A 72089-nucleotide genomic window follows, 5' to 3' on the forward strand; every position below is an offset into this window, starting at 1 on the left:
AAATTTCCATTAGGAGTGACTTCTTCCTTTTTGGTTTTCTCCTCTTTATTAGCTCCCCTTTGCATGAACTATCATACAGATAAATAAGAACAACACCTCAAATTTCACAGAGAAAATCTAAAAAAGAAAGTATTTTTAAAATTTTGAAAAACAAACAACATAATTGAGCCTTAACTCAAAATTCGTGGATTAAGAACAAGGTTATGCATAGTAAAGACTGAAAAGTATCTGAAAAAAATCAAGAATCGACTTATAATTACATTTAAGTTCTTCAATGTGCTTGACATCTCGTGCTTAGCCATCGCTGATAATTTGAAATTAGGGTTTCGGCAGAGCCCTCTCAATCCGGCTCCCCGAAATGGATGGGATCAACAGAAAGGCATGAGTAGAAACACTTGTCAAGTTGATTAGGAAGGAGACGGAAAGAAGAGGGTTTCCATTTCCTTTTGATGGCGATCGAGAGAGAGAAAGAGAGGCGAGAGAGAGAGAGAGAGAGAGAGAGAGAGAGAGAGAGAGAGAGAGAGATGAAGAAGTAAACCCATAGGCGCTGAGACATTCAAACGTACCATAAGCAGCAACGGATTTATGGATGAAGGGAAAAGCCCAAGGCACGATATCATCTTTGAAATCGATGGGTTTAGATTTGGCTTGTTGTGTCATCTGTGTCATCTCTTTCAGGTCTCCGAAGAGGAATCTATAGGAGTTTCCTTTCAGGCCCTGAGCTCTTAAGGATTTTTCGATCTTCTTTGGTTTGAACCACAGCGAATCCAGGACATTCCCACAACAAAAAGCTCTTTACTTAACTTCATTTTTGGATGATGGGACGTCTTCGGTGGGAGACGTTGGATACCGAGATATTGATTTCGCCATTGTTGTAGCAAAATCTTGAAAACAGTTCAAACCCATCTGACCCACCGGGGAAATTATTGATCTCGATTCCAGTTTTTCTGATCTGGGATTTTCTCTGACGGATGAGAATTGGTTTGATGGCTGTTGTGCGTGTTTTGGAGATTAGGGTATGCGTATATGATTGGTTATATGCTTAATATTATTGTACACCAGGTAATACATATTGTACCTCTTAATTTTTAAGAAAGAGGCAATATGTTTAATAATATAGTATATATATATATATATAGGAATGAGTTCTATGGAAAACAAATAACTAGGGCAACATCTACCGGAACCAATAATTAAATGACACGTGTCCATTTCTTTCTTCACAAGTAATGTATTGTGGAAGTTATTGTGGAAATGATGTGTTGTCATGTTTTCATTGGTTCAAATATGTGTTGCCCTAATCATTCATTTTCCATATAACTCTTCCCTATATATATATATATATATATATATATATATATATATATATATATATATATATATATATATATATATATATATATATATATATATATATATTAACTTATAATATTATAAAGTATAAAGGTTGAATTTTAACTTTTAAAATTCTAAGGGTTTAACTTGGAATTAAAGTCTTCATGAGGGGAAACTTTACAAATTCCAAAACTTGATGGCAAGTTTTGAACTATTCAAAAACTTTTCAATTCCATAACTTATGTGTTTAAAGTAGTTTTAATAAAAAACTCTTCAAGTTCCATAACTTGAGGACAAGTTATGGAAGACTTTAAAACATTTAAAAATGAGACTCTCCATGTTTCATAACTTATGGAAATCTTATGAGTTTTAATAATCATAAATATGACTTTTCATATAAATTGAAGACAAGTTACAAAAACACATATTATGAACAACTTTTAGATTAATTTGGATTAAAAACATATTATCACATAACTTTTCTATTAATCTAAATCAACTCATAACAACAAGATAATTCAAGTTAAACAATTTTAATGTAATTAGCCTAACCATTAAACTAATACAAAACAAGAATCTATTGACAATTATCTATGAAATTAGATTAGCATGAACATTACCACAACAAAAATTGGTTTACAAGTTGAAAAACAGCTTAGGGTAATGTTCCTAGTCCAATTACAGCCAAAAACCTCAAAAATATGCTGTCTGGGGGTCCAACTCGTCGAGTGCATGAACCAACTCGACGAGTTGGATGATTTTATGCACGGACTTGGCGAGTCCACTGTCTAGAACAACAGAAATTCGAATTTTTCAGCATTTTTCAGCAATTTGCATCAAGTATAAACGAAAACATGCCTAGGCTTTGATACCACTGAAGGATTTTGAGCATTCTAACACTCCTAAGGTGTATATGCAACCCTAAATACCTTGGATCTATGTTTTCTCTATTATACATGCAAATATCAATTTTCCAAGGTATTGTTGTAGCTAGCATAATATGAAGTACATATAATATAATTTCTAGTAGAATTACATACCTCTTTATTGTAGTTTAATTCCATGGAGCTTAAGAGCCTTGTGCCTCAAGTGTGACACCTCAAATGGTTCACACAACATCACCAACATCTTGGAATAACTTGAGAGAAAAGTTCATATGCTCAAATCGGCTAGCCCTCATGTGTACACACACTAGTGCCAATTTCTTGAGCCATGGGGTCCTTATATATGGTGGCTAATAGGATTACACCATGTAACTCATGTCTTTCCATATTCTTCATGCTCCATGGGTTAAAACCTCCATGGAGTATCCATGGGTTTAGCCCAACATGAAGAACTATGGATCATAAGCCCACATATATAAGAATGAATGATTTACACAATCAACCCCCATATATTTAATCCGTCTCCTTTTGATCACAAAATTAATTCCAAATTAATTATTGATCAATACTAATTAAATAATATGATTTCATAGTAATATATTAGAACTTATAATATATTAACAATTCATAAATATCCTTTTCTCATGAAAGTCTATCCAGATTGTTCTGATGCCATGCAACCCAAATGGACCATGCCAATCGGGTCAAGTACATACCAATTATAGTTATGGACTTAGACACTAATCCAACAGTTCTCCCCTACTTAGGGATCGAACCATCGTCCATCAACATACCACACTCCAGACTGGCTCACCAGATCTACCATTCCCGACTCGTGGAACATACATGCAGCACTCGACGTCCTTCCAGATAATGGCCAAATAACTGCAAGTATTCGATATCTCAGATGAAAACCTCGAAATCTTCCCAATGTGATTGCCTCTAAGTCACCCAGAATCTCATACTGACACACCACCGGACATTTCGACTATCCCGAATTAGTTACGACTCTCAACCTTAAAATAATGAACTATCATACACACCTCATCTCTGATTCCTCTATCAACCTTCCATCACGTGATTTATCAATGAAGCAATAGACCTCACTCTCACAGTCGTTATACAACGTAGACAATGAGGGCCGTCGCCCTGATATACTCCTCTTGATTACCTGGAACTGCTGCTAAGCCTTACTATACTCAACTAAGGCATATCCTTGTCCTCATCCAGTTCAGTCCCTTCTGATGGCTCTCTCTCATGGTATAAGAAATACCTTGCAACAGACATAACACCAATACTCTGGTGAAAATATCACAACTATATGCTACCATATGGGTTTTACCTCCAAACTCTGAACACATAAGCTCGTTATCTCCTTCGCTCCACATGGTAAGAGGAAATACTGTAATTCTCGTCACAGAAAGTGTCATCTCAACCATCGGTCGATCACTCAAGCCAGACCGCAATCCTCCACAAAACATCATCTCCACTTTTCCTTGAGTCTGGCGAATGCAACTGGCACCTCATCAGTAAAACCCCTTGGGATCAAAACTCGATTTTTTTCTTGCAAGGTACACTCCGGTGAAGATCAACTGACATGGCCCTCTGGCCCCACAATCCTCCATATCCACTCTCAATCCGAACCACCACAGCGGGATAACTAATAAAGATGGAAACACACTTTGCTACGAATCATGGTACTCGAACCATGTTATCTCCCCCTCAATCTGCTACTTAGAACCTCTCGAATTATCCTTGTTTCGAGTATGGGTCCTCCGCCTTTAGTAGTGCGGGCCCATACTACCTTCCACATCTGCCCATACTTTCCATATGGATCATCCCAGATCTCCTAGGTAGTTGCTCAACCTTATCGATCAACCAATCCCATTACACATGCTCGCTCCCCAGCGAATGCTCACCTCTAAACAGCTCACTTATCGGGCTAAAATTACTCCCTAGGCTCTCCTAGGTTCTCACACTTCTCTACCACTAGCTGCTAAAGAACTCCTCACGATGCCAGCCATCTACCTCCTGAATATCGTCATATTCACTTAGTAGTTGACTCCCATCATTCAAGAGTTCCACAAAGCACAAAGAAAGCATCATTCGGGCATCGAATAACCTCCACTAGCTCATAAAACCACTCTAGCATACAACTCCACTTGCTCTATCCACAACTCAAAAGGCATCGCCAGAATCCGGCAATCCCACCTCTCGTGGGTATCTAACTACTCTCTCAGTAGATTCCTCAAATGCACATCTAGGTATCTCTCCTAGATTACACCTCAAATCAAAAGCTCTCTCTAAAAGATTCCTGCTAGGTACTCCTACTCAGCACATACACAGAGCAAATAGTAGATAATATCAATCAATATAATCCTCTAGGATAAGGCATCATGAATCAGGCAACTCTAGCTCTAAATTCCTGAAATACCTAGCCTATCCTCTAGCATTCAGCTCTAATATCTCATAAGTATATCATAATATAAACACGTAATGGTATTTTGGGAAATCACTGTTGGGCTCTGGCTGATTGTACACACTGCTTCATCTCGTTTTCTCTTAAAAGCTCTTACTCGTTTTAGAAAAAATAATTTCTTTTTAGAAAATTTTCTCAAATCCTTAGTTTGAGTCAAGACATACCCAAGGGTACATCCAAATCCCTCAAACCAAGGCTCTGATACCAACTTGTAACACTGTAAATTTTCAAATAAAATTTTCATTTTTAAAATCACATAAACTCAATATCAAATTTTCCAAAACCACAAAATGTATAAGTCGTCAAAACATAAGTAAAAAATGTTTGATAAAATCCTTGAATCCTCAAAAACATAATCTCAAACTGGTGTGTATAATCAAGCCGGCGCCTTCCCGCGATCCTGAGAGGTACCTGAAACACATATCACACAACATGGTAAGAACAAAGCTTAGTGAGTTCCCTAAAATATCACATACACAAGTAATAAGCCTCTCATGGCAATAGCTCGGCATGGACCCTCCAGTTATGCGTCTCGGTGAGGACCCTCCGGTCTCACGGCTCAGTGTGGACCCTCTGATCATGTGTCTCAGTGAAGACCCTCCAGTCTCACAGCTCGGGTTGGACCCTCTAGTGCTGTATCTCAGTGAATACCCTCCGGTCTCACAACTCGGTGTGGACCCTCCGGTCCTAACTCAGTAAGGTACAAAATAATATAGCATAAATCATAAAGACAAAATGCATAATATCACATAATTCAGTATAAGCACATAGGACCCTCTGGTCGATAACTCAAATAAGACCCTCTGGTCGATAACTCAAATAAGACCCTCCGGTCACACAGTATTACCACTCAGGTAAGTATAGTGAGAAGACTCACCTCGCCTAGTAAAGCAACATATCCCACACTCGAACTGCTGGTCTAGACTCCACCCCTCCATAGCCTTCAAAATCCATGGCTTGACCAAAACCCTAAAGTCAATAGAAGTCAACAGTCAAAGCTGACCCTACTCGTCGAGTGCTACTCATGAACTCGTCGAGTTCCTCAATACTCAGTAAATCACAAAATCCCGAGTCAACTTGTCGACTTGCTAGCAAATTCGTCGAGTCAATGCAGAGTCCGAAATATCAAGGAAAAACTATAACCACTCGTCGAGTTGCTCCACCAACTCATCGAGTTTACTCTGAGTCCAAAACGGGAAATCCAACTCAACTTGTCGAGTCCATGCCTAACTCGTCGAGTTCTTCATCCATTACACAATCCATGCCTAAATCATCGAGTTCTTCATCCATTACACAATAAACTTATTCTAATTGATTCCAATGCTCCAAACTCCAGATCCAACCTCCTATGACGAACTTACCACGTAAAGTTGCTAACTTTATGATCATGCAAGGCCTCACAAGGCTAAAACACCCAAAACTAAGCTCAAGAAGGGTTTAGGACGTGAAGACGGGTCATAGCTTCATAAAGCTTGAGGCTTTAGGCCTAAAGGGCCTAGTAGTGTCCATATCTGAGGTCTCAACTCCATAGCATGCTCACAACCATTTATGACTCAATGAGAAGCTACAAAGGGCCATAAACTCTCTAATGGAGAGATCTAACAAACAAGTGATCAAGGTAATGACTTTTTACCTCCAAATGACTGCTACCACTGAGATGATGTCGGATCCAAAGACTCCTTCTTGTTCTAAGTCTTCTACTCTTTAAGGAATGCACCAAAACACACCCTCTATTAGCTCTAAACACTCTCAAATGGATGATACTTGATTAGGGTTTGTCTCAGGGTGGTAAAGTGATGATGGAGGCAGAAATGAAGGCTTAAGGCACTTTAAATAGGGTGTAATCCCGAATAATTAGGGTTTCATCAAACGGACTCAGCTCGTCGAGTCCAGTCCTCCAACTCGACGAGTAGACTTCATACTCCGCTTGTCCTGATCAACTCCTACACGACGAGTTAGGACCAACCAATTCATCGAGTAGGTCCTCTAATGTGAATGAAATTCTCAACTTCCATATCCAGGAAAGTGGGGTGTTACATAAAACCTTGCCCATATGACTTTAATAACATTACCCGTAAACCCTAACTTATGTGACTTGCCCTTAAACCCTAACCCATGACTTAATGCCATTACCCTTAAACCTTATCCATACGACTTAATGTCATAACCCTAAACCCTAACCCATGTGACTTACCCTTAAACCCTTAACCATGCGACTTAATTCCTTAACCCTTAAACCCTAGCCCATATAACTTAATGTCATAACCCACGTGACTTACCCTAAAACCCTAACCCATGTGACTTAATGCCATAACCCTTAAACCCTTTCCCATATGACTTAATGTCATTACCCCTAAACCCTAACTTATGTGAATTATGCTAAAAGCCTAACTCATATGACTTAATATCATAACCCCTAAACCATAACCCATGTGACTTAATTCCATAACCCTTAAACCCTTGACCATATGATTTAATGTCATTACCCCTAAACCCTAACTTATGTGACTTACCATTAAACCCTAACCCATGTGATTTAATGCCATTACCCTTAAACCCTAGTCCATATGACTTAATGTCATAACCCTTAAACCCTAACCCTTGTGACTTACCCTTAAACCCTAACCCATGTGACTTAATGCCTCAGCCCTTAAACCCTAGCCCATATGTCTAAATGTAATAACCCTTAAACCATAACCTATGTGACTTAATGCCATAACCCTTAAACCCTTGCCCATATGACTTAATTCCATTACCCTAAACCCTAACTTATATGACTTACCCTTAAACCTTAACCCATGTGACCTAATTCCATTACCCTTAAACCCTGGCCCGTATGACTTAATGTCATTACCCTTAAACCCTAACCTATGTGACTTAATTCCATAACCTTAAACCCTAGCCCATATGACTTAATTCCATTACCCTTAAACACAAACCCATGTGACTTACCCTAAAACCCTGACCCATGTGACATAATTCCATAACCCTTAAACCCTAGTTCACATGACTTAATGTCATTAACCCTTAAACCCTAACTCACATGACTTACCCTTAAGCCCTAACCCACATAGCTTAATGCTTACGGCTTAAGGGTCATTCCTACAAGGCCTACTCTACCTCCGCAACACATACACTTTAGCCCCACACCACCACTACCACCCTCCCTATACATATACCCACAATAACACCTACATCCTAATAATACCAGTTGAGTCTATTTATGTTGCGTCATGGGCCTTATGTTTTGTATCCAGATTGGGCCTGTCCATCCGTGATTATCTAGTAGGGTTATAGTATAAATATGAATGCATGTATGCATAATACGAAGTTAATGATTAAGTTCATTATTTTTGTAACCCTAAACACCTCTAAAGTCGAAGTTCTTAATCGAGCTCTTTTGAGGTGTTGAAGTATTAATCATTCGACACATTCAAAGCCATACTCGTGTTCTTATTTACTTTCACAATTGTTTGTTTGCATAGAATCTAATGATCTTTAAAGAAATTTTATTCTAACAATTGGTATCAGAGCAGGAGACTCTGTGATCAATACACATTCTTTCTGTATTCAGAATTCCTTAGGGTTTTCGCTTTTATCGTATAAATAGAAGTTGTCATCGTTGTTTCAACGACAACTCTATTTTTAGATAAAACCCTAATCTCAAGTTCACAGGTTTGATTCTAGAAGCTCACCATGTCTCACGAAGATTCGCAAACAAATCCCATCAACATCTCAAACAACATTGGATCTACTACCAGGATACCCATACTCTACACTCAAGACTATGAAGTATGGGCTTATCACTTTGAAGACTATGTGGTTGGATCTAAAGATAATGGCTATCTCATCTGGGAAGCCATCATACTTGGACCGTTTGTTCATTCGGGAACGAACACGACAGTTAAGACCCAAAAGGAATATAACAAGCCGGTGGTGGATGAACAGAAGATGCCACAGGATGAGAAAGACAAGCTATTGTGTAACATGAAGGCCATGAGAATGATAAGATTCACCTTGCAATCTGATACGTTTCGTTTAGTTAGTTCATGCACGACGGCCAAAGAAATCTGGGATAGGTTGAAAGAACTCTATTCAACTGATGAAGACTTGGAACACTCCATTCAAACCTTGCTGCTGTCAGAATTTGGAGTTTTCGAACAGAAACTAGAGGATAAACTCATACAAACTTTCGATCAGTTCAATCATCTCCTAAGTAAGATGATCAAACACGGAATAGAAATAAAGTTGATTGAGCAGGAGGTGACTTTCATGAACGGGTTGAGACCGGAATGGATGGCTGTGGTTTCTACTGTGAAAGCGCATGAGCAGTTTAAATCTTACTCGCTAGCGAAACTTGTGGGAATACTTAAGTCCCATGAAAGTGTAGTAACAAAATTAGCGAAAGTGGTTTCTGGTGTGGGATCGCTGGCTCTTGTCTCAAAAGGAAAAAGTGTTGCAGAAGAAGAGGAAGAGTCTGATATGTCTGAGTGTGACCTTACAAGTGAGGAGTATGTTATGATGGTCACCAATCCAAAGAAGTTTGCAAGGAGAAAATTTCCCGTCAACAAGAACCGAAACTGGCAGGGAAGTTATAGCTCTGAGAAGGTGAAGGATGAAACGAAAATCTCCTCTAAAAAGGATGAAGATAAGAAAGAGAGCAAATTTGCAGGAGACTCAGGATACGACTGCAATTACTGTCACAACAAGAACCACTTTGCCGAGGATTGCATGCTAAGGAAAATAACTAAGAAAAGAGATGATGAAGATGACGAGGCGTAATATATGCGCAAGTTGGAAGAGATCAAGAAAAAAAGGCGACTAACAGTTCTATGAATGCCTTGATTGTACAGGAGAATGCTGATGAAGACGAGTTCGGTGGCGTCGAAGTTTGGTCAACCGATTCTGAAGATGAAGAGGTGAGAAAGCCCACTCATGGAAAGGATTATGTGGCAAAGGAAGTAGGTTCGTCTGGAAAGTGCTTGATTGTCACAGCTAGTTCATCAACCGAAAGTGCGATTGAGGAACCGAACCTTACTGAAAAAATGTTTTGCAGCAAAGCCAGTTAGTGAGCAGATCAACGACTGCGATCGTTTGATAAAAAAGGTACAATCTATCCTAGAATCTCTTAAAGTTCCAATAATAGAATATGAAGAAGAATTAAATGAATTAAAACTTAAATTTTCTAATCTAAGCGGTAGTCTCACGCAAACTCGGTTAACAAATTCTAACCTAACTGACCAAATCAGTAGGGTGACAACGAAGAGTGAGGAGAGACGAATGTGGATATAGCTGAAGGAGCAGGAGTTAGTTAGGGCTAGGGATGAAAGTATTTATTTTCAAAGAGACAATCTAAAGTTTTTAAAACAAAGGAATGTTTTTTATTTAATTGCTAAGCGTTTATATACTAATATTGCTCAATTGCATTTAAATTGTGAGATAAGAAAGAAAATTCATAAGATGATTTTGCCCTTTCTTGAATTTAAGGAAGACGAGGTCATAGCTGAATGTGAATCGGTAGTGTCATCAGACGAGACATCCATGTCTTACAAAATAGGACTGGACAAGATAGAAGCCTTCATTGATTCTAAGGAACACAAATGTATGCTAAAAGACATTTTAGATGAAAATGATAGGATGAAAATTAAGTCAGACACTATTCAATCATTTAACCAATCCAATGCCAAATTAACTTCTAATAATAAAATGGACTTAGAAAATACGTCTGAATTTGATGAGGAAAGTGAGATGAGTGAAATCTCAGTAGAAGACGTGGTTGATTGCTCTGAGTTTATGAAGAGCGAAACCGAGAATGAGAAACCCCTAATTTCTGAAAATTCGGTTGAATTCGCTCGCCTGTCAAAAGACAAGATACATAAACTCAAAGAAAAGGAGATGGTTTATCAAAAGGTTCAAACTGTGCCAAATCAGGTTTATGCAGTTACAGGGGTCACTCCAAAGCAGACGTCAGAATTAAGAATCCTAGTCGACAAAGATAATGCTGAAGGGTGCGACAACTACTTCTGGTCAGCACCTATTGACAACGCAGATGAAACCCTCAAATTTTGAAAAACCAAGCACAAGTGGAACCAAAGAAATCCCTGAAGAACCAAAGGAAGAACCAAAAATTCTAGCCAAAACAACCGAAACTCAAAAGGAGAAGCCAAAGGCCAACTTCAGCATCCAAAAATCACAGAAGGAGCTAGCTGAACAGAAACGCTTAAGAAATCAAAGATATGCAAAGAATCTGAATGAGCAAAAAAGTTACTGGCAATCTCAAAATCTCAACTATGTCCCTCCTAAGAGAGGATCATCAGACAAAGGAAAGGAAAAACTAAAGGAAAATTTCAGTCCAAGTTCCTAATATTCCAAGTCTCAGAACCGAAAGTCTATTTTCGGTCCGAATGTCACTCAGAACCGAAAGTCAACTTTCGGTCCACAGTCTAGTTTCGGTCCAAAACCCAGTTTCGGTCCTAAACCCAGTTTCGGTCCCTCCAAGTCCCAATGCAAAGCAAATTCTATGAAGGACATCAAAGGAAAGGGAAAGCTAATATCAGATTCTAAGTTCCATAATAAGAAATCATCAGCTAACCCTAGGAGTCAAAAGAAAAATCAAATACCATCTAACAAACCAACCAATGCACTAAAATTTAAACAAGATAAAACTAAAATCAAAGTGTATACAATTAAAAGAAAAGATCAAACCACTTTAGTAAAAAGAACATATTTGGTTGATATTTCTACTGCAATTCCGTTTTCAGTGAAAGACTCACCAGGACCCAAGTGACTTTGGGTTCCTAAATCTGCTTGAATTTTCAGGTAATCAGTGACGAGCAGTTCGATGATGAATGGTATATAGACAGTGGCAGCTCGCGTCACATGACAGGAAAGAACAAAGAGCTGAGGGAGTTTCGGTCCCCGAAATATGGTGGGTGTGTAAAATATGGAAATAACTCCTATGGAACAATCAAGGGATACAGTATGATAACAAATGGAGATTTCTCGATTCGAAAAGTGGCTTATGTGGAAGGATTGCAGCATAACCTCATCAGCGTGTCACAATTAGTTGTAGGAATAGGTCTGAAATTATCATTTGCTGATGAGGGCTCTGAGATAATTGAGAAACAATCCAAGAAGTTTCTGTTGAAATCTGAACGCAAAGGAGAGATGTTCCCTTTAAATCTCAACCCAATACGAGGAAAACCAACAATATGTTTGTTGTCAAAGGCAAATACAGATGAAAGTTGGTTGTGGCATCGACGATTATCGCACCTGAACTTCAAAGACATTAATAAGTTGGTGCTTGGTGATCACGTACGAGGACTTCATCTTCTCAAGTTCAACAAGGAACATCTGTGTGCAGCATGTGAAATGGGCAAACAAAGCAGAAAGAGCCACCCTACACGAATCAATACAAAGATTATTAAAGCACTTGAACTCTTGCACATCGACTTATGTGGACCTTCGGCAATAGAAAGCTTCGGTGGTAGTAAGTACATTCTTGTTATTGTCGATGATTTTTCACGCTTCACTTGGGTTTTCTTTCTTAAGCAGAAATCAGATGCAACTTCCAAATTGAAGAAGTTCATCAAACAAGTGGAAGTGCAGCTAAGGAAGACGGTAAGGAATATCAGAAGTGACAACGGTCTGGAATTCAAGAATACTGATTTTGAGAACTTTCTGGCTGACAAGGGGATAACTCACAATTTTTCGGCCCCTTATACACCACAACAGAATGGGATTGTTGAAAGACGAAACCGCTCTTTATGTGAGGCAGCCAGAACCATGCTCAGTTTCGCTTCTCTTACGTTATATTTCTGGGCTGATGCTGTTGCGACCGCATGCTACACTCAGAATTGGTCCTTGCTAAATAAGAGATTTTCCAATTACTCCCTATGAGATCTTAAACAACCGAAAGCCAAATGTCAAATTTTTCCACATATTCGGTTCAGGGTGCTTTATTTTCAATTCAAAAGAGAACCGAAATAAGTTTGACGTTAAAGCCGATGAGGGAATCTTTCTGGGTTATTCACTAACATCAAAAGCATACAGAGTGTTGAATAAACGCTCCAAATGAATTGAAGAAACCTACTATATCACCTTTGACGATAAATTACATGAAGAATGTTCAAAGAAGTGAAAGTGACTTAGGTGAAATATTTCCAGAGTCTGGATAAGTCTCGGTTCCAATATCCAACTTGTTTGAAGAATACATGCGGCTGTTTGATGAACCAGAGAAAGCCACAAACTCAGAGGAGAATGCAGCAGATAACAAGATTGATAATCTCAAAAAGGTGATAGATGAAGCTGCCAAAGAAATAGAAAGTAAACCTTCCAAATTAACAGGTGGTCCATCCTCAAATAACTCTCCAAGCAATAGCTCAAAGTTCAAGGGGGAGAGTTCAACTACACCAAAGGCAACCAAAGTATCTTTCGAGGGGGAGCATCCAATTCCGTCCCCAACTAATAAAGATCTAGGCGAAGGGGAAAGTACTGCTCCAATACCACCCAATAGTAGTCCTATTAAGGGGGAGAATCCGACTCCCACAGAGGACGCAAACTCTGATGCTGCCACAGGATACACTTCACCAGTTGAGGGGGAGAAAGGAAATACAACTGACGAAGGTGATGATGATCAATCAGAATTTGAAGTTGAAGTGAACGCTGAGTTAGATCCAGCATATGATCCAAACTATCCTCCGTTAGTAAAATGGACCAAGGACCATCCCAAAGAACAGATTATTGGTGAAACTTCAGAAAAAGTTCTTACTCGTTCTCAATTGAAAGCGAAACAAACTGCATTATTCTCTAAAGTTGAATTTTGTATGTTTAATTCGTTTGTTTCCAAGATTGAACCGAAAACTGTAAATGTTGCACTTGATCATTCAGATTGGGTCCAAGCAATGCAAGATAAACTTCATGAGTTTGAACGCAACCGAGTTTGGAGGCTGATTCCCACACCAAAGGATGCTTTTGTGGTTGGCTTGAAATGGGTCTTCAGAAATAAGTTGGACAAGGAAGGGAATTTCATTCGCAACAAGGCTCGGTTGGTGGTCAAAGGTTATTTCCAAGAGGAAGGAATAGACTATGAGGAAACCTTCGCTCCTTTAGCTAGGTTGGAATCAGTTAAAATCTTTGTAGCGTATGCTGCTCATAAAAACTTCGAAGTTTTCCAAATGGATGTCAAATGTTCCTTTTTGAATGGAGAATTGGAAGAAACTATTTATGTTAAGCAACCACCCGGGATTGTGAACGAGAAATTCCCTGAACACTGCTATGTGCTGGATAAAGCAGTCTATGGATTAAAGCAAGCATCGAGAGCCTGGTATGAAACTTTAACTAGCTTCTTAAAAATGTCAAAATCTAAACAAGGTTCGGTTGACCCAATCTTCTTCTGAAAGAAAGAAGGCGAACATCTTATGATAATTCAGATTTATGTTGATGATATCATCTTCGGCTCTACGAATCCTAGCTTAACAGTTGAATTCAGGAAGTTGATGGAGACTAAATTTCAAATGAGCGCAATGGGTCCAATTAATTTTTTCCTTGGTTTAAATATTAGACAGGGACCAGAAGGTATATTTATCAACCAGGAGGCCTACACAAAGAACTTACTGACGAAATTCGGTATGATGGGTGACTCAAAAGTGAAGGTTCCTGTGGCATTTAGCACTAAGTTAACACCATCTCTGGAAAAACCTGCTGTGACATAACACTATATCGTCAAATGATAGGGTCCCTTATGTATCTAACAGCTAGTAGACCAGATATTAAGTTTTCTGTTTGTTATTGTGCTATGTTTCAAGCTAATCCAAGAGAACCTCACATGGTGGCAGTGAAGAATATATTCCGGTACTTGAAGCGAACCTCATATCTTGGTCTCTGGTATCCTGCATGGTCCAGATTCTTCATTCAAGCTTTTTTTGATGTTGATCTTGGAGGATGTGGTCTAGATTGAAAGAGCACTACAGGTGGATGCCAATTTCTTGATGGAAAACTTGTTAGCCGGCAGTCCAAAAAGCAAACCTGTGTGTCACTTTCAACAGCCGAAGCTGAGTATATAGCTGCAACATCCTGCACTTCTCAAGTTATATGGATTCAAAGTCAACTGAGAGATTACGGACTGAGTATGAAGAAGATTTCTCTCTATTGTGACTTAGAGAGTGCAATAAGGATTTGTCACAATCCAGTGCAATACTCAAAAACTAAGAACATTGCACTTAGATATCATTTCATCAAGGATTACGTAGAAGATGGGGATGTGGAAGTACATTTTGTTCGATCCTCTGATCAATTGGCTGACATATTCACTAAGGCCTTACCTGAAGCAAGTTTCAATAAAATTTTACAAGGTCTGGGAATGATGGAAGCAGGGTCAGTACCGAATCCTCAAATCTTGCACTAAAAATTTAAACAGACGAAATGGAGCAAACGCTCAGTCTATTTCGGCTCATTAATTTTCGGGAACCGAAATGAACCGACCGCTCGGTCTATTTCGGCTCTGGAGTTTTATGGAACCGAAATGAATCGAACGCTCAGTCTATTTCGCTTCACTCAATTAAGAAAAGGTTTCGGTTGTATATTCTGTATAGTCTTTTCTTTTAACTACTTTCTGTTTTTATTATTTTTCAGAAAACTTCAAAAATTCCAAAAATATTTTCTCTTTTTGTTTTTTTTATTTTTCAGAAAACTTTAAAAATTCCAAAAATATTTTCTCTTTATGTTTTTCTTATTTTTCAGAAAAGTTCAAAAATCCAAAAATATTTGTTTTGTTTGTGTGGTGTGTTTGATTGCTCGTTCTTTTAATTAGGTCACGGGTGTACCAGTACAACAAAATTTGGAGCTAAGGCAGGCACAATCTTTACATCATAACTAGTTAAGGGTCCCTAGAAGCATGTTCCTGTATGTTGACCAATGCCTCTATGACTTCAAGCAAGGCCTTAATGATTCGATCAATACCTATCGTATCTTCCCAATCAGGCCGTTGAAATCAACTTAGTCTAGAGCTACTTTACTCTTCTCATATGAGTTAAGAGTTTTTTCTAATTAGTCCTAAGTTTCTAGCAGAAGGTACTTTCGGTTCTTTAGCCAACCTCCTTACATTCTCCATTAACTTTCGGTTCACCACTGTAACCCTTGAGACTCTCGGTCTTTACCACTGAGGTTTATGGTTGCATAAATTATGTGTTTGTGATCTTAGATACGTACACCACGTGCTAAGTGAAACCCAAAATCCAACACCTATAATGAATTGACGGTGAATCATCGCATTCAAGTTCTTACTGGTTACTCATTGAAATCTTATTTTTATTTTTGCTTGATCTTCTATGAATTTGTCTAACACCAAGGCTTTTCTTCCCATAAAGATCCAGTTTATTTTTTTTGAGATTTCTATAAATTCTTTAGTCATTATAAAATATATCCTACCTACTTTTTCAACAGACCATATCGGTCTCACAAGTACTTTTTCCAATGTTCGGTCTTACATTAAGAATCGACGTTCGGTTGAAGTTAAGCCACCTTAAGCCTATGACTTAAAAAGAGGCTTTTCAATGTTTCTTTACAAACACTTGATCGTATTTTTCGGGAAACCACACAGGCACTTCAAGTCTATCTTGACTTTGAAGGAAGCGATTCTTGCCCGGAATCACCTGCTTTCTGTCTTATAATGAGACATCACTCACATCCCATACACATTTGCATTATGTCTTTATCTTTTGTCACTTTATTGCACGAAAATTCTATTTTCCAAAATTCTAGTTGCTGATTGGTTTGAGTTTTGTTTATCTTATGGATTAACAATGAATTTCAAACGACGATTGAGGATAAGATTTTGGGCGCGTGAATTTGAATGGTCTCTATACTCATGCGTGATGACGTCTACCTGAGAGTATCCAACCTGTCACATCGTGCTTTTTTAGGCGACGTTTTTGTGATCACGTCATTATCGTCATGTTCATTCTCTCTCCTGGAAACGGTATATAAAGGGGTTTTCCTTTATTTGTCTTTTACCAGCAACAAATTCTCTCAAGATTACAAAGCAAGTTCCAACTGTTCATCTTCCTTCTTCGTTCAACAATGGTGACTTCTTCTTCCGCTCACGATCAGACTGCTTCGTCTACATTCCTTTCAATCAAGCCAAATCAAAATATGATCATCAAACTTAACTCGTTTTTGTATGATTCATATATGCTTCATGTTGTTGAATGTTTGAAGTATTCTCCACTGGTTGTAGCCCTAACTCAAGTTGAAGCCGTTCCGATGTCATTATTATCGCAGGTCTACTCTACGGCCTCATATGAAAAGAACAAAGAACGTATTTTCTTTCAAATACATAATAAGAAGGCTTCGATTTCAAAGGGGAGGTTTTGTTCGTTGCTGAATCTTGCTGATGATTCCTCAGTCATCTCGCCAGACTTTATCTCAACTACACAGCTGTTCTCAATGCTTTACGAGATGGGATATACGGATGTGCTCACCACAGTCACAAAAGTTAAAAAGTCTTGTGTACCATCTCAATGGAATGGTTTGCTAACTCTTCTCATCAAGAGTTTGGCAGAAAGGAGTGGTGGATCGGATGGCACTAGCAAGGGTTTTCTAACCCTTTTATACGGTCTCTACAATGGCATCAACCTTGATTATGGGACGATTATCTAGCCTCAAGTGGTGCAGAGTCTCAATACTTCTACGAGGCATTCAAAGATTTCATGTGGAAACTTCTGGAATCTTATTACAAGAAGGGAGATTAACACTTTGGACATTCCTGTGATGAACAATGCCCTAATTGCATCCATTGCTACGTTTCACACGAAGAAGATCATCATCTCTGATCCAATCAATTTCCCTCACAATGGCTCCATTCCTGAATCCATGTATCACTGTGTCGTAACCGAAAGTCATGTTATGGCGGAATATAGAAAACTTACTCCTATGGGACCGAGAGTCCTTACTCCAGAACAGAAGGCTGCCCGTGAATCTGTAGACAAGCCTGGCAACTGAGGGAAACGCACTACCACAAAGAAGGAGCCAACAGAAGAGGATAAGTCTAAAGCTTCTAAGTCACGAAAGTGAAAGTCTGATAAAGGAGATTATTCCAAGCCCAAGAATCTTAAGAAAATGGCAAGAAGATCCAAGAGTCCCACTCCTCCTAGCTCAGAAAATGAAAAGGAAGATGCCATCATGAATCACCGAGAGGTAAAACACCTACCAGATCCCCAACTCCAACCGAACCCATTAATGACAAAATTCCTACCCCACTTCCATCACTAAAACAGACTATTCCAGTTTCGGTTGCTACCATTCCTCCACCAACAACTTCTTTACCACCACCTCCACCAGTTACTTATACTCCTATTTCTACAACTCAATTACCACCTCCTTTAATTTCTCAAACCACCACCACTACGATTTCTGAACCGACAGTAGGAGTCAACGTATCTGATACGGGGGCAACTACTGAAACTGAACCTCCAGTTATCACTAAACCTTTATCACCCACAAACTCAACCAATTCTGGTGCTACCCTTGGTGGTCAAAATGATGAGTATGACTCCACATACTTCAGTCCATACAAACTTCCTATTGATGAAGATGATGATGTTCCTATTACACGCCAACACCTACAAAGCATTCATGAGAAGTTGGATACTTTGATTACTGACAGCAAGGCCTATTGTGGTGTTGTGCTCAAGGCGTTTATTGATACCGCTTTAGAACACACGGACTCCATTGACAGATCTACAAAAGCCACTGATCCCTCTACCTCCTCTTGCAAGAAGGCTGTCGATGATGTTACTGCCATTGTTGGTACTACTCAGATTTTTCTTGAGTCATTGAAGGGGCATGCCGACACCAATGCAACCAAGATAAAAGACTCTATAGATTCTTTCTCTAAGTCTCTTCAAGAAGAGCAATCAAAGTTTGAGGCTGTGCGTTCCTCTATCCAAGCTAAGAATTCTTTGCTTATCAGCTCAGTCAGTTCTAAGCTTGCATCTCTTCACGCTAATCTGGCAACCGAAAGTGCTCTGAAGGAAGAACTGGCACGACAATCCTCTATGATTGAAGTACAAAAAGTGCAACTGGCTCAAGTAGACAAAGAAATTTCTTTATTGAAGACCGAAAGGGCTGTTTTCCGTAGCTGTGCTGGTGATGTGAAGGACATGTTGATGAATCTTCTTGGTGCTCATGATCCTATTCTTACTTTGACGATCAGAAATCATCTCACCACAAAACTTCTTCCTGCAATTGCCATGTTACATGAGATGAAGTGTGTTTCAGAGGGACTCCGACCTCCAAAACAAGGGGGAGAAAGTGCTTAACCGAAAGTGACTGTGAAAACAGAAACTACACAACCGGAAGTCAAAGTCACTACCGAACTGAAGGATAATGTAGCTTCAGGTTCTGGTACACAACAAAAGCAAAAGGAGACCATTGATGATAGTGATAGTGATGTTGGTGAAACTATTGTTGAGGCTCTCAAGAGAAAGAAGAGGGACCGATAGTTGGATGAAACTCTCAAAGTTGCAATGGAAGCAGAGGAGAGGGAAAGGAGAAACAAGGAAGAAGAAAAAGAAGCCTTGAACTATAATAAGACCTTGTTTCCCTTATGGACCAGAGAGGTACTTATCAATCAAGCTATAGAGTTTCCAAGTACTTATTGGTTGGAACTTGTTGCTTCGTTTGACTGTGATAACTCGAATGACTCGCAGTTCGATATGCTGATAACAAGAAAAGCATTCATGTTTCATTTCTTTGACTCGACTGCTGAGGTTCCTTTTCCTCATCTGACGGTTGACCGAGAGCTGATTGACTTCTATCTGAAGTATGGCCAACCTCAGTATCTAACATGGAGTGCCCAGAAGATTGTGACTGTTAAGGTGCTCAAACCCTCACCTGCTAGGAGATTTGTCAATGTCAATTTTAAAATCACCCGAGGTTCTACAAACTCGGTGTCAACTATCTCTCTAGCAGACCTTACTAGTTTGAATCCCCATGACTGGATTCTGCTATACAACATTCTACTCACTAATCTGATGGAATATGAGCCGATTCTGGAACACTTAAAGAGAATGTTGGCCTCCTACATCCATGAAGTTGCAACTATGAATCAGGAGATTGCGATGGTTATGAATAAGAAGCCTACTGTGAAGCCTACACCGAAACCTGGAGATGTAAACAATATGAAGATGGGTCAGATTGATTCGACACATTTGACTGTGATGTTTACCAAAGGCGAAGCTCACAGGTTTTTATTCGCTCTTGTGGATAAACACTTGTTTTCTACCGACTGCTTGGAGCACATAATCAACATAATTCATCGGTGCAAGCAGAACTCTGAAGCTGACAAGAAGAACTTTACGAATATGCTTCGGTGGTACATTACATTTCGCTATCATCTTTTGGCCATCATACCAAGGGTTTTGAAGACAGTGAAGAAGTCTTCTGTTGCTAAACAAAATTAAGGTTTCGGCTCCAAATACGCAAAAGGGGAGATTGTTGAGTCTATTTGTGTTGCATCATCGGCCTTATGTTTTGTATCCGGATTGGGCCTGTCCATCCGTGATTATCTAGTAGGGTTATAGTATAAATATGCATGCATGTATGCATAATACGAAGTTAATGATTACGTTCATTATTTTTGTAATCCTAAACACATCTACATTCGAAGTTCTTAATCGAGCTCTTTTGAGGTGTTGAAGTATGAATCATTCGACACATTCAAAGCCATACTCGTGTTCTTATTTACTTTCATAATTTTTTGCTTGCGTAGAATCTAACTATCCTTAAAGAAATTTTATTCTAACAAAACCCTTACACCCACTTAACCATATCCATAAAACCACCTTTACACTCACACCCACAACCACATGCATTAATTGTTGGATAAGGTGTCTAAGTCCATAACTTATTTGTTATATACTTGACCCGACCCGACGTGGTCCATTTGGGTTGCACTTCACCCGAATATGATTATGATTTATTAGTATATTATAAGTTATAATAAATTAATATGAAACCATATTGTTTAATTAGTATTGTCCTTAAATTAATTATGAATTAATTTAGTGATCAAAGAGATGACTAATTAAACATGGGCTATTGCATTTTATATAATGTGGGCTTACACTCATTAGGAATGGGCTAAGCATGCATGGGGGTCCATGGATGATCCATGGAGCTTTTAACCCATGGATCCTTGGAAAGGAAAAGACATGGGTTATTAGGGTTTACCCTTATCCTCCACACTATATAAATATGCTCATATCGCATGAAATGGCAACACTATATAAGGGTGGCCGATTTCAAGAAGCAATATACTATTCTCTCAAGTTTCCAAAGTTTGTGGTGATTTGTGATTCCACTTGAGGCATTCACACTATTGGTGCTAGGCTCTCCAACTCCAAGCAATCAATCACAATCAAAAGGTATGTCTTTCTACTAGTAGTTTTATGATTCAAGATCCTTATGCTATGCTAGTTAGGAAGTAACCTTGGAAATCATTATTTGCATGTATTTAGAGAAAACATAGATCCAAGGTTATTAGGGTTTCATGTACACCTTAGGAGTGTCAGAATGCTCAAAACCCAACAGTGGTATCAGAGACTAGGCTTGTTTCTTTAAATACTTGATGCAAATTGCTAAAAATTGAAGTTTATATGCTGTCTGCACAGCAGACTCGCCGAGTCCAAGGCAAAATGCATCCAACTCGTCGAGTTTGTTCATGCACTCGACGAGTTGGACCCCCTGACAGCATATATTCGACTGTTTTGGCTGAAATTGGTCTAGAATCACTACCATAAACTGTTTTGGACTTGTAAAACCTGTTTTTGATGTGGTAATGATTGTGGTGAACCAATTTCAAATTTATAGTCAAAGTTTCAAGTTTATATATGTTTGTATGATTCTTGAAAGTTGTTGATTATGAATGTTCATGAACTTATGGGTTTGTTAGATCATAGGAATTATTTGCAAATTGTTTGTTAGTAAATTCTTGATCTTAATGTGTTTTAATGGAATTCATAATTTGTCCTCAAGTTATGGAATTCCAAAAGTTTTTCTTTTAAAGTTCTTTTAAGAAGTCATAAGTTACATTTTTTGAAGAGTTTTTCTCATAAATGTTTTTATGGACTCCATAACTTGTCCTCAAGTTATGGATTTCCAAGATTCTCTTCATTAAAAGTTTTAAACACTTAAATAAAACTCATAAGTTATGAATATCCAAAAGTTTTTGAATTGTTCAAAACTTGCCCTTAAGTTTTGGAATTTGTAAAGTCTCACACAAACTTTAGTTCCATACCCTAGAAGTTTTAAAAGTTAAAATTCAACCTTATACTATTATAAGATTAATGGTTAATAATTATATATATGTATAAGAACAAGTCGTTTTACCGTTAGTAGGCCTCATTCACGAAGTCGGTCTATAAGGGGGGTATAAGGTTGTTGCCTATAAAATGGCAGCTTAATGGGTGTCCACTCTCACCCACCGCTTCCTTGATCGATGGAGGGTCGTTAGCCGAACGGGTAGGACAATGACTTTAAATTCTCATTAAAAGTATAATGATTATTATAAAGTAACTAAATATTTTTTAATTCCCAATCTTAGTTACTTTAGGAAAAATGTGAACATGGTGCTAACCCATGAAATTCACACTTTGTACCTTACCAAGTCATTGGTGGAGCGTGTGTGGTTAACCGACACACTAACTTGGACTAGTAAGGATCACAAAGGGTGACTTAATGTTTATCATAGATCGGTGGAGCGCCTGTAGTTAACCGGCACATTGATTAGGTGATAATATTAAGGGTACCAAGTGAATTTGCATGGTTATTCACACCTTGTTTTGTGATCCTCGGCATCCCAGTCACAAAACTTGAGAAGGCACAATCGAGATTGAAACATGAGATTGAAAAGTTCAATGAATCTCAAAAGATCTAGGAGTTTCAAATCCAATTAAACCCTAATAAATTATTTCGTTTTTCATGGTGGAAATTGGTGAATCGTCATTCGCCCACCTTCAAATATTTTATAGCTTGGATTACGACATCCCTCTTCCAAGTTATAAAATATTATGTTGGGTCCTAGCCTTAATATTTCATATTGGGTGTTATATTAAGGACTTGAATCAACTAACTTGATTTTCTCCCATTGTAGATGTCTGGTTCAGACAACTATGATCTTCCCAAATCGCTTGGAACCAGCTTTTCCTCTTGAAGATGATGTCCCTGAACATCATGCTTCACTTCCTCCACCTCCTCCATTTATTCTCCCTGACCTACAAGCTCAAAGACTTGAAAAGTTCAAGATCACTCAAGCCCTACTGACAATGAAACATAAAGATGGAAACGCTGTGTGTACTCATGTCTTAGAAATGAAGTCACACATTGACAGGTTGAGAATGTTAGGTGTCGATATCACAAGGAAGTTGGCTGCTGATGGGTTCTTCAAACACTTTCGGAGTCATATAGTGAGTTCATTAAGGAATACTATGTGACAGATCACGACATGACTATTATATATCTTTCTTATTTGCTCATTGTTGCTGAATCAGAAATGTTTTGGTGCACTGGAAAAGTAAATATTGGTGAAAGATCAAATTCTCAAACTTCCATGGACATGGATAATGGTAACATTGGAAGTACAGAAAAGCTTTCTCTTCCTAATGGAAAGGGGTCGACCTTGGTCAACCCACTTGACCGAAAGGTAAAAGGAAAGGCTAAGTCTGTGATTGTCTCGTGTACCATTCCCAAAGAGTCTATATGTTTTTATTGTCATGAGAAGGGACGTTGGAAGCGAAACTGCGCTGAATACCTGAAAGATTTGAAAGCAAGTAGAGACAAAATGGTTGACTCTGCTTCAGGTAAGTCCACTATCTAACTTTATTAAAGTTCCTAATTGTTGATTCCTGTTACATGATGTGACTAGATTGCATCTTGATATTTAGCAGGATCGAGCAAAAGGAAGGTTAAAAGAAGAGTGTGCTGAATCTGATCGCGAAGATGGATTTCTATCGCATGGTTCGAGGATCGGATTTTTGAGCTACTGCTTAGAAGTTATGATAGATTGCTAGGGAATATGTAATAGCATAGTTTCCATTTAAACTTTCATTGTAAGGAATATTTTTTCGCATTTTAATAAAGAAATAAAAGTTTTGTTTATTTTATTTTATACTATATCCCCTTACAATGGCATTTATGGAAAATTGATGTTTGTATGTTTATATCAATATTGGAAATATGAGTTTGAATCTCTCATTTGTGGTAGTATCTGAATTTACCAAATAAGGAAAGGTTCTCATCACCCGAGTTTCAATTGAACATAAACTTGGAATCATACAGGCTATAATGTATGATGAATGAGAATTTTCATCTTTGGAAAATTAAGACTAATTCATTGATCACATGCATATGTGAGTCAATTAAAGAACTAAGGGATCGGGTACACCGGGTGTGTGCTGGTCAAGGTCCACCACAAAGATCGATTCTTCATGATTTACTAAAGTTTAGTAAATATGGTTATACTTGAAAGTTTAAGTATAATTCTGTAATATTGAAAAGGTTTTAATGTATGGCAGAACGGATGAGAAGAATCAAATTTGGCAGAGAGATAAAAGTTTCTCAAATCTGAAAAGATGGGAGAGTACTTTAGTATCATGTTTTATGATCATCTTAATGATTTTGAAACCATATCACAATTTGATCCTCTAAGGACATCTTAGTGTATTCTTATGGGTGAGAAGAGGAGTCATGAATTGTTGGAATGGTTAAAATCAAGAAGATGAATCATACTTCATTCCAAAACAATTCTTAGAGTAATACTCCAAGATTATAACCTTGAGTGACATAAAGTAAGGTTTAAAACACTTGTCAAATGTAGTGTAAAATGTTTTCTACTCTTGTACATTTAAAATTGGTAAGTTGTGATGTCTTGGATAAGACAAAGACCAACTAAGACCAATTATGTGAAGTGTTTATCTTGATAAGAATCCGCACCAACTCTCGAATATTTGTTATGTCAAGGAATGGTCCTTGACTAGGGAAACTTATATGTCAAGAGGACAGTGGGAGCCTTAAAGATCCTAAAAGAGTTTCAAGATTTAATCAAGAGTAAAACCCGTGTTTTATCACTAGCACATGGCTTGAGGTTTGTAACCTATCATGTTGACAAAATTCTTGTGCCAATTAAGTTGATTATGCATATGAGTTATGTTAGTTCTAAATTGTGTGCATAACAGCTTGGAAGCATTGGTGGGCCTTGTGCTACCAGGTGACAAGAAATTAAGATTTAACAAGTTCAATCCATGTGAGGTTGAATTCGTCACTAACCTTGTCTTGTCATTATGGTTTTGACAAATTCACATGGATAGGAACTCATACACCATAAAATCTAAGTGTCATAAGGTTTATCTCCGATTCATGAGAATGATGGTGAGGAAACGCTTTCACTAAGTAGATTTTAAGTAGATAGCAATTGTGTTATTTTCATTTTCAAAAGTCGTTAGTGGAGCGTGTGTGGTTAACCGGCACACTAACATGGACTTGTGAGAAATGGCAAAGGTCTAAACAATTGAGACTATTATTATGACATCCCTTTTCATAGTTCTTGAAATTGCCTAGACACACATGTGAGCTATCTACGAAAAGGTGTATGAATCTAAATTTTAGAAGTCCAACCGATTTATGAATACATGTCAAAGCTAGTGGGAGCATAAGTGTTATGCTAATAATTATCATGATAGTGGGAGCATGATAACTATGATTATTATTATTGCAAGCTAGCAATGTTAATTATAGAAAAACAAAAGTTTCAATTCGTGAAGTTGCAGGGGTTGAAAAGTTGTTTTGCTATAATTAAGGGAGAGGAAATTATACTTCAATTCAATTCTAAATTCTTAGATTGAGATTTTAATCATATTTAGTCAAGGATATATATATATATATATATATATATATATATATATATATATATATATGTAATTTATGTTGGAATGTTTCAACTTAAATAAATTCTATATATATTGCGTTATCAAAATTCAGTTATGATTACGACATCCCTCTTCATAGTTAAATTTTGAAAACATGGCAAATAAAAAATATTATAGCAAAATACTGGTCTAGTATCATGTCTTTATGTGAGACATCATGAATCGTGTCCCATATGTTTCGAATATAGGATCGATTTCATGTGCTATAATATTCATCCTTTCTAAATTTTTTCAAATGCTCAGGGCATTGCGAGAGGAAAAGTCTAGAACTGGATGTGACTAAAGTGATTAAGCAATTGTCGAGGACAATCTAAGGCTTGCCAAAGATTGGTAGCTCTGGGACATTTGGAAGTATAGTGTTAAATTTGGCAGGAGCATATTGACATTTTCTGAAAAGAGGCAACTCTTGTTCAGAAGTGATAGTCAAAATGGGACTATAGAAATGTCTCCATAGGTGGAAGTTATTCAATCTAAGTGAAATTAGAAAACCTTAATGCAAGAAGGATGTTCAAAGCAATGTACTTTGAATATGAGACTTCGTTTCCATAGATTTGATCTTCTTTGGAATACTCTGTAATGACTAGTGGCAAGGTTTTGGTGACTTTATGGATAATCATTACAAGAGGAACATTGCATATAAGTTTAAAATCTAACTGATTTCGGTAAATGGTGAGAATTAGGAATTCTTATATTTACAATAAGGATTTGGGATTGTGAAATGAGCATCATTGGAATCGGGATTCAATTGATCTATTTCACAAAGTTAGGATCATAGACAAACATAGTTTGCATACATGGAGTATGGCATGACTATTGTTTAGAAAACAAAGTGTACATGCTAGGAGCATGGGACAACTGTTGTTTTATTCAAGTATTAAGTTGATTATTTGAAACATTATACAATGAATAATGTGTAATCAATATGGTGATAAATAAAAGGTGGTTCTATTTATATTCAAAAGGGTTCTGAGACCATATTGGATTCGATTATTATTGTGTTTCAGTTTGCATGTTTTGACTTCCAGAATAGCTAGGTTATTCTTTCCGAATAACTAAGTTATTTAAACACTCCACAATTGTTCATATGTTGGAAGTAGGTATGAATTAAGACTGTCGTGAATCGAGTTTGTAGATGGCTAAATGTGTTTAGACATAGCAATGGTTGATGCAACATTCATGAGTGCTCATAAGTTATGAGTATTGGAATTAACCCACGCTCACTGGTATCACTTCATGGAATTTATCTCGAGTGATCATGACACGGTAATAACATATAAGTCTTCAAACCTAGAGATATGAGTTGTTGCCTATGAGTTGGTTGTGCATTGATTGCACGAAAACACATCAGTAACTTGATGTTATAAAACGTGCCTTTATGTACAATTCAATAAGTAGTAGAACAAGCATATGAGTTGAAGTTTATCTGTTCCTTCTAGAAATAGAAGCGATATCTGGGCCCCTCGATGATTTTGTTTTGACCTATGTACCGGGCCCGGTCAGAACTTAGTTGATGTGTTCAATTAAGTTCTTTGTCAAACAAATCGGAAATCGGGAAACAAACTGCTGGACAATAAGTATGACGTTGTTCCATGTATTTGTCCGGCTGATATCATGAGAACAGTGGATTATATGATCACTAATCTAAAATGGCACTTCATAGTTCAACAGAGTTTTCGAGAGCTACGATTACTGGTTGGTTCCTGAAGTAATATAGGCAAATACAATTATTAGACTTATCCAAGTGGGAGACTGTTGGATAAGGTGTCTAAGTCCATAACTTATTTGGTATATACTTGTCCCGACCCGGCATGGTCCATTTGGGTTACACTTAACCCGAACAATTTATATGGATAATCTTATGAGAATAGTATGTTTATGATTTATTAATATATTATAATTTATAATATATTAATATGAAACCATATTGTTTATTTAGTATTGTTCTTAAATTAATTATGAATTAATTTAGTGATCAAAAAGATGACTAATTAAAAATGGGCTATTGCATTTTATATAATGTGGGCTTACACTCATTAGGAATGGGCTAAGCATGCATGGGGGTCCATGGATGATCCATGGAGATTTTAACCCATGGATCCTTGGAAAGGAAAAGACTTGGGTTATTAGGGTTTACCCTTATCCTCCACACTATATAAATATACTCATATTGCATGAAATGGCAACTAGTTGTGTGAGAACTAAGGGTGGCCGATTTCAAGAAGCAATATACTATTCTCTCAAGTTTCCAAAGTTTGTGGTGATTTGTGATTCCACTTGAGGCATTCACACTATTGGTGCTAGGCTCTCCAACTCCAAGCAATCAATCACAATCAAAAGGTATGTCTTTCTACTAGTAGTTTTATGATTCAAGATCCTTATGCTATGCTAGTTAGGAAGTAACATTGGAAATCATTATTTGCATGTATTTAGAGAAAACATAGATCCAAGGTTATTAGGGTTGCATGTACACCTTAGGAGTGTCAGAATGTCAAAAACCAACATTAATCTCATGGCAGTTGGTTTAGGAAATATGGTTTATGCCTTAATTCTTATGACTCAGGCCTTAAGGCTTAGGGTTTAGGGATTATGACCCAAGCACTAAGCCCATACTAATATGTACCCCACCCTACATCCACCTTACCTACAATATTAATCATATATATAATAATATAATTAATTATACAAAATATAACTTAAAAAAAAAGTTTTTATATAAACTTATAAACTTATTTTACTCTATTAGCTTTCCATCCATTTTTATTCCCCTAAAATTTTAATTTCTATATGAATTCATTTTCCCACCATGTTTACTTTCCCAAAACATTTGATTTCTATATGAATTTCATGTCCCACTTTTAACATTTATCATTTAACAGTTAGCCCTAATAAGCGATTAGAAATACATTGTCCTTATTTTTCTCTCTTATATCCAGGAACCGCCTCTTATCGCCGCTCCTTGCTATGTGCCCTGCTCATAGTCTTCGTCATGCTCATGCTCATCACCATCGCCGTCGACATTGTCGATGTCGGCCGACTACTACCGTCATCGCAGACTCTCATGAGTAATGCCTACTGCCGCCTCTTCATGTCTTCCTTCTGCCCACATGTTCTTGCTCACCGTCGCCATTCTCATATCCATATAACTAATAAGTGGTTGTTTTTTATAGAAGTTTTATTGATTCAAATTTTGATTTTTATATAACTAATAAGTGGTTGATTAACATATTATGATTTTTGTTAGGGTTCTTAGTCTCACCTTAAGTCGGCTCATAGCCCCACTATGAGTTTATTCTATTTGTTGACCGATGAGGGTATCTAAATTGATATTATGATTGAACTCCTTATTGTTTAAGGATTTATTAGTTTGGCAATTTTGTTGCTATTGTTAATTAGGAAACTTGTTTATGGTGTGTATTTTTAGTTTACAATAACGTGAGTTCATTTCCTTGTCCATGTGCAGGAAATATTATCAATCTTTACTCATTCCCTCCGTCGGTTCCTTCAATTAACTGTAAAATTAAGAAATAATGGAATGTAGTTGTAACATCCAGATTCCCAGGTATATTATTATTTTAATTATGTATTTTTGAGGTTCATTGATCTACTCGACGAGTTGGCGTTATAACTTGCCGAGTAGAAGCGGGTGTGGCCACATGAGTTTAATGATCTACTCGATGAGTCCGAGAGTAGACTCGCCGAGTAGGTGCTGTGAGTGAAACCCTAGATCCCCGGGTTTTGGGACTATTTAAAGGCACTTATAGCCTCATTTATGGCCACACCTCACTAAGTAGAAACCCTAATCACTCCTATTGAGCTTTTGAGAGAGTTTTGAGCCTTACTTGAGATTTCTGGGTGAATTTTGGTAGTGGAAAGGAGGATTCCAAGCAAGGATTGTGAAGAGGCTGTTAGATATGCTGCTTATACGTCCAAGAGCTTCTGTTAGAGGTATCAAGTTCGAACCTTTCTCTTTTGTTTGTGTAGATCTCTCATTTTGAAGATTAGAGCTTCTTTCCTTTATATTTTGGGACTTTGAGGAATTGGGGTTCTTGAGAAGGCTTGAACTCCATATCTGGACCTTAGGAGGTCCCTAGCATCTAAAGGTTCCTGCTTTATTCAGCCTTCATGGAATTTATGAGTGAAAAAACCATTTAGATTGTGTTCTTGCCATTTCATGCCCAAAATGACATGCATGGACGTAAAGTCTACGACTTTACGTGATAAATGAGCCCTATAGATCTACCTAACTAGCATAACAAATAGCATGCAGACAGTCAGACAAACTATAGGTCACTAAGCATAACCACATCTGATCTACCAGGATACCGATCTAACAGATCATACTAACATATAACCATCCTATCTACTAGGATACCGAGCTAACATATCACAATTGTAATAATCCCAATAACAAATCAAAGGGTCGAGCTTGGTGCCTTAGACCCTTAAGTACAGTAAGGATAACTCACCTTACACTGCTGAAGTCCCGCGATTAAAACCCCAACTGCTGGTTGACAGATTCTTGAGCTGTCAACATCAGACAACACCCAATTAATAATTGGGTTCCAAGCCAAGGTCCAACTCACACTCCAAAGGCCTAAAATTCAATTAGTGGGCCAAATCCCAACATATGGCCCAATTTTTCAAATTGGGCCCAGACCTTTACATGGTATTTCCTTAAGGCCCATTCAGTTATTCTAGTCCAAAATTTTGGTATTCCCATGGCCCAATATCACATAATCATAAAGGCCCAATTATGGCCCATCTATGGCCTAATTTTCCAAAATGGGCCCAAGACTATCACATGCGCCTTATCCTGAAACCCATGCAATTATTTAGTATTTACTTATTCGTGGAAAGCCCATTAATAGTCCAATCACCAAAGCCCAATAGAATGTCCCGACTCAAGGCCCAAATGAAATTAGGGTTTCCACATGAGATGACGACTAGGTTTAAGTGCACTTTCTTAACCCATTAAGGACTTAATCCATTAAGTCCAAACATATAATGAAATCGGGCTTGAGTCATTACTTCACTCCAATGGTCCAAAATGTGGGTCCCGATAAGTCCAAACCAAAAATCCCAAAATTAGGGTTTTCTAAACCCTAATTAGGGTTTCCAACCCAATCATAGCCCAATAGACCCAATAGCTAGTTCTTTTGATCAATTAGGGTTCATTAGGCCCATTAGGGTTTTAGTCCCTTTGTTCAAACATCCCAACGAGTCAAACACAACAAGCACACCACTACCCTACACGACGGTTGGTGGCGGCAGCCACTACCTCACGGTGACGGTTAGGGTTTCTTTTCATTATTCCAATTCCTAATTACATTTTACAATGAAATAACCAAAAATAAACACACACACTTATAATAATCACATACACACAACCACCCTTGTGGTGGCCAACGGTGGCACATGGTGGCATCTACCACCTCACGGTGGTGGTGGTGGTGGTGGCTGTTATTGAGAGTTCCAGTCAAACAAAACCAAGTACAACACACACGCCTTTGACTTGCGAAATAGACCCAACTATCCACCTAGTGGTGTTTGGTGACGGTAGCAGGCACACGAGCGGCGCAATGGCGGCGCGATGGCGGTAGGAATGATAGTAGGTCATGGTTGACGAAGGGATTGAAGAGGAGGCGAAATGTGGCGATGGAAACCTAAACACTAGCGGCAACAGCAACGTCTGCGGTGGTGTTGACGATGACAGCCACCATGGTCGGCCGCCATGGTGGTTGTTCACAAATCCTAGTCGACATATCCATCCCCCACCTCACGAGCCACGAACTATGTTGTCATTCATCGGTGAAGAAGTAGCAGAAGCGTACCGTCTCGCCGGCATCAACGGGTTGCGGTGGTCGTAGAAACAAGGGGGTAGGGTGGCGGCCGGTGAGGGATGCATAAGGGTGGGTGACGGCTGTTGAGGTTTTAGTTAGGGTTAGGGTTTCATTAGCTTATATACCCATCACCCTCCAAACTCATTCCCATAATAACAACTATGGTCCCTCCTTATATTATTCCTTTCAAAACAAGGCCACAATTTACCCTTTTAACCCTGCCTCCTGAAACCCTTTACAATTCAAGTCTAAAATGTTACCAATCAGCCCCTGCCTACTAACATCCTTACATAATACGTCCTAATAATACTAAACACCCCCTGAATGCTAAAATCCTTTGCGAAACAAGTCCCAAAATTACACTTTAACCCCCGAATAATTCAATTTATAACATTCGGCTCCCCAAAACCAACAAACCCCTAAATAATATAGATTTAGGGAGACTATTCATTCATAAATTTTTTTTATCTATTTATTTATTAAATAAACAAAATGTTACAACTCTCCCCCACTTAAATTAGATTTCATCCTCGAAATCATTCCTTACCATACCTTACACGCTCGACAACTTGGGCGACATGGTCACAACCCTGGGCACATCCTAGCCTTCATAGGGTGACCGCGACAAACCTTCACAAGATTCTAGAACCCGAAGATGAACAAATCTCCTGCAACATGATCACATCCACTCCATCCGACTTCCGAAGTCTCAAGAGGGTTTGTCTCCTTGATAAGGCCGCCCACACCGAATCTTTGTCGAATACATTACACTTATCTACCCAACTGGCTACGCAACTTCTGATAACCTGAGGTTCCCACTAGAAAACAGATTCATAGACTAAATTTCCCTGCAGTACACTTATATTTGACCGAAGCTAAGATAATCCCTCGAAACAACGGACATCTAACCGATTGCTGAGCCAAAACAGACTCAGCAGTCCTACACGACCTCAGAATGATACCTCGTCCGAAAATAACTGCCCTAACTATACCGCCACTCATGGCTCATCTAATCCTTCTTATCCATCTAATCGTGATGGGCTGGCAATCTGTCGCCACTGAATCCGACGCACAAAAAGGTGAATGCTACCAGAATAACTGTAGTCTTACATCATACCCGGTCTCCTTCGACCTACCGTTCTCTGATTCCAATTATGTTGTGACCTACTCACAACCTTACGAACTGGACCACACTGGCCTAAGTCATCCGAATTAATCCATGGATATTGGAGCTACCCTGCAGTCTTTCTACACTTCACGTACTATCTAACTACTGGTGAATTCTATGGCTCCCCCGTAGTCTTACAACACTTCCATACCAACTGACCATTAATGAGTGCTACGGCTTCCCCGTAGTCTTAGAGAACTTTCATCCTAACACAATCATAGCCCATTACCTTACCCATAATCTATCGATTCAAGACGCCTGTGGAGCCAATCACACACTCGACCGATCATCCAAACTGAACTCGATTCCTGACTGGATTCTCAACCTGCCTCCTCAAGTTTTGCTATCAAGCCCCCAAGAAAACGCGGTTCACATGCTGAGAAGTTTTACCAAACTCCAAACTTACACAACCCTTAAACCAAATAGCCACTTGGGCCACCAATTTCCCTCGATGAGGACGAGAAGCCCATCCCGGCCTCATACATATCCTTGTCCTGTATACCTGCACGATTCTCCCCCACTTAGATTCGACTAAGTCTTTGCAATACATGAGATTTAAAGGATTCTCGATCCTTCTTACTCTTTAATAACCAACTGCTGACAGCCTGTTTCTTATCCGTGTGAGTGCTCTATTACAACCCAAGTCCCCAAGGACCACACAACTCCTAAAGATCAGACAAACACTTCCCGAATCCCAGTGAGTCTAATAATCTCATACGCCTTGAAATAACGCCCCACCTATATCATGAAGTTCAAGTAACCAATGTCCAGGCCAAGTCTCAATAGTAACCCACTTCCCCTAGTGCTTCCAAAAGCCAACTCGAGCATAATGGTTGAGTCACCAATCCTGTTCTTATGCCTTCTGCATCATGTCCCTGAACTAATCTCGAACCTAGACCCAAATAACATTGAACGCTCCAACCCAACAAAGAGGGAAACAACTTTTCACTAACCACCCTGTAACTCACGGTATGCAATTGGCATATAACGAATGTTTGAATGTATGGTCCAAACACAAGTAGGGCAACTAACCCAGAGAGAACTTACTAAAACCCTCAAAATGAAAACTCCTTCATGCAGTTTCCTGCAAGTACCGCACTAAATCCGACCCTGCTGGCCTCTCAAAACTGACTCGTACTATTGGGTCCCTGCTTGGGACCCTCCAATGTATGTACCTGATCTGATCCGCTCTTCCCAGCGTGACCTAACTCAATCCCTACTCTTGAACTCTAGAAATCATATCACTCAGGGTGTCGTACCCTGTCACACTCACTAACTCAATCGTCCACTGGACTGCAGTAGCTGAAGCGATCTCTGCCCTAAACCGACTACAACTACTCCCATGACATAGTCTCCAATCCCAAAAGTGTTGGCTTTAAGTATACTATAACATCCTATGGTGCACATACAACCCTAAAAGCTTTGGATCTATGTTTTCTCTAATTATACATGCAATATTGTTTCCAAAGCTTTAAGCCTACAACTAGCATACAAATGACATAAATGATATGAAACACTAGTTAGGATGACATACCTCTTATGTAGCTTGAAACCTTGTTGTATTTGGCCTTTAAAAGCTTAGCCCCAATAGTGTGGAAGCCTCAAAAGGAATCACAACACTTCATGGACAAAGGTGGAACTTGAGAGAGAATTCAATGCACCCAAAAACACCCATGAACTCCAAGAACATGCATGTGTGCGTTTTTAGGTGAAGAACTTGTATTTATATGTTGGATTTCAAGGGTCATGGGTATAACCCAAAACCATACCCATGGGTTTATGATCCATGGTTCATGTGGCCCAACTTTTTATGTATCCATACATAAACTTGGTCCAACATGGATCATAAGCCCAACACATATGAATATAACCAATTACCATAATTAGTCCCCATGGATTTAATTAGTCTCTTTTGATCACTAAATTAATTTTTTATCAATACTAATTAAAACATATAATTTCATATTAATATATTATAACTTATAATATATTAATAAATCATATATATATATATATATATATATATATATATATATATATATATATATATATAACCTTCTCTCAGGAATCCATCCTAATAAATTGTCCTGATGATATGCAACCCAAATGGACCATGCTATTCTTGGGTCAAGTACATACCGATAATATTTATGGGATTAGACATCTAATCCAACAGTCTCCCACTTGGATAAGTCTAAAACTATTATTGCAAGTACGACTCCACAATCCTACTAACAATCGTAGCTCTTAAAAGCCCCTGTCGAACTCTAACCTAGTCAATGACATGTCCTTTAGATAAGGGATCATATATTTCTCCATTCTAGATACCATATGGACTGAGACATGGATTATAATCATACTCTCTGTTCATCTGTTGTTTCCCAATTTCCAATTTATGACGACCGACTAATTGAACAAATAAAATCAGTCCACGCCCTGCCAAGCACTTATGTTTGTCATCACTAAATCATCGAGGGGCCCATAGATATCTCTTCTATCCCTTCAAGGGTAAAAGGTATGGATAAACTTCGACTCATATGCTTGCTCTATTTACTCATCAAATCACACACAACAATGCGTTTTATCACACCAAGTTACTGGTGTGTTTTCACATTATCAATGTGTAGCCGACTTGTAGACTGCAACTCATATCTCTCAGTTTGAAGAATATAGGATATTATCGTCTCATGATTACTCATGATAAAATCCATGAAGTGATTCAAATGATCATAGGTTTAATCCAATACTCGAATCTTATTCGAGGAGCACTCATGAATACTGCAGCTATGTCTAGGCCACCTAGACACACTACAGACCCATTCATGACAGTCTTGCCTCAATACCTACTTCCAAAGTATGATCGACTGTGGACGGTTTGAGTAACCAAGTTATTCAGGAAGTCAAAACATGCAAAGTGAAACACAAGAATAATGCTAATCCTATATGGCCCCAAAACTTTTGAGAGTAAACAAAGCACCTTTTATTTAATCACCATATTGATTACTCATTATTCATTGAATAATGTTTCAAATAATCAACTTAATACTTGAACTAAAACAATAGTCATGCCATGCTCCAAGCACGTACACTATGTTTATCTATGGTCTTTTCTTTGTGAAATAGATCAATTGATAACATTTCAATGATGCTCATTTCACAACTCCAAATCCTTATGAAATGTAAGAAAACCAAATTCTTACCATTTACCGAAATCTGTTAGATTTTAAAATTATATGCATTGATCCTCTTGTAATGACTATGCACAAAAGTCACAAAGACTTGGCAACATACACTACAAAGTATTCTAATGGCGAGCAATTCCATGGAAACAAAGTCTCGTATTTGAAGTACATTCCTTTGAACATCCTTCTTGTATTAAGTTTTCTAATCTTACACAGATTTTAAAGAATGACTTCCACTTATGGAAACATTTCTGTATTCCCATTTTAACTATCACTTCTAAACAAGAGTTGCCTCTTTTCAGAATATGTCAATATGGTCCTCTCCAAGATTTACACCATACTTCCAAGTGTCTATGAGCAACCAATCTTTGGTAAACCTTAGATTGTCCTCGACAATTGCTTAATCATTTTAGTCATATCCGGTTCTAGTCCTTTTCCCTTTTAATGCCCTAGGCATTTGGAAAATTTAGAACGAGTGAATATTACAACACATATAATCGATCCTATATCCGAATCATATGTGACACGATTCATGATGTCTCACATAAAGACATGATACTAAACGAGTCTTTTGCTATAATATTTCTATTTCTGTTTGCCTTGTTCTCATAATTCGAATTATGAAAAGGGATGTCGTAATCATAATCAAATTTTAGAACGCAGATAATATTTCCATATATAGAATTTCCTTATGTTGATCCATTCCAACATAACTTTCATATATATATATATATATATATATATATATATATATACACTTGACTAAATTTGATTAAAATCTCTATCTAAGCTTGTAGAATTGAAATGAAGTATGAATTCCTCTCCCTTAATTATAGCAAAACAACTTTTCAACCCCTACAACTTTACGAATTGAAACTTTTGTTTTCTATAGTTAACATTGCTACCTTGCAACACTTAACATAATTGATTATGCTCCCACTAGCATAATAATTATTTTCATACTAGCATAACACTTATGCTCCCACTAGCTTTGACATGTACTCAGAAATCAATTGGACTTCTAGAAATCAATACTTTATTGAATTTCTTACCAAAGTTTAGATTTCTGATGCGAGACGTATCGATAAGACTTTATAAAAATCATACACCTTTTAGCTCACATGTGTTTCTAAACAATTATGAAGAGGGATGTCGTAATCATAATGTTTAGGCCTTTTTTCCATTTCTCACAATTCGAACTATGAAGAGGGATGCCGTAATCATAAACAAATTTGAAAAATGCAAATATCATAATTGCTAACTATTTAAAATCTACTCAGTGAAAGCGTTTCCTCACCATCATTTTTCATGAATCGGAGAAAAACCTTATGACACTTAGATTTTATGGTGTATGTGTTCCTATCCATGTGAATTTGTCATAACCATAATCACAAGACAAGGTTAGTGACAAATCCAAGCTCATATGGACTAAACTTGATCAATCTTAATTTCTTGCCACTTGGCAACTCAAGGGCCTACCATTGCTTCCAAGTAGTTATTCAAACAACTGAGAACTCACAGAACCCACATGCATGGTTAACTTTAACTGGAATGTGCACAGAAACAAGAATATGTCAACACGATAGGTTACAAACCTCAAGTCGTGTGCTATTGTTTAACAATAGGTTTACTCTTGATTAGTTCTTGAAGCTTTCAAGATCTTTAAGACTCCCACTGTCCTCTTGAAATATAAGTTTCTCTATGTCAAGAACCATTTCTTGACAAACAAATATTCACGAGTTAGTGCGGATTCTTATCAAGAAAACACTTCACACTATTGGTCTTAGTTGGTATTTGTTTTATCCAAAACATCACATCTTACCAATTTCAAATGTACAAGAGTAGAAATCATTTTACTCTACATTTGACAAGTGTTATAAACATTTCTTAAGATTATGTCTGTGACAACCGTCAAATTTTGGTTAAGTCAAAGTCAACTAAAGTCAACAAGTCAAACCGGTCAACTCAACTAACCCTTGTGTACGAGGGCTTACGTTATGTATTTACTAGACAACTTGATATTCTAACAAGAGATCATAAATCGAAAAGTGCGTAAATCTAGATCTCCTTAACCTAAAAGTGTGGTATGTGGCGAGCCAAACCGATAAAACAATGTTGCATACTCATCGGGAGTATGCAAGATCCTTAAACAAGGCTTAACGGGGTTTACGGACCTTGCATTGCGAAGCCGGACACTCACATTCGTCACACACGAAACCGCTCTCAATCGTTTTCACTCTATCTCTTCTTATCGAGAATCTCTCCCAAATCTCTCTAAGTATGTGAAATCTCTCACAAATATCTCTTTGTATGAGAAATCTCTCCAAGAATATCAAATCTCTCCCAAATCTCTCTAAGTATGTGAAATCTCTCCCAAATATCTCTTTGTATGAGAAATCTCTCGAAGAATGTCAAATCTCTCCCAAATCTCTCTAAGTATGTGAAATCTCTCCCAAATATCTCTTTGTATGAGAAATCTCTCCAAGAATGTCAAATCTCTCCCAAATCTCTCTAAGTATGTGAAATCTCTCCCAAATATCTCTTTGTATGAGAAATCTCTCCAAGAATGTCAAATCTCTCCCAAATCTCTCTAAGTATGTGGAATCTCTCTCAAAATCTCTCTCAACTTTCTATAGTCACTCGGGGCATCCCGACCCTCGAATTTGGCGGAAACAGCCCAAAAACGGAAGTCTACGCGAAAAACGAACTTAAGGATCCGAAACCCCTCTTAGGATCCGAAAGATCTCTTAGGACCCGAAAGTCCTCTTAGGACCCGAACCCTTCTGAGCCGAAGGCTGCTGAATCGAACCTCACTCAAAGAACCGAACCCGAAGGCTCCTGGAACCGAACCTCGCACATCACCCGAACCCGAACCTTCGGTACATTTCAGGTCTGATCACCTTCGCTTCTGAGACCGAGCCTTCGCTTCTGAGACTACCGAGCCTTCGCCTTCGCTTCGCGCCTAGCTTCATTATGGACCGAACCTCGGCCTAGGGACCGAACCTCGGCCTAGGACCGAGAGGTCTCGCTGGAAGTCCTTTTTCTCCCGGTTTTTGACTACGACTTCATTTTAGCTTCGTTTTTAATTGTTTTAATGTAGGATTTTCACCAAAAACTTTATTTTAACATATAAGGACCCATAATTATTAAATTATCACATTTTTAAGGATAAAACCTTATCCAAAAGAGTGGGTGAAGTACAAAGGTGGAGTGTTGACTTTCCTTTATTTTATGACACAAGCAACCTCCCATATCCACTCCATGTCACTATTCCCCATCAACCCTTACCTAGTCACTTCATTGTACTTTTCCCACCTTTTTCCAACCACACAATTGGTCAAAGGCTAGAAAAGTCTCCTCTCTCCTCACTTCTCTCATTTTCTCTCTTTTCACCAAAAAGATCAAACTCTTTTCTCTCTCACTTCCTCTCTCTAGAATTTGAGATTCAAGGGCTGATCTTGGGTTTTTCCTCCACATTTGGTAAGCAAAATCCATTCTCCTTACGATCATTTCACTTCTTTCTACTCAAATCATGGATATCTTACACAAACTCCATCACATTCTTGTTAGATCTTCGAACCGTCAAGTGATTCTTCAAGTGTTCTTGGGTTGAACACTTCTTCTCTCCATCATCCATCTTCTGAAATCATTCAAGGTGAGTTCATACCCCTGCATTTTCATGTTTTCTCAAGTTTTTAGGGGGGGGGGGGGGAATACAAGTTAAAACACCAAGAACATAACTAAACTTTTCTAACAGCCTTCATCAGAAAAGTTCAACTCCATTCACGGACTGTTTTGGACAACTTAAAGATTTTAGTTTTCAAAACTATTTTAGGTGCAAGTATTCCCACTTCTTATCTTTAAAATGACTACTTGCACATCTCCACACGATTTTTCTACAATTAATGGTGATTTTTACAAAACAGCCTGTCTTTTCAAACACAAATCCGGACCAGTCTGTGAATATGAGCATTTTAATACAAGTTAAAGGCTTCCAAAAATCATGATAAAAAAATTATGAGTAAACTAGACACAATTTAGGAACTCTCAGAATTTACGGATCTAGTTTTCGACTTCGTATGATTTTTCTAAAACAGTGCAGAAAGGTTAAGAGTTAGTTAACAGCTTCTAACTTTCAAAACACTTTGTAACATGTTGAGCAAAGTGTTAAATCTTTGTGACTTCATATATTACATGTATTACTTGTAGTGGTATAGTTATATAATAGGAATTACTTACTGAATTTATGAGAATCCTCCATCATAACCATTAGTGCAAAACAAAGCAAAATAAACATACTAAACTATAACTAGTATAGTTAGGTTGCATATACATTTCAAACATTTCGATAAACTATAATAGGTATAGTTTATGATCATTTACATTATAAAAGGTTTTCACACAAATGGGGTACATTCCAAAATACCGGGTTTTCATATAAGGGGGTGCATTCCAAAGTACCGGGTTTTCATATAAATGGGGTACATTCCAAAGTACCGGGTTTTCATATAAATGGGGTACATTCCAAAGTACCAGGTTCACATAAAATAGTTGTTATGGTATTAAAACTATATTTCATCTAGAATTATTAGACTTCAACTATAATCGCTGAGCGTATATGCTTGAGTCATATAAGAATTTAGTCTTGATTGGCTTAGAATTGGCGGTGCCCGCCTCATCTCCTGTTCCTCGTTGGGTTGTGGACCTAGGGCAGACCCACTATATTCAACGTTTTATCTAACTTAAATCTTATATAACTTATATACGCTGGACGATTACAGGGGAAATCTATGGGTCATTCTAGGGTTCATTAACGCATCATATAGGAATATTCTGTTCACACTTAACTAAGAAAATATTGGATTTTCTGGAAATCAAACTCTATCGATTTTACAAGGAAAACAGTTTCTACTTCAAACAAAACTCTTATGAACTCACCAACTTAATTGTTGACATTTTTTTCAAAACTACTTGTATTCTCAGGTAATCAGTGAAACTGGAAAAACTTCAGCGCCTTGAGGATGGGACATTAAACCGTCAACAATTTACTTTTGTCATCATAATGTAATTGATTTTGAAACATGTAAACATATACTTTGGTGTAACTTTTTCAATTATAATTATGATGGTTGTAATTACTTTGAGCACTATTATATACGTTGTTGTGATACTGTACATGAAGTCCTCCACCCCCGGACGTTTCCGCCATCCTTGGTTTGGGGGTGTGACAGATTGGTATCAGAGCATTGTTTATAGTGAACTCAGTATATCGAACCACATAAGATATACAAACTATAAATGCATTGGGACTAGAGTCTCTGATTTAAAGTTTTCAAAAAAGTTGTACTTTTAGAAATAAATAGTTTCTTATTAAAAGTATACATGCATGCATAGATACTAAGGTCAGCATCATTCTAGAACAAAACAAACGTAATGATTGTTGGATATCACACGTAAGCTCGGGGATGTATGGTCAGTCTTGGGAGTGGCATAGCCTGATCAACTATGCTGGTCCGAGGAGTGATTAGCACATGCCCAAGAATGGTTGTGATATGGCAACAAGTCTAAAAACTTACCAACACTACCACAAAGAAATACCATAGGGGTATTTGGTGTTATTATAATTATTTATCTGAGAACTAAATAGATTTTTATCAATAGGTCAATAATTGCTTAGTGGATACATTAAAATTATATGTATCCAGGACGTCATAGACTTAGAATCTACGGATCTTTGCTTTACTTCCTGTTCTCATTGGATTGGGGATTTAGAGTTAGGGTCGCTTATTCGAAGGTCTATCCTGTCCCAAATACATGTGACTAGTATGCACTAAACAATGTATTGAAGTACCTGATAAAGATCATCTTAAAATTATCTAATTAGTACGTCTACTTAGTTATTCCCATTTCTCGCGAAGATGTCCTGGCTGGATTTCATCCCCACGATGACCCGTACTACCATAACCACGACAATACTGAATGGCTCGAAGAGGAGCCAGAGAATGATTACCCAATCCCTGTGGATGGTCACTAAGCTGAAGGCTTTGCTGACGGTTCCAACTCCGAACCTGAAGTGGAGAACCTACCCCGATGGCTCTTGTTCCGAATCCTAGCTCTCGTCCGGCTTTTCAAGGCCCGACGCCTCCTTGGGTAGAGTGCTTGGAAACCTGGAGCGAAGAGCAAGACCAACCTATGCCGTTTAGTGGAGACCGAAGCTTCTACGACATAAGCGAAGGAAGCTTAGCAGATGGAATTCTTCCAATCCTGGTCCGTAGAGTTGCCCGAAACGAGATTCAGGGCAGAACAACTCTCCATCATATCGTAGAGGTCGATACAAATACAAGAATGCATAAAATCCGCATTAATCACCTTGAGCACACTCATGAGAAATCTGAGAGAGACCTTGAAACCCTGCTGCAAGCACTGGCTGGAACACGAACCGAAGTCATAAGAACTCTGAGTACGCCAGAGGGTGTACGAAAGGCACATGCTTGATAAGGAGCGACAACTAGCTGAACTGAGGATTCACCAGAAGGATGACCGCCACCAGTAGTAGATACCTTACTTTCTTTCCATGTTAAAAAGGAATCGTTTTTCCTATCAATGTCCTATGTGGCACCCTCTATGAAACTATCTTGTACTATAGGTACTTTTGGTTAGGCCTTTAGGCGGCCAAAAACTCGCCTGCTCCGGATGTGATGTGAGACCCTCTACAAGGTCAATTTTCCCAAGCCTGCTACGTCTTAAACATCAATGACTTTGTCAGTCGGCTAGATCCTGTGACACTCTTTGTTCAAATACTTCCATCATGCTACCATAGGAGTCTATCTGAAACTTACTCTAGTCAAGTTGTTGGGCTAGAGTAACTTAGCTCCGGGATCATTCCCAATTCTCTTTCAAAGGTTGGATCAAATTTCAAGGTTACACTTCGATACAAAACCTACTAAACTCATGAAATTCATTCATATGGACTTCCTTTATGAATTACATATAAGGCATTTTTAAATCGGAGCATAATGCAGAAAAATCTAATTCAATGACAACTGACTTGTCTTTGCTAATAGGAACTTACCATCTGATCATTCTCTTGCAAATTTTATGACAAAACCATGCCACCAAGGAAAAGACCAAGACCTTCCGGAAACTTAGCACCGCCCCCTCCGCCACCACCTCCGGAGTTTGATCCTGTGATGTTTCAGGCTGCAGTAACAGCAGCCGTGGCGGCAGCAATGTCGCAAATGGGTACAAATGGTTCCGGCGGTTTCGGATCCGGGAATACTAACTCGAATCAGGGGGACAACACGGGGCGTACTAAGGAGTGTTCTTACAAAGACATCACGAATGGCAAACCCGATCCTTTCAACGGAAGCGGGGGCGTCATCGCGCTGATGCAATGGTTCGAAAGGACCGAAGTAGTCTTCGAAATCTGTGCTTGTCCCGAAGCGAGCAAGGTCAAGTATGCAACATTCACCTTCACAAGAAAAGCTCTTACTTGGTGGAACGACAGAGTTAAGTCGCTTACTCCTGCAGTGGCTAACTCTATAAGCTGGGAGGATTTAAAAGCTTTAATGCTAAAAGAATATTGCCCAAGAGGCGAAGTGCAAAAACTGGAAGAGGAACTTTGGAACCTCAAAATGTCGGGGACGGATCTCGAAGCTTATACCACCCGATTCAATGACCTATCACTCCTCTGTCCTGCAATGGTCACCCCAGAGGAGAAAAAGGTAGAACGATACCTTTGGGGGCTATCATCCCAGATTCATGATAGTGTATTGGCCTCAAGACCAACTACCTTCGACAGCGCCAAGGAGTTGGCACAACAACTCATCGACCATCGTGCCAGCCATAACACTACGACAACCACGCCAATTTTGCTGTTCATGCTGCCACAACCCTCACCACGCCAACTCCCATGAAACAATACACTGGAACCTTTCCGAAATGCAACAAGTGTAACTTCCATCACACTGGGGCTTGCCGAAAGATGCATTGCAAAAACTGCGACAGAGAGGGGCACATTGTCCGTTTCTGTAAGGCACCAGCACGACTCATCAATCAGGTCCCTGGCTTTGGAGCAAGCCCAGCCTGTTACAAGTGTGGAGAAACGGGACACTTTAAAAGGGACTGCCCAAGAACAAGAGATGCCAGTGGTGGTGGAAGGGTGCTTGCGATCACTGAAGGAGAGACCACCCCGGAACCCGCAAATATCAGTACGTGTTTCTAACATCGACGTTTAAATTCTAAATTTCTTTATATGTTAAATCTAGCATCGATTAAAGCATGCATAGTAGTAATGCCAAGGATTAAAATGAGAGCATAAACAATAAGAAATTCCAAGGCCGACATGTGACATCAGGCATGTTATTGCTCACCATAATCGATTTCTTGTATTGCGAAAAGTTTCCCCCATCTTTCCTCTGAATTCTTGGATCCCCATTCGAAGTGCAAATTTCGGGACGAAATTCCCTCTAACGGGGGGATGATGTGACAACCGTCAAATTTTGGTCAAGTCAAAGTCAACTAAAGTCAACAAGTCAAACCAGTCAACTCAACTAACCCTTGTGTACGAGGGCTTACGTTATGTATTTACTAGACAACTCGATATTCTAACAAGAGATCATAAATCGAAAAGTGCATAAATCTAGATCTCCTTAAACTAAAAATGTGGTACGTAGCGAGCCAAACCGATAAAACAATGTTGCATACTCATCGGGAGTATGCAAGATCCTTAAACAAGGCTTAACGGGGTTTACGGACCTTGCATTGCGAAGCCGGACACTCACATTCGTCACACACGAAACCGCTCTCAATCGTTTTCACTCTATCTCTTCTTATCGAGAATCTCTCCCAAATCTCTCTAAGTATGTGAAATCTCTCCCAAATATCTCTTTGTATGAGAAATCTCTCCAAGAATGTCAAATCTCTCCCAAATCTCTCTAAGTATGTGAAATCTCTCCCAAATATCTCTTTGTATGAGAAATCTCTCCAAGAATGTCAAATCTCTCCCAAATCTCTCTAACTATGTGAAATCTCTCCCAAAATCTCTCTCAACTTTCTATAGTCACTCGGGGCATCCCGACCCTCGAATTTGGCGGAAACAGCCCAAAAACGGAAGTCTACGCGAAAAACGAACTTAAGGAGCCGAAACCCCTCTTAGGATCCGAAAGATCTCTTAGGACCTGAACCCTTCTGAGCCGAAGGCTGCTGAACCGAACCTCACTCAAAGAACCGAACCCGAAGGCTCCTGGAACCGAACCTCGCACATCACCCGAACCCGAACCTTCGGTACATTTCAGGTCTGATCACCTTCGCTTCTGAGACCGAGCCTTCGCTTCTGAGACTACCGAGCCTTCGCCTTCGCTTCGCGCCTAGCTTCATTATGGATCGAACCTCGGCCTAGGGACCGAACCTCGGCCTAGGACCGAGAGGTCTCGCTGGAAGTCCTTTTTCTCCCGGTTTTTTACTACGACTTCATTTTAGCTTCGTTTTTAATTGTTTTAACGTGGGATTTTCACCAAAAACTTTATTTTAACATATAAGGACCCATAATTATTAAATTATCACATTTTTAAGGATAAAACCTTATCCAAAAGAGTGGGTGAAGTACAAAGGTGGAGTGTTGACTTTCCTTTATTTTATGACACAAGCAACCTCCCATATCCACTCCATGTCACTATTCCCCATCAACCCTTACCTAGTCACTTCATTGTACTTTTCCCACCTTTTTCCAACCACACAATTGGTCAAAGGCTAGAAAAGTCTCCTCTCTCCTCACTTCTCTCATTTTCTCTCTTTTCACCAAAAAGATCAAACTCTTTTCTCTCTCACTTCCTCTCTCTAGAATTTGAGATTCAAGGGCTGATCTTGGGTTTTTCCTCCACATTTGGTAAGCAAAATCCATTCTCCTTACGATCATTTCACTTCTTTCTACTCAAATCATGGATATCTTACACAAACTCCATCACATTCTTGTTAGATCTTCGAACCGTCAAGTGATTCTTCAAGTGTTCTTGGGTTGAACACTTCTTCTCTCCATCATCCATCTTCTGAAATCATTCAAGGTGAGTTCATACCCCTGCATTTTCATGTTTTCTCAAGTTTTTAGGGGGGGGGGGGGGGAATACAAGTTAAAACACCAAGAACATAACTAAACTTTTCTAACAGCCTTCATCAGAAAAGTTCAACTCCATTCATGGACTGTTTTGGACAACTTAAAGATTTTAGTTTTCAAAACTATTTTAGGTGCAAGTATTCCCACTTCTTAGCTTTAAAATGACTACTTGCACATCTCCACACGATTTTTCTACAATTAATGGTGATTTTTACAAAACAGCCTGTCTTTTCAAACACAAATCCGGACCAGTCTGTGAATATGAGCATTTTAATACAAGTTAAAGGCTTCCAAAAATCATGATAAAAAAATTATGAGTAAACTAGACACAATTTAGGAACTCTCAGAATTTACGGATCTAGTTTTCGACTTCGTATGATTTTTCTATGATTTTTCTAAAACAGTGCAGAAAGGTTAAGAGTTAGTTAACAGCTTCTAACTTTCAAAACACTTTGTAACATGTTGAGCAAAGTGTTAAATCTTTGATGACTTCATATATTACATGTATTACTTGTAGTGGTATAGCTATATACTAGGAATTACTTACTGAATTTATGAGAATCCTCCATCATAACCATTAGTACAAAACAAAGCAAAATAAACATACTAAACTATAATTAGTATAGTTAGGTTGCATATACATTTCAAACATTTCGATAAACTATAATAGGTATAGTTTATGATCATTTACATTATAAAAGGTTTTCACACGAATGGGGTACATTCCAAAGTACCGGGTTTTCATATAAGGGGGTACATTCCAAAGTACCGTGTTTTCATATAAGGGGGTACATTCCAAAGTACCGAGTTTTCATATAAATGGGGTACATTCCAAAGTACCGGGTTTTCATATAAGGGGGTACATTCCAAAGTACCGGGTTTTCATATAAATGGGGTACATTCCAAAGTACCGGGTTTTCATATAAATGGGGTACATTCCAAAGTACCAGGTTCACATAAAATAGTTGTTATGATATTAAAACTATATTTCATCTAGAATTATTAGACTTCAACTTTAATTGCTGAGCGTATATGCTTGAGTCATATAAAAATTTAGTCTTGATTGGCTTAGAATTGGTGGTGCCCGCCTCATCTCCTGTTCCTCGTTGGGTTGTGGACCTAGGGCAGACCCACTATATTCAATGTTTTATTTAACTTAAATCTTATATAACTTATATACGCTGGACGATTACAGGGGAAATCTACGGGTTATTCTAGGGTTCATTAACGCATCATATAGGAATATTCCGTTCACTCTTAACTAAGAAAATATTGGATTTCCTGGAAATCAAACTCTATCGATTTTACAATGAAAACAATTTCTACTTCAAACATAACTCTTATGAACTCACCAACTTAATTGTTGACATTTTTTTCAAAACTACTTGTATTCTCAGGAAATCAGTGAAACAGGAAAAACTTCAGCGCCTTGAGGATGGGATATTAAACCGTCAACAATTTACTTTTGTCATCATAATGTAATTGATTTTGAAACATGTAAACATATACTTTGGTGTAACTTTTTCAATTATAATTATGATGGTTGTAATTACTTTGAGCACTATTATATACGTTGTTGTGATACTGTACATGAAGTCCTCCACCCCCGGACGTTTCCGCCATCCTTGGTTTGGGGGTGTGACAATGTCACTCAAGGTTACAATCTTGGAGTATGACTCTAAGACTAGATTTATCTTTTGATTTAACCTTTTCGACAATTCATGATTCCTCTTCTTAGTCAAACAAATGCACTAAGATGTACTTATAGGATCATTGTGAAATGGTTTCTTAATCACTAAGATAATCATAAAACATGATACTGCAAGTACTCTCCTATTTTTTCAGATTGGAGAAACTTTTATCTTTCTGCCTAATTTGATTCTTCTCATTCGTCCTGCCATACATTGAAACTTTTCCAATGTTTCAAAATTATACTTAAACTTGTAAGCACAACCATATTTACTAAATTTAGTAAATCATGACAAATAGCCTTATCGTTCTTTGTGGTGGACCTAATCAGCGCATAACCAAGTGTATCCGATCTCTTAGTCCTTCACTTGACTCACATATACATATGAACAAGGAATTAGTGTTAATTTGTCAAAGTTGAAAATTCTCAATCAACATACAATACAAGTTGCATGATTCCAAGTTTCTATCTAACTGAAACTTGGGTGATGAGAATCTTTCCTTATTTGGTAAATTATGACACTACCACAAACGAAAGAATCAAATCCATTTTTCAATATTGCTATCAATGGAATCATATAAAGAACAATTTTCACAAATCCCATTGTAAGGATACTTAAAATAAATAAAATCAAAATTTTCCTTTTATTTTAAAATTACGGAAAAACTTATCCTTAGAATGCAAATACATATGAAAACTATGATGTTATCTATTCCTAAGCAATCTATCATAATTCTTAGCAGCAACTCAAAATTCTGATCTTCAGATCATACGATCGAAATCCATCTCCACGATCAGATTCAACATACTCTTCTTCTAAGCTTCCTCTCTTTTCTTCGATTCTTTAAAACATAAAAATGTAATTACATTACATCATGTATTAAGAATCTCCAAATAGGAACTTAATAGAGTTAGACAGTGGACTTTACCTTAAGCATGTTCAAATTTTGACTTTTACCATCCTAGTGGACTTTCAAGTAAATTGGGCAGCTTCGCAACCAATGCCCCTTCTTTTGGCAAAAGAAACATATGCACTCTTTGGAAATGGTGCACGAGACTATCTCAGACTTAGCCTTTCTCTTTACCATTGGGTCAAATGCTTTGACCATGGCCAATCCCTTTCCATTGGGAAGATAAAGCTCTTCTGAACTTCTAATGTTGCCATTGTCAATGTCCATGGAAGTTTGGGAAGTATATATTCCAATCAGATTTGCTTTACTAGTGCTCCAAATCATTGTTGATTCAGTAGCAACAAGAAAATAGGTAAGATCAATAAGGGTCATGTTGTGATCTGTCATCAAGGAGTGACTAAAGAACCCAGTCAACAGCCAACTTCCTTGAGACTTTGACACCCAACTCTCCCATCATGTCAATATGAGACTTCATCTCCAAGATGTGAGTACATATAGAAACTGCTTGCCAATAGGGATTGAGTAACCTTGAACTTTTCAAGAACTTGTGGGTTAGGGAGAATAATTGGAGGAGGTGGAGGAAGTGAAGTATGATTTCCAGTCCCATTAATGCACGATAAAGGGATTAATCTTTCACCTTGATCACCATGTAGGATATCATCTTCATTAAGAAAGGTTTATCCAAAAGGATAAGGAAGACCATAGTTGTCATAACTAGACATCTATGAGGGAGAAATTCAAGTTTAGTTGATTTAAGCCCTTAATATAACACCCAACATGAAATATTAAGGCTAGGACCCAACATAATATTTTATAACTTGGAAGAGGGATGCCGTAATCCAAGCTACAAAATATTTGAAGGAAGGTAAATGACGATTTACCAATTTCCACCATGAAAAATGAAATTTGACATTAGGTTTTAAATGAATTGAAACTCCTAGATCTTTTGAGATTCATTGAACTATGCAATGGCATGTTTAAATCTCGATTGTGCCCTTCAATTTTGTGACTGGGATGTCGAGGATCACAAACAAGGAGTAAATAACCATGCAAATTAACTTGATACACTTAATGTTACAACCACCTAATCAATGTGTCGGTTAACCACACACACTCCATTGATCTATGATTAACATCAAGCTACCCTTTTCCACACATTGTCAGTCCCAGAGTAGTGTGTCGGTTAACCATACACGCTCCACTAATGACTTAACAAGGTGCAAAGTACAATTTCATGGGTTAGCACCAAATTCACATTTTCCTAAAGTAACTAAAATTGGGAATTTAATAAAGTTTAGTTACTTTATATTTATCATTATACTTTTAATGGAGGGAGATTAATGTCCTGTCCTACCCGTTCGACTAACGACCCTCCACCAGTCAAGGAAGCGGTGGGTGAAAGTGAACACCCATTAAATTACCATTGTATAGGCAGTAACCTTATACCCCCTTATATACCAGCTTCGTGAATGAGACCTACTAACGGTAAGACTGACTTACTCTTATACATACATACATACATACATATATATATATATATATATATATATATATATATATATATATATGTAACACCCCGTTCTTAAAAGTACTTATTTATGACTCCCCGGGATTTAAGAGGAAGAGTATTTTGGTCCTTTTATGGGAAAAGTGGAAAAAGAAGGCCAAATATGAAAAATGGGACACGCTGAGTACGCCCAGCGTAGGCTGGGTTATGCCCAGCATAAGTGAGTAAATGGAAGCAGGTGCAAAGTCGAGTACGCCCAGCGTACTAGAGGTATGCCCAGCGTACTCTCAGAGTCCTAAAACCCTAAAATTAGGGTCAGCCATTATATAAGGAACATGTTGGTTCTTACCCTAGCCTCCATAAGCACTCTCTTAACCTCAGAAGCCCTAGATAGCCGTTCCACCTCCATTGTTGGGTGTGTTTGGCCTTGGAAAGCTTGTTTTGGCAAAAGAGAGGCTAGAAGAAGAAAGAGGAAGTTGTCAAAGAAGGAGTTGAGTGGATGGAGCTTATAGATCTGCAAAGATATCATCCTTTGGAGCCTATCTGAGGTATAAAGCTTCTTGCTTGACATTTATATTGCATACATCTAAGTGTTGTGAAGTTTTGGCATCATTCTTGTCCCAAAAGTCCTCATCTTGATGCATGTTTTGATTTGGTCAAGATTATCTGTCCTTTCAGACCTTTGGAGAGGTCTTGAGTGAGAAAAATGAGGTCCCAAGGGTTGTGGTTGTTCCATGTGTGAGATAAGTAGGTCTTAATGGATTAAGACCTTGGATTAAGAGCTTTATGGACGTCCCAAGTGATAAAGTTTGAGAATTTATGAATCTTAGGCATATTTGGCCTAAGGATCTGAAGTTTGGGCTTAAGAGCTTAAGCCATTAAGAAGTTATGGGGACTTGATGAGCAGCGAAGTTACGCCCCGCGTAACAAAGGAGTACGCCCCGCGTAGCGGGTCAGTGCCCCGATCCCCAATTGTGAATCAGCGTGTACGCCCAACGTACTCCCTCTGTGGAGTTTTCATTTTGGGCCTTAGGGATTGGGCTGTTATTGGGCTGCTAGATTTTTGGGCCGTGACTAGACATTTTGGGTGGAGTATTGTGGACTCATTAATTGTTATGGACCATGAGTCTAGGACCATTTAGTGAGGTAGGCCCAATTTAGTAAATTGGGCCAATATTGGGAATTGCTTTGGACTTTTGGTCTTTGGGCCATTATGGGGCTTGAGAGCTTATCTAGTGTTGGGCCTTTCATAATTTGATTGTGGGCCTTAGTCTTGGGCCGGATTGAGTTAAGGGGTAAATTGGTCAATTTACCCTTGGAAGGATATTGTGCTTGGTCTAATGTTTGTTTTGCTGTTTCGGATAGTTTGGGATTTTCGGTGAGGCGGTGATTCGGGAATCTGCTTCTTCAGTTCAGAGTTTCGGCAGTGCGAGGTGAGTTATCCTCACTATATCAATAGGGTCTAAGGCACCAAGGCCAGCCCTTTATCGGATTGAGATCCGGGTGTTTGTTGTTATGTTATTGCTTTGATATGTTTGCATCCTGGTAGCTAGGATGGTATATGCTAGTGACCGGTTAGGTCGGTATCCTGGTTAGGATGATATGTTATGTGATCTACTAAATCGGCTTGTTGACTGTGATTTGTTATATGATTGTATGTTTATGTGCACATGGTTATTGGACTGGGGTTGTGTTGAGGTGGGTCCTGCTTTGTGCTGTAGGCCAAGATACCCAGGGCGGACCGGTTATCCCGAAGGCCCAACGAGCGGTCCGGATAGGCTGTAGGCCCCAAGAGGGCGAACCAGACGTGCCGAGGCTCGGAGAGTGGACCAGGCCGACTGTTGGCCGGTGCGGCGGACCAGTCATACTGTAGACTCAGAGAGTGGGCCAGGTGGATTGAAGGCCCGGTGCGGGCGGACCAATCACACTGCAGACTCGATGTATATGGCTAGACTCGGAGGGTGGACCAGGTGGACTGTTGGCCGGTGCGGCGGACCAGACACACAGTAGACCCGAAGTGCATGGCTGTTGTGTGTTCTGATATGATATGGCATGTTATGCGAGTATGGTATACGTGGTTGGTATTTTGGGGGTATCTCACTAAGCCTTCGGGCTTACAGTTGTGGTTTAATGTTTTTCAGGTTGTTCAGGAGACCGTGGCAAGGCAAAGGCGTGATCATATCGCTCCTCATGATTATGTTTTATGATGTGATTCTGGGAAGACTCTGATAATAATTGTATTGAAAACCTTTTTGTAATAACATTAAGAAAATGGGTTGTTTTTGAAAAGTTAAAATTGGTTGAAATTTTATGGTCGTTACAAGTTGGTATCAGAGCCTTGGTTTGAGTGAATTGGAGGAACATTCGTGTGAATCCAGTCTCAAATCAGGGAGAGTTTTTAAAAGAGAATTTAAAATGGTTTTCAAAATTAGTAAAAGGAGGACGCGGAGGTACGATCAGCCGGAGCCAGTAAATAACCCCAAAATACCATGCATGATATTTGTTTTTGAGCTTTGATAGAACAGCATGCTAGTATTAGGCTAGAGATCTTCAGGATTTGATGATAGTGTTGCCTGATTTATGATGCCTGCTAGCCTAGGGTCCTCTGTGGGAGATTTCCGGTGTTCCTCTAGGAGTGAGGATTGAGCGCTTTTTATGTATGTTTTTTCACTAGGGTGTTGTGGTAGTACTTCATACAAATATAAGTAGGTGTGGAAGGTAGTATGGGCCCGTACTACTGAAAGCACAGGACCCATACGCGTATCAGGGAAACCATGACCTCTAGGGTTGGGTTGAGAGTTGGTTCCCGGGATAGTGGGAAGTATCTGAGATCTTGTGGTGTTTTTTAGTATGGTGGTCACGAGGCATGCTGGGAGCGGATCCGGGTCAGGATCAGGAGCCGGGGAGGGCGGTCAGGGTGGGTCAGTACCGCCCGAGGTTATTGGTCAGATGAGCACAGGCGAGTTGGATGCTAGGATTCGTGAGATCCTGCATGATGAGGTTTCTGCGTTGTTCCGGGTCGAGATGCCGGAACTGTTTAGGTCGATCAAGACCGCCATGGTTGAGTATTTTGATGAGCGCTATGCGGCTCTCACTGAGACGGCTGCCGCCGCGGCTACAACGGCTGTAGCAGTGGCAGGGGGAGGAGCCGGTCGAGGTTTTCAGTATCGGGACTTCGATAATATGAAGCCTCCTACCTTCGATGGGGTGCAGGACCCGATTGTTGCTATGAGATGGTTGTCGGACGTGGAGGGGTGTTTCTTCACGTGTTCATGCCCTGCTGATCAGAGGGTGAGGTGTGCTCTGAACCTGTTGAGGCTCGGGGCGAAGGATTGGTGGAGATTGACCACGGGGTCATATTCGGATGCGTAGAGGGCTGCGGTTTCATGGGATCAGTTCAGAGAGATGTTCAACACTCGTTATTTTCCATGGGTTGAGAGGGAGAGATTGGCTCAGGAGTTCCTTGAGCTGAAGCCGGATTCGGAGTCGGTGACGGAGATCACTAGGATGTTCACTGAGAGGGCGATGTTTTGCCCTGAGTTCACTTCGGAGCAAGCTCAGATGTCCCGATATCTGAGTATGCGCAAGAGGGATATCAGACAGTTTGTGTCTACGCAGAGGTGCGAGACCTTGTTGGAGTTGCAGGAGGCCACCAGGCGGCGTGAGTTGGAGATTGAGTTGCAGTTGCAAGAGCTGAGGCAGGCTCCGGTACAGTCGCAGCCGGCATCGAAACGGTCCAAGACCGTTGATTCTAGGGTGGGAGATCAGAGCAGCCACACTTGTGGGAAGTATGGGAAGGGTCACACTGGAGTTTCTAGGTCCGGTGGTGCATGCCGCAAGTGCAGAAAGGAGGGGCACTATGCGAGAGATTGTCGGCAGTCAGCCCCGGTTCGGGATTTGAGGATTTGTTATCATTGTCATCAGGTTGGGAACTTGAGGGTCAACTGTCCACAGCTTGCTGCAGGACCGGTGCAGGCTCCAGCACCGGCCACTTTGAGGATCACGGGTGGAGGTCAGGGTGGAGCGGAGCCCCCAAGGTCTGAGGGTCGTGCTTTTCAGCTTACAGCGGAGGAGGTCAGAGTAGTGTTAGATGCAGCTACGGGTATGTTTCCTTCTTAATGTCTTGTTATCTTGTGATTATTGTGGAGTATTGTTTATCTGCTAGTCTCGTTGGGTGGTTTTCGGTATGGTATTTGTTGTTCTTTGAGGGTTATGGTATGGTTATGGGTTTAGTGTTGGGAATTTCGTTGGTTATCATGCATGAGGGTTATTAGTGGAAATCTGGCGTTTGGTCTGAATGGCGGGTAACATCTGCAGTCTGAGGAGTGGTTAGCTGAAGATCGAGTTTCTTTCGAGCCCGAGATGATCAGTGTTGATATGTGATTTTTTGAAGGTTGCTCGTGCTAGTGGGAAGCAGTTCGCGTGTTAGTGTTTGTGTTGTGTAAGGTTGTTGAGGGAGGTCGGTGATGGTGACCGGTGATTGATAGTCAGTGCTATAAGTGGGGGAGAATTGGAAAATCCTCCGGAAGATCGATGAGCATGAGAGGTTGTTTAGTTGCTTGGGATTCAGCAGTGTTATGTCAGCCAAGAGCGTAGGCTGGTATGAGTAAGTGGCAGGCATGCGGGGCGGGATACAGACCAAGGGTATTTGATTGTGGAGGGCTTGGGATCAGGCCGGGATTAAGTATGTAGGATGGAGATAGAGTTCGGAACCCCTGGAGGGCTAGAACAGTATGCATGGGAGAGCTTCCCGGAGAGATAACTCGGAATGATAAATGCTAGTTGAACGGTCCGGATAGACTGAAGGCCGGTAGGCGTACCAGTCAGACCGAAGGCTCGGAGAACGGTCCAGCCAGGCTGAAGGCCCTGGAGGGCGGTCCAGATCGGCTGAAGGTTCTGAGAGTGGTCCAGATTAGTCGAAGGCCTGGTAAGGCAGTCCAGTCATGCTGAAGACTCTGCAGGTGTCGTTAGATCAGTTCGAGGAAATGGATTGAGTATGTCGCGATGTGTTAGCATCAGAAGGTCTGGCCCCGGATATTGATCATAAGTAGTGAAGGTAGTGCATGGACTGGAGAGTCCTTGCGAGCAGATTCAGAGCATGTGTGTTGCATGGGATAGCGGTTATGCTATAGGGGAGTGGTGTAGCGTTGGGCGAGCAGGGTTATGATTAGAGTGATCCAATTATGGTCATTGAGCAGCGTGATTACGGCAGTGGTATGGGGTCACATCCGGATTGGATGTCTGCTGAGGTCGCGGAAGGAATTTCGCGGGTGTAGAGCCAAGAGGCTCGGAAGGGATGCAGGGATAGAGTCGTGGATTCCCAGTTTGATTCTGATCAAGGAATTATGTATGTAGTGGTGATTCATCCTGGGGGATGTTTGGAGGTGTCGTCAGGGTGACGGGTTTTCCCAACCGTGGGTGCTAGAGCTAGTTCAGCATGTGCATGCGATTGTAAGAGGAGAACTCATGGGAGTTGCTCTGAGGCTGAAGAATGTGTCATTCTGTCAGCATGGAGTGGATAAAGTTGGACTCGGATCGGGACCCCGGTGGTTCTGGGTTATATCTAGCTCGTAAGAGTCAAGTGATTATTGTGATCAGGATCGAGAAAAGTGCCATGGAGTGGTACTCGATTGATAAGTGTAGAATCTGATAGGTGTGGTTATCAGAGGGTGAAGCCGGTGGCCAGCTTGAGGCGGTGGTCAGGACACCGCAAGAGAGGAGAAAGTGAGTTTCGGGTTTCGAGGGTTGTGTCTTGAGGAACTTGTTCTGGTTAATGCCAGGTGGTGCGGGAGAAGTTCTGGAGACGAGTTGTCGCAGGCTTCGAGGGCGAAGCCTAATTTAAGTGGGGGAGAATTGTAACGCCCCGTTCTTAAAAGTACTGATTTATGAGTCCCCGGGATTTTAGAGGAAGAGTATTTTGGTCCTTTTATGGGAAAAGTGGAAAAAGAAGGCCAAATATGAAAAATGGGACACGCTGAGTACGCCCAGCATAGGCTGGGTTACGCCCAACGTAAGTGAGTAAATGGAAGCGGGTGCAAAGTCGAGTACGCCCAGCGTACTAGAGGTATGCCCAGCGTACTCTCAGAGTCCTAAAACCCTAAAATTAGGGTCAGCCACTATATAAGGAACATGTTGGTTCTTACCCTAGCCTCTATAAGCACTCTCTTAACCTCAGAAACCCTAGATAGCCGTTCCACCTCCATTGTTGGGTGTGTTTGGCCTTGGAAAGCTTGTTTTGGCAAAAGAGAGGCTAGAAGAAGAAAGAGGAAGTTGTCAAAGAAGGAGTTGAGTGGCTGGAGCTTATGGATCTGGAAAGATATCATCCTTTGGAGCCAATATGAGGTATCAAGCTTCTTGCTTGACATTTATATTGCATAGATCTAAGTGTTGTGAAGTTTTTGCATCATTCTTGTCCCAAAAGTCCTCATCTTGATGCATGTTTTGATTTGGTCGAGATTATCTGTCCTTTTAGACCTTTGGAGAGGTCTTGAGTGAGAAAAATGAGGTCCCAAGGGTTGTGGTTGTTCCATGTGTGAGATAAGTAGGTCTTAATGGATTAAGTGATGGGTTTTAGCCATATGAACATTCCTATGTGCACATGCAAACCCTAATGCTTGGATCTAGGTTTCTCTAATTAAACATGCATTGAATCCAAGACTTCTAATGGCTAATTAAGTATAACAACAATACAAAATCAGAGTTAGAAGCTTACCTTGAAACACTTGTTTGATCTTCTTGTTCTTGGAGCTTTAGAGTCACAAATGTCACTCCTCTAATGGCTTACAAACACCAACTAGCAAGAGGATGATTTGAGAGAGAGCAGAGGGATTAGAAATCGGCCAGGGTTTCTTTGCTTTTGCAGAGGTGCCGATTTCCCTTGCCCTAGGGGTCTATTTATACTTGTAAGGCTCCTAGGGTTTCACCCTCAAACCCTAGTTGGATAATCTTTCCTTAAAGCAATCCAAATCCTTTCCATGATAAGTCCTTGGACGATTTGTGGCTTATCCCAAGCTCTAGAAATCGTCCAACCCTATCCAAGAAGGATTTACAGCCCAAAGTGTAACTATCAAACAATTGACAGTTTATACCCTCTTATTTAATTAATCTCTTTAAATCACCAAATTAATTCTAATTAATTTATGACTTATATTAATCAAATAACAATATTATTATTCATTATATTATTCTCATAATATATCAATAATATTTATTCTCTCATAATAAATCATCCTGTCAAGTTGCTATGGTGAAGGCAACCCAAAAGGACCATGCACAATCGGGTCAAATACTTGCCTAATATAGTTGCAGCCTTAGACACTATTCCAACAGTCTCCCACTTGGATAAGTCTAGTAACTATATGCACAAGTACAATTCGATTTGCAATCATAGCTCTCAAAGACGCTGTCAAACTCTGATCTAATCAATCTTGTCCTTTAGATAAGGGATCGTACAGTCCTCCGTTAGATATCATGCTGACAAATCTATGGAATAATTTGTCTAGCATTTGGTTTCTCAATCTCCGATTTATTCGACATAGAACTTAATCGAACACATCAATTCAGTTCTGACCGGGCCCGACACATAAGTCAAATCAAATCATCGAGCGGCCGAGATATCGCTTTTACCCTCTTGAGATAAAAGTAATAGATAAACTTCGACTTATATGCATCTACTTATTAATTAATCAACTATACACAACAATGCGTTTTGTAACATCGAGTTACTGATGCGTTTTCGCATTATCAATGTACAACCAATTAACAAATAACAAACCATATATCTAGGTTTTAAGACTATATGATATTATCATCTTGCGATCACCCTTTTATATCGTATTCCATAAGGCAATTCCAGCAAGCGCGGGTTTGTTCCAATGCTCAAAACTAGTTCATAAGCACTCATGAACGTTGCAGCAACCCTTTGCTATGTCTAATACCAATTTAGACAATCTACACACCAATTCGTGACAATCTTCATTCATATCTACTTCCAACATATGAACGATTGTGGAAAATTTGAATAATTCGATTTTTCTTAATAAACTCAATTATTCTGGAAGTCAAAACATGCAAAATGAAACAATAGTTAAACAATTAACATAAGACAGTAACATTACTCATAAATAATACTCTTTTATTTAATCATCAAATGTTAATTACATTTATCTATTACACATTTCTACTATTATCTAATCTATGCTAATATCATCCTTCAGCCCAATACTCCTAACATGCTGCAAGTGCTTAACCCTACTCAGTCCCTTCGTAAGCGGATCTGCTGGGTTATCTTCTGATGATATCCTGTTCACTACGAGTTGTGCTTCTTCTACACGATGTCTAATAAAGTGATATTTTCTGTCGATATGTCGAGATCTACCATGATCTCTCGGTTCCTTGGTCAAGGCAACTGCTCCTTCATTATCACAGAAAATCTCCATGGGTTCCTTTATGGCCGGTACAACTCCAAGATCACCAATGAAGTTCTTCAACCATATTGCCTCCTTTGACGCTTCGCTCACTGCAATGTACTCTGATTCGCATGTTGAATCAGCTACGGTTTCCTGCTTGGAACTTTTCCAAGTCATTGCTCCTCCATTCAGGGTAAAGACCCAGCCCGACTGCGAACGGTAGTTGTCCCTGTCGGTCTGAAAGCTGGCGTCACTATACCCTCGCACCTTCAAGTCATCACTCCCTCCGAGGACTAAGAACCATTCCGTCGTCCTCCGAAGGTACTTAAGGATATTCTTAACCGCAACCCAATGAGCTCTGCCAGGGTTCCCTTGATATCTACTAACCATGCTCAAGGAAAAGGCTACATCAGGGCGAGTACAAGTCATAGCGTACATGATTGAGCCAACTGTGGAAGCGTTTGGTACTCGGCTCATTTCTCCTATTTCAGCTTCGGTACTCGGACTTTGAGTCTTATTCAACTTGGCATTACTTTGTATCGGTAATTGTCCCTTCTTTGAGTTTTCCATACTAAAACGTTTTAGTACCTTCTCTAAGTAAGTGTTCTGACTAAGTCCTATTAGTCTCTTACTTCTCTCTCTTACTATCCTTATTCCCAAAATATAGGAAGCCTCTCCGAGGTCCTTCATAGCGAAGCACTTCCCGAGCCAAGACTTAACCTCCTGCAGAGTCGGGATGTCGTTTCCTATGAGTAGTATGTCATCGACATACAAAACGAGAAAGCTAACTATGCTCCCACTGGCTTTGACATATACACACGATTAATCTTCGCTTCGTACAAATCCAAACTCTTTGACTTCCTCATCGAATCAAAGATTCCATCTGCGAGATGCTTGCTGAAGTCCATAAATAGACTTCTCAAGTTTACACACTCTATTCGGATGCTTCGGATCCACAAACCCCTCTGGCTGAGTCATGTAAACATCCTCAGGCAACTTTCCGTTAAGGAAAGCGGTCTTGACATCCATTTGCCAAATCTCATAATCATGAAATGCGGCAGTAGCTAGCATCACTCAAATAGATTTTATCTTCGCAACAGGTGAGAAGGTCTCGTCATAGTCAACTCTGGGAGTTTGAGTAAAGCCCTTCGCGACCAATCGCGCTTTATATGTGTGTACGTTTCCATCCATGTCGGTCTTCTTCTTGAAGATCCATTTGCACCCTACGGTCTTACGTCCGGGCACATTATCAACCAAATTCCAAACTTGGTTATCATACATGGATTGGATCTCGCTATCCATTGCCTCTTTCCATTTTGCAGACTCCGGGCCTGCCATGGCTTCCTTATAGCTATTAGGTTCATCAAGGTTTATTAGTGTACCATCACTAATATACATGTCCCCTTCGGTAGTAATATGAAAACCATAAAAGTGGGGTTGAACTCTAACTCTTTCGGAACGTCTAAGAGGTAAGGATTCGTCAATCGATTCAACCGGAGTTTCCTCCTCGGGTTGAGTGCCAGCGGTAGAGGTTCCTTCATCTATCGACTCTTGAATTTCTTCAAGCTCAATTTGCCTCCCACTGTCTCCTTGGCTTATGAGCTCTCGCTCTTGGAAAACTCCTCTCCTCGCAACGAAGACAATGTTGTCCTTCGGTCTATAGAAGAGATATCCAAAGGATTTCTGCGGGTAGCCGATGAAAATACATCGCTCACTACGAGATTCGAGCTTGTCGTGAGTATCTCGTCTTACGAAAGCCTCGCAACCCCAAACCTTGATATGTGCCAATGAGGGAGCTTTCCATGTCCACATCTCGTAAGGTGTTTTGGCAACATTCTTAGTAGGGACTCGGTGAAGGATATGGGCAGCAGTCTCTAAGGCATACCCCCAAAAAGAGATAGGTAGTGAAGCACGACTCATCATAGAGAGAACCATGTCCAACAAGGTTCGATTATGCCTTTCTGCCACACCATTCAATTGTGGTGTCCTAGGTGGCGTCAATTGTGAAACTATTCCACACTCCTTGAAATAATCGTGGAATTCAAGACTTAGGTACTCTCCTCCTCGATCGGATCGAAGCATCTTGATTTTCCTGCCCAATTGATTCTCCACTTCATTCTTGAACTCTTTGAACTTTTCAAAAGTTTCTGACTTTTGCTTGATTAAGTAGATATACCCATATCTACTATAGTCATCGGTAAAAGTCACATAGAAGCGGTTCCCATCCTTCGTGGTTGATCTAAACGGTCCACATACATCGGTATGTATTAGGTCCAATAGACCCTCACCCCTTTCACACGTACTTGTGAAGGGTGACTTGGTCGTCTTTCCAAGTAAACAAGATTCACATGTGTCATCTTCCCTAAGGTCGAATGACTCCAACACTCCATCCTTTTGGAGTTGGGCTATGCGCTTCTTGTTGACATGTCCAAGACGACAATGTCACAAGGATGCTCTACCCATACTATTGGAAGAATCCATGCATAAAACATCATTTCCTAAGTTATCTACAATCATAAAGGTTTCATAAATTCCATTACATGGTATAGCTTCAAAATAAAAGACACCATTTAGATAAGCCAAAATAGAACCATTCTCATTATTAAAAGAAAATCTAAAACCTTGACTAAACAAACCATGAAATGAAATGATGTTTCTAGCCATTTCTAGAGAATAGCAACAATTGTTCAAATCTAAAGATAAACCATTCCTAAGCACTAAAGAATACACTCCAATCTTGGTCACAGGCGACGATCTTCTGTTCCCCATGATTAGATTTATTCTTCCATGCTCCACGTCTCTATTTCTTCTTAGTCCCTGCACATTAGAACAAATGTGGTAACCACAACCGGTATCAAGAACCCAAGAAATATCATGAGATGAATCGTTAGATTTAATTGTGTATATACCTGCGAAAGACGGCTTGATCTTTCCTTCCTTGATGGCTTGCAGGTACTCTGGGCAGCTTCTCTTCCAATGTCCTATCTTGTGGTAGTGGTGGCACACTGCTTCCTTTGGGTTAGGGCAGGGTTTAGCAGGATCAACTTTGGTCCCACTAGAAGAGGCACCATCTCGGGGCTTAACCTTGTGATGGTTCTTAGACGAAGCCTTCTTCTTCTTTCCCCTTCCTTGTCCAATAGCCAACACAGGAGCAGCGGGTGGATTGGGAGTTGGTGCAACAGACTTATCCTTGAAGTTGCTCTCAGCGACCCTCAAGAGACCTTGGAGTTTGCTTAGGGTGACCTCTTCTTTGTTCATGTGATAGGTCATCCTAAATTGATTGTAACTTGGAGGTAAAGAGTGAAGCACAATGTCGATCGCCAAGTCTTCCCCAAAGTTAACATTCAACTTGCGAAGACGGTCGACATACCTTTGCATCTTTTGCAGGTGCACGGTAAGAGACTCTCCATGACCCATCTTAGTGGAAATCATGTTAGTGAAAATCTCATAACGCTCTTGTCTCGCGTTTTGGTGGTATCTCTCCAATAAGTCTTGGTGCATCTCGTACGGGTACATGTCCTCATAGGACTTTTGGAATTCGGAGTTCATAGTGGCTATCATGATGCAATGAACCCTCGTTGCATCACGCTCGTGAGTTTCAAAAGCGGTCATTTCAGCCGGAGTAGCGATTTCAGGGTTGATTTTCTCGAGCTTCTCATCGAGGACAAACTCCTTATCCTCATAGCGAGCAATAGTGCGAATGTATCTTATCCATTCGCTAAAGTTCGTCCCATCGAAGGTGACCTTTTGACAAAGGCTCATCAATGTGAATGAACTAGCAGCAGCGTTGTTTGCGTTCGACATCTACAAATAGAAAGGAAAAAGATAGATTAGAATATGAATCCCTAATTATCACCCAATAAGAAAATTAGGGCTAGAATCCAACAACAATATTTACATATTAGAAAAGGGATGCCTGATGTGTGTAAAACCAACTAGTTTTAATCCTACTAACTCAGACACAAAATAAACACACGAAAGGCAGTGTACCTATCGATTAGTAATATAGTTCAAGCAAGTAGGGTATCGAACACAGGGAACGGTAAACAATTAAAATAAATGCTAATATTATCTAAATAAAACAAATAACAAAAAGGGGGTTTTCTCTAGTTTTACAAGACTAGGAACTTAATTAGAATAACCAACACACAAATTAACTAACTAGCAACTAAAACAATTAATTACCAACTAAATTCAATAGTAAAGAGGACTTCTGTTTAGGTACGACTCATTTGTTCCCATGGATGATTTTAATGTATCGGATTAATTCTTCATTGGCTACCGATTAAGATAATTAGGTTCACGTTCGCTATTCCTAATTCTAAGAAAACAAATTAACTCAAGCAATGGCTAGTTGTCTAAATTAACGGGTTTCCTAGATTATTGATTCGGGTTAAGTAAGACTTGTAGTGGTTAACTAAATTGGCCCTTCAATTAACCTCTTGCTGATGTTCATCAAACAAGCCCACACATTAACTTACCTATCTTCTAGTTAATTCTAGTTTCACATTCGTTATTCCTAGACATACAACTATGTGGTCACAATAAATCGTATGAAATTAATAACTAAGAGATGTTCATACAACTTAATTACTGATTTATTAACAGAAGAATAGTTATTGTCAACACATAAGGTTCTTTAACAAGCTTAACTAAACATAATTACCAATTAAAATTAATCCTACTCAAATAATCAATCCATGTTCACAAAATTGTCTACCCTAACAGAAGAATAAGTTTTTAGCTCATGGTTGCAGTAAACATAAAATCAAAAACGAAATCAAAGTATGTAAACATGATTCAAATCAAAAAGTTACTAAGAATAAACCAAAATTGTCTTGATTCTCTTCACAATTGAATGTAGGGTTGATTCTTCAGTTCCTCACGACCTAGCAGCACTTTCAATCGTTTCTCAGCCTCCTAGGGTTTCTCTCCATGCTAGGGTATCGATCTGAAAGTCCCTTTATATAGATTTTCACAACACAGAGGCTACTCGGCGAGTCCAATGTCCTACTCGCCGAGTACATCACTTAAAACCCGTGTACGGCAAGTCAGCGCGTCCAGAATCGCGAAAGTTCGATACAACTCGCCGAGTAATCGACCCTACTCGCCGAGTACGTTTCGAATCAGCATTTTCTTAAAACACGAAAGTCGTCCAAAATGTGTCTAGTTTTCAGAACATTTTGAATCTCGTCAATCGGAGTTACGGTTCATGAGATATGGCCAAAACACTGACGAGGGGTCAAGCTGTCCAGCAACGGCCTTCTTTCTTCAAAATCCAAGATCCAAGCTTCCAATCGCTAGTTCCGCTTCCTTTTCCATCCGAGCATGTATTTCTTACTGAAAATGAAATATTTAAGCTAATTAAGCACCTTTTGTTCATTAAATGAGATAAAATTGACATAAAGTATTAAGATAATGCATGAATTTTATAACTAAATATGCCCATATCAATGTCGTAATATAACATGCAAACAATTTGAAGGTAAGTGAATGGCGATTCACTAATTCTCAACCACAAAACATAACTTTAAGTTCTAAATGTATTCGAGAATTCCTAGGTTTAGATGAGATTCATTGAAACTTTTCAATGGGATGTTTAAATCTCGATACGCCCCTCTTGTTTGTGACTGGGATACCGATGATCACAAAGCGGGTGTGAATTACCATGCAAATTCACATGGTGCCTTCATTGTAACGATCCCCTATTCGATGTGCCGGTAAACCACACACACTCCATCGAACTATGATAAACAATGAATCACCCTTTGCCACCTTCGCTTAGAACCAATTAGTGTGTCGGTAAACCACACACACTCCACTAACTTCTTAGCAAGGTGCAAAGTGTAATTTCATGGGATTGCATCAATTCACTTTTCCTAAAGTAACTAAGATTGGGAAATTTTTTGAAAAACATGTAGTTACTTTGTATTTCATATTATACTTCTAATGAGAGGATGAGGTTGCCCTATCCTACCCGTTTGGCTAACGACCCTCCACTGATCAAGCAAGCGGTAGGTGTGAGTGTACACCCATTAAGCGCCATTTTATAGGCCACAACCTTATACCCACCTTATAGATCGGCTTCGTGAATGAGGCCTACTAACGGTAAGACTAGCATTTTAGTTATACATACATATATATATATATATATATATATATATATATATATATATATATATATATATATATATATATATATATAAATCTTGTAATATTATATTAGTATAGGGTTGTATTTTAAACTTGTAAAATTCTAGGGTTTGAAATTTAGATTGTCTAAATTAAACTTTTAATCACAAAACATAAATTTCAAAACTTGAGGGCAAGTTTTAAACATTTAAAAAACATGGAGGATCAAATAACAAATAATCTTAATTAACAATTAATTCAATAATTATCCATATTTGATTTATTTAAAGATTTCTTGCAAAATAATTTACCAATTTAATCAAATTAATTAATTAATTATCACATAAGGAAATTAAATATTTTATTAATTGATAAATATCTTTAATTAGATCAAGATTATAGTCATATATATCAAAAAATCAGATTAGGGTTGATCTAATATGATAAAGGCAAGTTTCCATAAGATAAATATCAAAAAATCCCGAATTTGGCCCTTTCTGACGCTCGGACTCGCCGAGTGCCCAACTGGACTCGCCGAGTCAGGCCAACTCACCGAGACCACAATGGGAGTCGCCGAGTCCATGACTCAGAAACACAAAATTCAAACTTTGCAAGCAAGAAACAAACAATCATGCATCAATTTAATAGAAACCAATCTAGGCTCTGATACCACTGATGGGTTTTAGCCATATGAACATTCCTATGTGCACATGCAAACCCTAATGCTTGGATCTAGGTTTCTCTAATTAAACATGCATTGAATCCACGACTTCTAATGGCTAATTGAGTATAACAACAATACAAAATCAAAGTTAGAAGCTTACCTTGAAACACTTGTTTGATCTTCTTGTTCTTGGAGCTTTAGAGTCACAAATGTCACTCCTCTAATGGCTTACAAACACCAAATAGCAAGAGGATGATTTGAGAGAGAGGATAGGGATTAGAAATCGGCCAGGGTTTCTTTGCTTTTGCAGAGGTGCCGATTTCCCTTGCCCTAGGGGTCTATTTATACTTGTAAGGCTCCTAGGGTTTCACCCTCAAACCCTAGTTGGATAATCTTTCCTTAAAGCAATCCAAATCCTTTCCGTGATAAGTCCTTGGACGATTTGTGGCTTATCCCAAGCCCTAGAAATCGTCCAACCCTATCCAAGAAGGATTTACAGCCCAAAGTGTAACTATCAAACAATTGACAGTTTATACCCTGTTATTTAATTAATATCTTTAAATCACCAAATTAATTCTAATTAATTTATGACTTATATTAATCAAATAACAATATTATTATTCATTATATTATTCTCATAATATATCAATAATATTTATTCTCTCATAATAAATCATCCTATCAAGTTGCTATGGTGAAGGCAACCCAAAAGGACCATGCACAATCGGGTCAAATATTTGCCTAATATAGTTGCAGCCTTAGACACTATTCCATCATTAAGACCTTGGATTAAGAGCTTTATGGATGTACCAAGTGATAAAGTTTGAGACTTTATGAATCTTAGGCGTATTTGGCCTAAGGATCTGAAGTTTGGGCTTAAGTGCTTAAGCCATTAAGAAGTTATGGGGACTTGATGAGCAGCGAAGTTACGCCCCGCGTAGCGAGTCAGTACCCCGATCCCCAATTGTGAATCAGCGTGTATGCCCAGCGTACTCCCTCTGTTGAGTTTTCATTTTGGGCCTTTGGGATTGGGCTGTTATTGGGCTGCTGGATTTTTGGGCCGTGACTGGACATTTTGGATGGAGTATTATGGACTCATTAATTGTTATGGACCATGAGTCTAGGCCCATTTAGTGAGGTAGGCCCAATTTAGTAAATTTTGCCAATATTGGGAATTGCTTTGGACTTTTGGTCTTTGGGCCATTATGGGGCTTGAGAGCTTATCTAGTGTTGGGCCTTTCATAATTTGATTGTGGGCCTTAGTCTTGGGCCGGATTGAGTTAAGGGGTAAATTGGTCAATTTACCCTTGGAAGGATATTGTGCTTGGTCTAATGTTTGTTTTGCTGTTTCGGATAGTTTGGGATTTTCGGTGAGGCGGTGATTCGGGAATCTGCTTCTTCAGTTCAGAGTTTCGGCAGTGCGAGGTGAGTTATCCTCACTATATCAACAGGGTCTAAGGCACCAAGGCCGGCCCTTTATCGGATTAAGATCCGGGTGTTTGTTGTTATGTTATTGCTTTGATATGTTTGCATCCTGGTAGCTAGGATGGTATATGCTAGTGACCGTTCAGGTCGGTATCCTGGTTAGGATGATGATATGTTATGTGATCTTCTAGATCGGCTTGTTGACTGTAATTTGTTATATGATTGTATGTTTATGTGCACATGGTTGTAGGACTGGGGTTGGGTTGAGACGGGTCCTGCATTGTGCTGTAGGCCAAGATACCCGGGGCGGACCGGTTATCCCGAAGGCCCAGCGAGCGGTCCGGATAGGCTGTAGGCCTCAAGAGGGCGGACCAGACGTGTCGAGGCTCGGAGAGTGGACCAGGCCAACTGTTGGCCAGTGCGGCGGACCAGTCATACTGTAGACTCAGAGAGTGGACCAGGTGGATTGAAGGCCTGGTGCGGGCGGACCAATCACACTGCAGACTCGATTTATATGGCTAGACTTGGAGGGTGGACCAGTTGGACTGTTGGCTGGTGCGGCGGACCAGACACACAGTAGACCCGAAGTGCATGGCTTTTCTGTGTTCTGATATAATATGGAATGTTATGCGAGTATGGTATATGTAGTTGGTATTTTGGGGGTATCTCACTAAGCCTTCGGGCTTACAGTTGTGGTTTAATGTTTTTCAGGTTGTTCAGGAGACCGTGGCAAGGCAAAGGCGTGATCGTACCGCTCCTCATGATTATGTTTTATGATGTGATTCTGGGAAGACTCTGATAATAATTGTATTGAAAACCTTTTTGTAATAACATTAAGAAAATGGGTTTTTTTTTGAAAAGTTAAAATTGGTTGAAATTTTATGGTCGTTACAATATAAATATTAAACCTATAATATTATAATAGTATAAGGGATGAATTTTAAACTTTTAAAATTCTAAGGGTTGAAATTAAAGTATACATGGGGGGTAACTTTACAAATTACAAAACTTGAGGGCATGTTTTGAACAATTAAAAAACTTTTTGTTTCCATAACCTATGAGGTTAAAGTAGTTTAATGAAAAACTCTTCAAGTTCCATAACTTGAGGACAAGTTATGGAAGACTTTAAAAACTTTAAAAGAAAATGAGACTCTTCATTTTCATAACTTATGGAAATTTTATGAGTTTTTAAAATTCATAAATGAGACTTTTCATATAACTTGAGGACAAGTTACAAAAACACATATTATGAACAACTTTTAGATCAATTTGGATCGAAAACAGTTATCACATAAATTTTCTATTAATCTAAACTAACTCATAAGAACAAGATAATTCATATCATCAATCTTCAAGAAATTAGCGTATTCATATAAAATAATACAAAACTTGAAATTATGACAATTATCTAATAATTGGAAAAGAATCAACATTACCATAAAAAAATCAAATTTTATGAACAAAAACATTTTGTGGTAATGATTCTAATCCAAAACAGGCCAAAAAAAACTCGAAAATCTGTTGTCTAGACTGCCAACTCGTTGAGCCCATTACTAGACTCGACAAGTCCAAGACAAAACACATGCAACTCGGCAAGTCACCTAGTGGACTCGGTGAGTTCACTGGGCAGAAGGCAGATTTTTCTATTTTTTCACTTTGAAAACTTATAAAACATCAAGTATAATAGAAAACAACCCATGAATCTAATACCACTGTTGGGTTTTAGTATACTACAACATCCTATGGTGCACATACAACCCTAAAAGCTTTGAATCAATGTTTTCTCTAATTATACATGCAATATTGTTTCTAAAGCTTTAAGCCTACAACTAGCATTCAAATGACATAAATAATATAAAATAGTAGTTAGGATGACATACCTCTTACGTAGCTTGAAACCTTGTTGTATTTGGCCTTTAAAAGCTTAGGCCCAATATTGTGGAAGCCTCAAATGGAATCACAACACATCATGGACAAAGTGGAACTTGATAGAGAATTCCATGCACCCAAAAACACCCATGAACTCAAAGAACATGCATGTGTACGTTTTTAGGTTAAGAACTTGTATTTATATGTTGGATTTCAAGGGTCAGGGGTATAACCCAAAACCATACCCATGAGTTTATGATCCATAGTTCATGTGGCCCAACTCTTTATGTATCCATACATAAACTTGGTCCAACATGGATCATAAGCCTAACACATATAAATATAACTAATTACCATAATTAGTCCCCATAGATTTAATTTGTCTCTTTTGATCACTAAATTAATTCCAAATTAATTCTTGATCAATACTAATTAAAACATATGATTTCATATTAATATATTATAACTTATAATATATTAATAAATCATATATATAACCTTCTCTCAAGAATCCATCCTAACAAATTGTCCTGATGATATGCAACCCAAATGGACCATGCTACTCTCAGGTCAAGTACATACCAATAATAGTTATGGGCTTAGACATCTAATCCAAAAAAAGTGCAATAAATCGCACAATCAATCCTTACGGCCCGATACAAGAGATCCTAAGCGAAATAGATCTTAGTTCCTATGAGTAGGGACGATAATCGTGTGCACCTCACAAGATACTCATGCCACATCAACTCACCCGCGCTCACCAGCACTGAAATACTGTCGCCAACCCCTGCGACTAGCTGACCCCGAGCTGGAATACAACCTAATCATGGGGTCACAAGCCTGCTCACTCTTTCGAGCTCGAAAACTAAAAGGGTACAATCCTTTTCCTAGAAAACGACATTCCAATCCTATCAACTAACCATTCCCAACTGAACATAATCATCACTCCTTTCCGGAGTCCCCGCGACTCACATTCCAGGCTCGAGTAAAACCCCCGAAGCCTCAAGTTTAGAAAATCGTATGCTAGCCTCTTCCGCTCAACCCGCACAATGTAACGAGTACATAACATCTCCCCGATCCCAAGTAACTGCAACCCTCTGCTCATCAGAATGTGTCCCAGTAACAATTCCTGGTACGTGAAAGCTTGACCAGCTCCTCCCATTGTCATCGTTACAGCTGATATAGCTGTCACGGCAACCGTCTCGACAATGGCTGCATAGAGCTCGTCTAAATACTCAACCATGGCCGTCTTAATAGACCCAAACATCTTTGGCAGCTGTCCTCGGACAATCTCGATCATCTCCTCCCGGATGATCTCACTGACACGATCCTCTCCCAATACTGGACTATCCTGGCTGCCAGCTCCCGATCCTGACCTGGACCCGGTCTCAAAATGTCTCGTAACCACCATTCTACTAATACGCGAGAGAGATCTGAGATAAATCATATAATAACATGGAAACAACTCCCAACTAAACCCTAGGGGTTGTGACTTCCTTGCTACGCGTATGGGTCCTATGCTTTCAGTAGTATAGGCCCATACTACCATCCACACCTACCCATATTTGTCTCAAGTATCACCACAACACCCTAACAATATACAAAACATAGCGAGAGCTCAATCCTCACTCTTAGAGGAATGCAAAATATCACATAAATGGGCTCCTGACCTCTCACAACTCACCCATCCATGAAACTTCCACCAACCTTGAAGGAATAGTGTATGCTAGCCATACATAACGCTGAACCCTATAGACTTTCGGATATTTGATCCTACCCTAAGACCCTAATCAACAAGAACAAAACATAAGGCCAAATCAAACATTCTTAGGCTATAAGATCTTAATTATGTACAACCGTGATACATAAACAAACAACTACAGTAATGATGTCAATCTCATATAAGGAAAACCCTAGGCTAGCAGGCATCATGTAATCATGCAATTTCTATCATGCAATTCCTGAAGATCCCTAGCCTAGTATTAGCATGTTGTTCTAACATATCACAATATCAAATAACCGTATGGTATTTTGGGGTCTACTTACTGGCTCTGGATGATCGTACACTTGCATCCTCCCTTAGTATTTTGAAAACTAGTTAATAATCATTTTAAAAATCCTTTCCTTTATTTGAGACTGGATTCACACAAGTGTTCGCCCAATTCACTCAAACCTAGACTCTGATACCAACTTGTAACACCCATAAAATCAAGCCAATTTAAAACCTTTTCAAACATCCAAAAGCCATTAGTAATTACAAAATGTTTTCAAAATAGTTTAATATCAGAGTATCCCAGAAACCATAAGTCCAAAACACGAGGATGTGTATGGTCATATGTTCGCTTTTCCGAGTCATCAGAAGCACCTAAAACAATACATTGAAACCGTAAGCACAAAGCTTAGTGAGTTCCCCCAAAATACCCATACGCACAACAATACACATATAATCACAAACAACATACTATGAGTCCAATCATCCATCGGGATGGAATACCCTAGGCCCTCAACCATCGCGTTGGAATGCCAACATACCGATACACTTCACATAACATATATACAAATAACAGCATGTCCTGGGTCCACAACTTTATAGAATGGATTATCCATGGGCCCACAGTGTTAGTCTGGATTGCCTTCCAGTCCCACAACTTACATCTGGATTGCCACCAAGCCCACAATACGAGTCTCCCTCAGCTCGTATCTGGAATGCTCCCGGGTTTGTTGGTTACCGCACGGATCAGTACCACCTCAACCCACACCACATAATATGTCGACATATAACATAACTAATGCGCATATAGATAATCACATAATATTACAGGTAGTCCTATAGATCTACCTAACTGGCATAACAACTAGCATGCAGACAGTCAGACCAACTATAGGTCACTAAGCATAACCACATCTGATCTACCAAGATACCGATCTAACAGATCATACTAACATATAACCATCATATATACCAGGATACCGAGCTAACATATCACAACATTAATAATCCCAATAACAAATCAAAGGGCCGACCTTGGTGCCTTAGACCCTTGAGTTTAGTAAGGATAACTCACCTCACACTGCTGAAGTCCCGCGGTTAAAACCCTAGCTACTGGTTGACAGATTCTTGAGCTGTCAACATCAAACAACACCCAATTAATAATTGGGTTCCAAGCCCATGATCCAACTCACGCTCCAAAGGCCCAAAAGTCAAGTAATGGGACAAAGCCCAACATATGGCCCAATTTTCCAAATTAGGCCCAGACCTCTACATGGTATTTCCTTAAGGCCCATTCAGTTATTCTAGTCAAAACTCTTGGTATTCCCATGGCCCAATATCGTATAATCATAAAGGCCCAATTATGGCCCATCTATGGCCTAATTTTCCAAATTGGGCCTAAGACTCTCACATGGACCTTATCCTAAAACCCATGCAATTATTTAGTCCATTTACTTATTCTTGGAAAGCCCATTAATAGTCTAGTCACGAAAGCCCAATAGAAAGGCCCAAC

General features: G+C 39.2%; 1 long non-coding RNA gene across 1 annotated transcript in view; it reads right to left on the reverse strand.

The window, feature by feature from the left end:
* LOC145094673 (uncharacterized) overlaps window positions 1–976 on the reverse strand; it is a 2283-nt gene extending 1307 nt beyond the window's left edge. The window contains exon 1 of the long non-coding RNA XR_013703477.1: window positions 261–976. This is a non-coding gene — a long non-coding RNA (uncharacterized LOC145094673). The remainder of the gene's footprint in view (window positions 1–260) is intronic.
* Window positions 977–72089: the final 71113 nt, after the last annotated feature.

The sequence above is a fragment of the Lactuca serriola genome, chromosome 3, assembly GCF_051521515.1.
Source record: "Lactuca serriola cultivar US96UC23 chromosome 3, Lser_US96UC23_V15, whole genome shotgun sequence".
Lineage (NCBI taxonomy): Eukaryota > Viridiplantae > Streptophyta > Magnoliopsida > Asterales > Asteraceae > Lactuca > Lactuca serriola.